The sequence below is a fragment of the Cannabis sativa genome, chromosome 5, assembly GCF_029168945.1.
Source record: "Cannabis sativa cultivar Pink pepper isolate KNU-18-1 chromosome 5, ASM2916894v1, whole genome shotgun sequence".
NCBI classification, from domain to species: domain Eukaryota; kingdom Viridiplantae; phylum Streptophyta; class Magnoliopsida; order Rosales; family Cannabaceae; genus Cannabis; species Cannabis sativa.
The window spans coordinates 40,066,350-40,138,438 of NC_083605.1; the positions used below are offsets into that span (position 1 = coordinate 40,066,350).

A 72,089-nucleotide genomic window follows, 5' to 3' on the forward strand; every position below is an offset into this window, starting at 1 on the left:
CTAAGTGCAGTGTTGAATTTTGTGCTTCAACATAACCAGTTAAAATTGTGACATAACACTTCCACTGTTTCACAATCATTAGAAAAGCCAGAGAGAAATGGTAATGAAGCTCTCAAATTCCGTACCTCTTCACTGAGAAACAAGCGCAGGGCCTTGTGGTACAAAACGCGCCGTGGTTCTGGACAGGAATTAAATTTTGTTAGCAATACCCATAACAATAGTGCCTGCAGTATCGGCCATTTAGCCCACTTCCCTCCACATTTCATCAAGTAGTTAACTTTACAACATCTGAATATCACAAGTTCACAACATAAACTATCACCTAGCTTAATGAAGATCATGGTACTATGACATTGTGTAACACCTAAAAGAACACAGTTATAACATTGACAAGTTTACTGTAGAAATTAAATCATACTTTTCAGTACAAGAACACCCAAACCAGTAGCAACTCCGCCTGTAAGAAGTGGATTTGAGGCTGAAACGATAACACCCTCTGCACCAAAACAGTAGCATAAATAAACATTTATATGTGTTGTCTCAAATTTCAACTCGAGTACACAAACACGAATAAGCTAATACAAGCGAAAAAAGTGACCTTTAATCTTCCCGAATATAATATTCTCGTAAGCACCACACTCGGATTTAACATCTTGTAAAGAGTCCTACATCCAGAGTTTCAACTCAAGTAACTACAAATGAATCGTTAATCAAAACAAAACAGGACCCTTGGTTTCAGTTTCTCTTACAAACTCTTAATTAGATATTATAATGCAGAAACTATTTAGTCCGCTTTAATTTTTTCGGGAATCAATCAACCTAATGCCAATGGTAACAAACAAATTCGAAATGAGAATTGAGGAAAAAATTCGAATTTACCAGAGTTTGATAAAAATGAGCAGAAGAAGTGGATAGAATCTGGGAAAGGCGAGACCTGGATGCTTCAACGGCGGAATCGAAGGTCTCCTCTACGGTCTTCTGGTAAAGCCGACCTTGCTCAATTGCATAGTCCACCCATGGCTTAGCGGACTGCCCTAGAATTCGGGTATTGTAGGTTGCGGGCTGCTCAGGGAGTGAAACCGTTGGCTTTGCCTCCGACATGGCTTCTGGAACTGTAGCCATTGGAAAATCTTGATTTATTCCTTCTAACTTCTTCCCCCTTCCTCGCTCGCTGTCACTGGAAGAATGAAAAGCTGAAATGAATTCGTGTTGGACCCCGTCTGTGTTGATTGTCACTTGGGCTGGATCAAAATGTAAATGGCAGCCTTTTGGGCCGCGAGCTAACTGGTAGAGCTTTCTTCATTCACGGATAGAGGGAAATTTTACAAAAATGTCTCTTCCTTTCTAATAATTTTTTAATCACTTTTCACTACTAATATTTTTTTAAACGTTTTTCTCTTAATCAATATTTTGAACTCTAACGAAAACCGGACCCAAATCTCTCCACGGCCCTCGTGCCAAACACGACCTTTTGAACCGAATCCAAATTCGATCTCGAACCTAAACCCGACTTAAATAAAATAAAAAAAATAAAAATAAAAATAAATTTTACAGAACATATTTTTATTTTTTGTTTTTAAAATTAAAAAACAAAAGTGGTTACAAAACACATTTTTATTTTTCAAAAACAAAATTTTTATAAACAAAACTTTTACTTTCATTTTGTGATTAAAAAATTAGAAAACAAAAGTGTTACCAAACAGCACCGTAATAAAAATTAAGTTTTAAAAAATATGATAGAATAAGTAATGCCACACACATATATGGGAGCTAATACAACAAGTATTGTATTTTTTACCTATTGATAGACATAATGATTTATAGCTGTTGCCCCTGATTTCGCTCAATATACGTGGACCAACCGGACAGGGACACGTGGATCAAGCAATTCATAATATTTGCTAAGTCTTTTATGCCACAAGGAAACATCCCGGACGTAGGCCCCGGAGAAGGCACCCGGAGTTTAAGGTGCTCCCGGAGGCTCACTAAACACTAAGGCATCTCCACGAGGTGTCAGGCCTCTCCTGAGCAATCAAGTCGCATTAAATGCCGCATGGGAGGAAGCGTGCTGGGACTGCAACACGCAATAAAGTCTGACGGCACAACCTCCAACCAGCAGCGCCACAGTAATGATCATTTAAGTCTAGCGACGGCTACACTGTGAAAAGTCACGTCAATCAAAAGGCAAAAAGGATATTTCACATAAAAACCCTACAGCACCTAGGGATTTGACCATGCATTACTCATGGTATATTCATTGGGAATACCCAACTTTATGGATACTTACAGATACACTTGTAAGAACAATTCTAGGGATTACCCCACCAAAAACACTATAAATACCCCCTCAAAGCTCATTAAATGGGATCGAGAATCTTGGGCTGCATATGAGCAAGAAGAGTAAATACTCACCAAGAACATTCTCTGTATTTATAAGGGTGACATTCTCCCAAACATAAATTCTGTATTAAATACATCCATAAATAACAAAGACTCGTGGACTAAGGCTCATTAACGCCCCAACCACGTAAAAATCCTTCTCTCACTTTCTTACAGCTCAATAATATTATAATATTTTATTAGTTGCCGAAAACCTCGGTCAACATTTTGGTGCTTTCATTGAGAGCTGAAGAAAGCTGCAAAAAAACAAACATTTGACTTCACAAACATGGTGGAGACAAGAAGTACTCGTCAGCCTCGCCCTCTGGAAGACGCTCAAGACCCAAACGAGGAAGATGTAGCCTCAAGAGCAGCAGAGGAGTCCGAGGAAGAAGAAATAGTCCCCGATGATGACTACGAGGGAAACCTCGACGAATATGCCTATGACGAAGGTAGTTACTCAGAACTGGTGCTTCTCAGACAAAAAGTTATCAATCACGAAGCCGAGATCGAAGCTCAGAAAGCGCAAAACCAGAAAATGCAGGAAGTGATGCTGGCCATGCAAAAAGCCATGGAAGCAGCTGGCATTCACGTGCACCCCAAGGCAATGACCGCTGGACTCGACAAGGAGCCAGCGACGTCTTCGCCCAATTCCCAACAGCAGAAATCTAGGGAGCCTAGCCCTATAAGATACCCTGCTGAAGGGAATCAAATAAAAAACCCTACTTCTACCCCAGGGCGAAAGAAAAAGGTGCAAGATCCGCGAAAGGTCCGCTCAGATTTCCCTAAAGGGAAAGGTCCGCAGAGGGGCAAGCCCCAAAAAGGGAGCCTTGGCCCTCAGGATCGAGGGGACCGAAAAAGCGTTTCTGTACACCAGGAACCCGAGGGTAGAGGAAGAAGAGGACAGAGATGTCCTCCCGTTGATCTGAGAAATCAAATCAATGGGAACCAAGGTGACCTCCGGGATCACCTTGACCAAAAAAGACTCGTACCCATGGTCTCCTCGGGTACGTTGAATGAAGGAATTATGGCGGAACTCGCCATAATCCGAAAAGACATTGCCCAAGTCTCCCAGAGGCAGAATGGAGACGACTCCGATTCGGACAGCGAGGATCGAGAGCCATGTGCTAAGCACATCTTAGAGGCAGAGCTCCCTAAGAACTTCAAGATGCCCGAAATGGCAGCATATACCGGGAACTCCGATCCCAGCGACCACTTGTCGCGGTTCAACCGTGTCATGACGGTCATGAGGGTCAGCAATGACGCCAAGTGTCTGTGCTTCCCACTCACTCTAAGTGGGTCCGCGGAGGAGTGGTTCAAAAAACTAGAACCAGGATCCGTGGGCTGCTGGAACAAGCTACAGACCAACTTCCGGAGACAGTTTGTCGCCGCAAGAAAGGTCAACCTGGAGGTCAGTGCCTTGACTAATATCAAGCAACTGCCCTCCGAGACCTTGAAGAATTACATCAAGAGGTTCCGAGAGGAAGCCTCGAAAACCAAGAAGGTTGAGGACGGACAACAGCTTGCACTTCTCCAAGCAGGCATCCGTACTGGGACTCCTTTCTGGAATGAGTTGCAGCAAGAAGGAGCTGCTAGCCTCCAGGATTTCCAGAAGAGAGTCCAAAAATATATCAACCTCGAAGAAGCCCAAATCGTGGCTTATGGGGGCTACTATCCCACCGGAATAGCAGGGTATATGCCCGGAGTATCGCCCTCGGGTACTGCCCCGACTGCGACCCCACAAACAAGTGGCATACAATTCTCTGCTACCCCCGGGTATAGCAAGGGCCAAGCTTTGGCACCAGCATCATCTCATTTTGGCAACCCGTCCGGAGTGAATGGGCAAGCTCCCTCACACTCTGCTCCGGCTGCTAGCCTAACAGGCCCTTCCCAGGGATCAAGGAGTAAAAGGTCCTCCAAAGGCAGCACCCAGACGGGAGAGAAGCGCCAGAAAAAGGGGTACACCCCCCAATATACTCAATACACGGAGCTGTCGGACTCCCAAGAGTGTGTGTACTTTGCTACTAGGCAAAATACACACTACCGGAGACCACAATTGTTGTACAAAGATAGCTCCCGGAGAGATCCGAGAGGTGCGAGTACCACAACGACATTGGTCATAGCACCAATGAATGTAAGAATCTCAAGGACGAGATCGAAAATCTAATCCGATTGGGCCACCTCTATGAGTGGATCAAGAATAGGTTGCCCCACCTCAATCCGGGTCAGGTGACCGTGGGTATGCCTTAGGGAACACCGGGGGGTACAGCAGGAGTATTGGCTCCAGCTGCTCCCACAGGTGACGCCCAGCATATCCCCGGACTGCCGCCCAGGCCTAATGGAAGGGTAGCCATGATCTCCGGGGGTCCCCATATCGGAGGGACTACTCGCAAGGAGCGTAAGCGGTACGCCGGGGCCGCGAAACACAATGAGGTATGGGAAGTTACTCAACTCCCAGCTCAAAGGCCTCGGCTGATGGACCAACCCATCACGTTCACGGAAGAAGACGCCAAGACGGTGCGCTTCCCTCATCACGACCCATTGGTCATTGAGACCCCCATCGCGAATAAAGTGGTGGCCAGAGTCTTAATTGACAATGGGAGTTCCGTGAACTTACTCTTCAAAGAAGCCTTCACCGCGATAGGCTTGACGGATCGGGACCTCTCCCCCAGTGGGTCCCAACTCACAGGGTTTAACGGGACGACACTTATCGCGATGGGAAAAGTAAGGCTCCCAGTCACCTTGTGCCCGGACACCCCCAGAGCACATTCAAATACTGCACCTTCGTAGTGGTGGACTGTCCGACAGCCTACAACGCGATCCTCGGCCGACCGGCCCTGGTAGACTTTGGCGCAGTCACTTAAATCCGGCATCTGTGCCTAAAGTTCCCTACCAGGGAGGCCAGAGTCGGAACTGTGAGGGGAAATCAGGGGGAAGCAAGGCAATGTTACAATGTCGTAACCCACCTACCCGTGCTTATGGTCTGGGAGTCCGCTGAGCCAGAAGTGGCTGAAGAGGATGAGTTGGACCCTCGTGTAGGGTCCGAAAGAATCGTGGAACCAATGGAGGACGTCGAAGAAGTATCAGTGTGCGACATCGACTCCACCAAAGTACTCCGGTTAGGGAAGAACCTAGACCCGGAGGAAAAAGACAAAATAATAAAAACGCTAAAGGGCGCCATCGACATCTTTGCATGGCGCCAAGAAGACATGACTGGCATAAGCCCTCATGTCATCACACATGTACTCAACGTCAATCCGGACATGCCTCCTGTCCAGCAAAAGAGACGCCCGCTCGACTCGGTGAAAGTCGAAGCTCTAGAGAAAGAGGTGGACAAACTTTTGACTAACGGCATGATCCGTGACGTGTACTATCCGGAGTGGCTGGCCAATTCGGTCCTGGTATCGAAGCCGAACGGAACTTGGCGAGTTTGTATAGACTTCACCGATCTAAACAAAGCTTGTCCAAAGGACTGCTTCCCGCTGCCCAGGATCGACCAGATGGTAGATGCCACTTCCGGATTCAAACTACTATCCTTCATGGACGCCTATGCTGGGTACAATCAAATAAAAATGCATACGGCAGACCAGGAGTGCACTAGCTTCAGGACCGATAAGGGGGTATACTGCTACCTAGTCATGCCTTTCGGACTGAAAAACGCCAGAGCAACCTATCAAAGAATGGTTAACCGGATGTTTAAAGGCCTCCTGTGGCGAAACATGGAGGTTTACGTGGACGACATGCTCGTCAAATCCAAAGCATGCAACAGCCATGCAAGCGACTTAGAAGAATGCTTCGAAGTTGTCCGGAGATACGGCATGAAGCTCAACCCAAAGAAATGCACCTTTGGGGTCAAATCAGGAAAGTTCCTGGGTTTCATAGTCAGCCAAAGGGGGATCGAGGCGAATCCGGAAAAAATCCAAGCTCTCCTGAATATGCCGTCCCCCAAGAAACACAAAGATGTGCAGAGCCTGACCGGGAAGGTAGCTGCATTGAGCCGTTTTATCTCACGGTCCACGGACAAGTGCATACCCTTCTTCAACGTGCTAAAGAAGTGCCAAAAGTTCGAATGGTCGGACGAGTGCGAGGAGGCATTCAAAAAGCTAAAAGAGCACATGGCCAAGCGTCCTATCCTATCAAAACCCGTCCTCGGAGAAGACCCGTTTCTTTATTTGGCCGTCTCCGAACACGCGGTCAGCGCTGCCTTGGTCCGGGAAGAAGAAAAAACTCAGCATCCCGTGTACTATGTCAGCAAGCGCATGATAGGGGCCGAAACAAGATACCCGGTCATTGAAAAACTGGTGTTTTGCCTCTTGATGGCGTCAAGGAAGTTGAGGCCATACTTCCAAGCCCATCCGATCAAAATTCTGACCAATCACCCGCTCCGGCAAGTCCTCCAAAAACCTGAAGCATCCGGAAGGCTCCTCAAGTGGGCAATTGAGCTAAGTCAATTCGACTTACACTACATACCTCGAATTTCTATAAAAGGCCAAGCCTTGGCAGACTTCATTACTGAATGCAACGAAGCCGAGGCAACCGCGAATACGCCGGTACCGCCAATTCCCACATGGAGGGTATTTGTGGACGGAGCTTCCAATAAGAACGGTTCCGGAGCTGGAGTGGCTATGATATCACCAACTGGACTGCGACTCCAGGCGGCCCTCCGATTTGACTTCACAGCTTCAAACAATGAGGCCGAATATGAAGCCCTGATAGCAGGGCTGAAATTAGCAAAAGCCGTAGAAGCCAAAAGAGTGGAAGTTTACAGTGACTCCCAACTGGTCGTAAACCAGGTATCTGGAGAATACCAAACCTGCGGCGAACGGATGGCCGCGTACGTAACAATATTCCGAGAGCTGCTCCACAAGTTCGCGGACTACAAGATAGAAAGAATCCCCCGAGAGAAGATCGCTCACGCGGACTGTCTGGCTAAGTTAGCCTCGGATAGCGAAATCGAAGAGCTGGGGGTAGTACCAGTGGAACGCTTGGCAGAGCCAAGCATCAAAATAAAAGAGACCACACTAACGGTTGGGCAAGAACCCAGCTGGATGGTCCCCATCATAAAATACATAACAACAGGTGAGTTGCCCCAAGAAAGGGCACTGTCTCGGAAGATTCAGTATCAGGCTCATCGTTATGTGATGATGGATCAAATTCTCTACCGAAGAGGACTCAACATGCCTTATTTAAGGTGTGTATCGGACCCTGAAGCTAGACAAATCATGCTAGAGGTCCACGAAGGGTTCTGTGGAGATCATACGGGAGGACCTAGCCTGTCAAAGAAAATATTGAGGCAAGGGTACTTCTGGCCAACGATGAAAAAAGATTGTACAGACTATGTCCAAAAGTGTGACTCGTGCCATAGGTACGCGAACATACCGAGAGCTCCTCCAAATGAAATCACCCTGATGACTAGTCCCTGGCCCTTCGCGGTTTGGGGAATAGATCTTATCGGGTCCCTGCCAACAGGAAAAGGAGGAGTAAAGTATGCAATAGTAGCAGTAGACTACTTCACCAAATGGACAGAGGCTGAGCCTATGAAGACAATAACTGCTAAGAAAGCATTGGAATTTGTTATTAAAAACATAGTGTGTCGATATGGCTTGCCTCACAAAATAGTCTCTGACAATGGAAAGCAATTCGATTGCGAGGAATTTACTGACTTCTGCAACCATCATGGAGTAGTGAAAAGCTTCTCCTCGGTAGCCAGACCTCAAACAAACGGTCAGGCGGAAGCAGTCAATAAAATCCTAAAGGTCACTTTGAAGAAAAAGCTGCTGGCCTGCAAAAACAATTGGCCTGAAGAGTTGCCAAGGGTGTTATGGGCCTAGCGGACGACCCCCAGAACCACGACCGGTCACTCGCCTTTTTCTATGGCGTACGCTTGTGAAGCGATGGTTCCGGTAGAAACGTTATTCCCATCCCACAGGAGGACGACTTACGATCCGGCCACGAATCAAGCTTTGCTTCAAGAGGCTTTGGATCAAGTCGAAGAACTCCGGGATGAGTCTCAAATACGGATAGCAGCTTATCAGAAGAAGGTGACCAAGTATTTTAACTCTAAGGTTAAAAACAGAAAATTTGCTATTGGGGATATGGTCCTAAGAAGAGTCTTCCCAGCCACCCAGGAACCCGGAGTGGGGGTACTTGGGCCAAATTGGGAAGGACCATATGAAATCGAGGATGAAATCGGCTCCGGCACTTACAAACTAAAAAGAATGGATGGAACCATTATGCCAAGAGCCTGGAATGCCGATCACCTTAGAAAATATTACCAATAGCAAAACATAACTTAGACTTTGTTCAAAGAGTTTGCACCGTCCAAATGTATACCTCCTCTACATGTTAAATAAAACTGAGTGCCTTAGAAACAAAGTTTCTATGCCACTCAGGGGGGTACTAGGGTATACCGCACGGACAGACGAAAAACAAACTAAGTAAAATATCCTGACCCAAAGGGCAGGTCAAAAAAATATATATGCACAAAAATTAAAAAGCATAAGTATAAAAATCCTGATCCAAAGGACAGGCCAAAAAAGAGAAGTATCTGGCAAAAGAGAGATCACATATAAATATCCTGACCCAAAGGGCAGGTCATATATATATACAAACGGCCCGGGGACAGGCCTTAAAAAATTGTCTCCCCTTCAAATAAAAAAAACTGCTACCTAAATATATTGTCCCAAGGTAGCAGCAAATATGTACAAAAAAAAAAGAGAGAGATAATAATAATAAAAGAAGTGGGTGGAATCTTGGTTGTACTGGGTTAATCTCGAAGCAGCTCAGTCAATGCGCGGAGGAAGGCGAGGTCCAATACGCGCCTCTACCATGGCATCAAGTTTCTTCTTCTTCTCCCGAAATTTGGCAATCATTTCCTCAGGTTTGGGGTAGAAGGTAAGCTTGATATTTTGGTCGTTGGTAGACCAAGCCATGAAGACTCCATCGTCGAAGCGCTTTGGGCACCGGCCGCAGGAAACAGGAGAAAGGAGCTCGGCTCTTTTTGCCTTCTTAGTGGTTTGTTCCTTGAAGTCCCTGAGCTCCTTCAGCTCCGCGGCTAGAGCGGCCCTGGACTCTAAGTTCGCTTGGTGAGTTTCCTCTAAGGATCTCACCTTGGCAACCATCTCGTCCAAGGCTTCCCTGGCCTCCCGGAGCTCCCGTTTGGCCTTTGCAGCAGCCTCACTTTCCGCCCTCAGCTCCTCCTGATGCTGGGCCTCCACCCTGTCCCTCCGCTGGGCCTCATCCCGGATCATGGCCTCCGCTTGGGCTTCCCTCCGCTTGGCCTCCTCCTTATTGGCCTTGGCAGTCGCCTCCCGGCGCTCAGCAGCCTCTTGGTAGAGCTGCCTCTCTGCAGTGAGATCCTGAAGGACCTTCCTGACGTCGTTCATGTCCCCAAAATCAGACAGAACGAAGCCATGATTAATAATGTTCTTGGAGAGGCGGCCAGCCTCAGCAGCAAGCTGAACAACAACACAAGTGTAAGAAAGAATCCCCAAAAAGAAAAATGAAGGGAAAAGCAAAACTACAAAGCACTTACCACGGTGAGGGAGTGGCTGAGATCTTGGACCTGGAAAATAGAGTTCAGGGAGGCGCAAGTTGCGAACCGCTTAGGTGCGCACTGGGTAAGCTGAGAAGCGAACTCGCCAGTCATCTCCGCGGCGAAGGGAGCCAAGGTGGGCCCAAGGAAGCGACGGAACCAGTCCGACAGGGGGTCCAAGTTAAGGTCCCACGGATCCTGGTACTCCGAGTTGTTGATGGTTTCTTGCACCTCAACCCGCAAAACCCTCCTAAGGGCTTCCACCTCGGCATACCCCCGGGAGTATTCGTCCATGGCATAGTTATGCTTGGCTATCCGGAGCTCTTGCCTCACCTCATCTCCAGGAACTGGAGTCAGCACAATGTTGGGAGGAGCAGGATGCTCTTCCATGGGGGAGACCCCACCGTCAAGACCATGGGCAGGAGTGTCAGCTCTCCGAGGCCGCTTAGGCTTGTCCTGGGCAATCATTTTGCCCTTGCGCTTGTGAATCAGAGCAATTTTAGGCTCTTCTTCACCTTCTTCTGCTTCCTCAGGAAGAGCTCGGAGCTTTCCCGCACCTTCTGCAACTTCCTCAGAAAAGCCCCATTGCTTTTCGTGACCTTCTCCCGGCAGCACGTCCTTGTCATCCACTAAATCAATAGTGTCGGGGGGAGCGCTGGAAGAGATCTTTAGAGCAAGGGCTATTGGGGAAGAAGTAAAGGCCGGAGGAGCCTCAGGAGTGTGAACCCCGACAAGCTGATCCAAGATGGCGTCCATGGAGATACCTGCTCAACAAAAATAAGCAAGTGTTAGAACATCCGTGAGAAACCACTTACACAAGATATGGCAAATAAGCTACTCCTACCCGGACTGCCTAATTCGGCCCTAGCAAAGTCCTGAACTTTAATGCTGGCAGCATCATCTCCTAGATAGCTGTCCGAAGGCCGGAACCAGCTGGATGTAATGTAAGCTGAAGGACCTAAGGGAACAGGTTCCGGAGGACCTGAACCCATCCGGGACCGACCTAGGAAATCTCCTAAGTTTGAAAAATAAAATTCCTTCAAACGATCCCCCCACCGGGTCGAAGGCATCCTAAACCTATATAGACGCTCGTCGAACCCTACGGGCCTACGACTGGCATATTCGCCAACAGAAGGAACATAATGAATTATCAAAGGAGACTTACCGCCGGCGCCGGAAGTGCTGGCACAAGGAGCCCCAGTGTTTGGCTCTGGAACCGAAGGCTGTGGCCTGGGAGCCCTTCTCTCCGATGAATCCTCAATGTGAAGGGGCCTCCCGGCACGACGATCACCAATCTCTTCTTGAAGAATCTTGTCAAAAAATTTAGCCTCGGACTTCCCGGCAATCGCCTGGCTTCTTCTCTCCACCGGGCTCCCCACACGAAGTCCCCTCCCGGAGGCCGCCTGGGCCATAGAGTAGGCCTTCTCCTAGGCCTTCCGATAGAGATAATTGTTAGCCCAAGATATGTTTCCAAGAGGGGGGGTGAATTGGAAATTTATACTAATTTCGGTAAATCAAAACTTTTTACACAAAATTAAGCAATTAGCCACTTAATCAAATAAAAGCAAGTAATATGGCAAGCAATATATTATGACAAATAATCAAACTTGTAAAGTAAAGAGTTTAAGGATTAGAAAATGCAAACTCTCAATTTTTACAAGGTTCGGTAGAACTATGCCACCTACGTCCTTGGTCTTCAAAGCTATGGACCTAGCTTTGAGTTCTAATATCGAGCCAAGTTAACGGGCTTGACTAACCCTTACAACCGGGGAATTTTTCACCAAGGTTTTTCCCAAACCTCTCACAATAGTTTTCTTCCAAGGACTATCAACCTCGCCGGATTGTTGAAGTGCCAATCTCACTTCTCTCGGGTTGTTTACAAAATCGGTGTCAACCTCACCTACAACCGAGTTGTTTTTCTACCGGTGCCAACCTCACCTCTCAATACAATGAATATGTAATTTTGAAATACAAAGCAAACTCTCTCTAATAAGATGGAAAACAAAGTAAAATCCTAGAGACAATTGCAAGCACACTAGAGAAGATAAGAACAAGTTTGGCTCAAGTGTGTGTGGTTGGTGTGTTTATGAAAAGATGATAACTCTTTAGTTTAGAACACTTAGAATGATGTTATATGATGAATAGAAGCTCAACCAACCTGTTTTTTGAAAGAAAAATCGAGTTTATATAGTGTTTGATAAAAACTAGCCGTTTATAGCCGTTAGCACGTTTCCCGAGGTGAGGTCAGCCATGAACCGGAAGTCCGGATGGGAACCGGAATTCCGGATTGATTACAACCGGAATTCCGGTTGCCAACCGGAATTCCGGATGACTGACCAGAGGCAAAAGTGCCATTTTTCGGGACTTAAACACGCATAACTTCTTACTCGATTATCCGATTTCAGAAATTCCAACTTTGTTCTCTTAGTTAAACAAAATGTGATTTAGAAATTCAATCAAAAATTTTTTTGAACTATCGTGTGAGAAAACTTGTTGCACAAGTTAGTGAATGGGCCAAAATTCAAATTTATAAAAACTTAGTGTGCTATGCAAATCACTTTAACAAGACTAAAGTAAATTTATACCATTTGATTTTGAGTAGTCTTGATGTAGATGAGCCTCCTAGCTTGATTTGCATGTATTTGATCCCATGTTGACTTTTCCCGAGAGTTGACCTTGACTTTGACTTTGACTTTGACTTTCGGGTTGACTTTTTGACTTTGGGCTTTTGAAGACCTCTTTTGAATAGGGTCTTGAGTTGTTGATCCTTTGATGAATCTTTTGCTCTTGATGTGCTTGATGAATCCATTTAGTGTTGCTTTCAAAAGTTTGGTAAAAATACCAAAATATTTATTTTCTCTTTTAAATTTGCTACAAAATCAATAAATCATTAGTAACAAATAATAATCAAATATTTGGTAATCATCAAAACAAGGAGATCTAAAAGTTTGAGTTAACAATCTTCCCCTTTTTGATGATATCAAATATTTGATTATTTTGAAAGGGAAAGAAAAATTTAAACAAAGTAAATTGGATTAGCTCCCCCTTAATGCGTGGAAGAAAAAAAATTATCTTTTAATTTTACCTTGCATGAATTTGTAAACTCCCCCTCAATTTTTAATTATGATAAATAGATTAGATACCAAAAAAAAATTTGAGGTGATGCCAAAAATTAATCAATTGTTGTTCTCCCCCTTTTGATTCATCAAAAAGGGTGGCAAGGAATTCACAAAATATAAAAGAAAAGAGAGAAAAAATAATAAAAATAAAAACAAAGCAACAAAGCAACATTCCAATGCATTAAAAAAAACATAACATCCAAAATAACATTCAACACAAAAAAACAAAAAAAATAAAACAAAGAAAAGGACCAACTAACACAAAGTCAAGAGGCATGAAGCCTTTGCACACAACCAAAAAAAATAAAAATAAAAAGAAACTAAATATGCCAAAAAAAAAATATGAAAGAACTAGTTTGGTGGGGGGCCAAAGCGATCCATGTATGCCCTCCATTGTGCCATCTCCTCTTGCACATTTGCAAACCCATGAACCATGTCACTCCTCATGGTGTTGATGTCATTGTTAAGGTTGGTGAGTTGTGAGTTGAGATCATTCCTCAAGGTTTGAAATTGGTTGTCAACCGAAGTGTGAAGACGAGTAAAAGCTTCCTCAAGGTTGAATTGGGGAAAGTTAGGCATGGGAGGAGCTTGAGGAGGCATCTCTTCTTCTTCTTCACTTTCACTTGCGGGCAAATTAATTTCTTCATCATCACTCTCCAAATCAATTTGCATTCTTTGCCCTCTTTTTGGTGTGAACACCCATTCATTGTTAAGGAATTTGTAACCCATAGCCTTGAAAGTTTTGGATCCTAGAATGTCACTAGAGGTAGGGTCATTTTTCTTTTCATGTAGGGTAGGAATTCCTAAGAGAGGAAAAAGGTAGCTAAGAAGAAAACCAAAGGGAAGTGCCTTAATCATATTAGGCTTGTCCACATCAATTATGAATTTTAAAATAAGATAGCCTAGGTTGATGGGTGTAGTTTTGGCGATGATGAGATGCATGAGTAATTGATCAATGGAATTGATCTCATCTTGGTGTCCACTTCTAGGAGCAAGATTTGCAACAATGAATTTGTGGAGAATTTTAGCCTCTAAAGTGAGTTGGTGTCTTTTTGGTCTCATAATAAAAGGGCCATCACCACAAATATTCCTAGAACACTCATCAAAGTTAAAAATGGCATCGTTTTTTAGAGAAAGTTTGGGTTCAAGTAATATGCCCCACTATTTGGTGCTCCTAACATGTCATTGAGAGATGCTACATTGAGTTCAAAAGCTACTCCTCTAAGGGTTCCTCTAACACCTAAAGGTTCTAAGGTAGGTTTAATGCAAGCATAAAAACCTTGGACTAGCCTAGGATACAATGGAGTATTAATTTGAATAAAAGAATTCCATCCTAGGGTATCAAAGTGATGACTAAAATCAACATAATCAAGGCTAGGGAGATCACAAATTTTACCTTTGAGAATCTTCCTAGAAGAGAAATCATTGACAAACTTGTTGTGATCCTCATCATTGAAGAATAGAGTGGGCTCTTGCCTTGCTTTTGCCCTTATTTCCCTTTGTTGAATTGCACTAGCCATTCTCTTGTGAGTTCTTGAGGAGGGATTAGATGAGGAAGCCATTGAAGAGCACACTTCTTTTTTTTTTTTTTTAATTATTGGAAGATGAAAGTGAGGATTTGAAAGAGAGAATTTGAGAGAAAAGGGAGGAGTTGCTGCTGAATTAGGGTAGAAAATCTGAATGGGGAATGAAAAATTCGGTGGTAGGGTTTTAAAAGGGAAAAATCGCATTAAAAAGACGAAAAAGCCCCTTTTTGCTGGTCCTGCGCCATCCGGAATTCCAAATGGTACAACCGGAATTCCGGTTGGTGCAGCAGACCAGAAAATTCCCCCTAAAAACGTCCTAAAAATTCCAATTTTGACCCAAATGACCCCAAACCAATTCTAATACCTTTAATATGATAAAACAAAATTGCTCAAACAAGAAAAACTGAAAAATAATGAAAAATGACGATTTACGGTAAGTTTTTCAAAAATTGCCAAGAAAACTAGAACCGTACCGAAAATGAGTTTTATGCAACGAAATTGAAAAATTCTTTTTCCAGCAGTTTTATAAAATAAAATGTGAGGTGTACAAACTTACGGAATCGAAAAATGTTGAAAAATGGGAAAGTTTGGCGAAAAATACTCTTTTAGGCCTAAAAATCTATAAATTCAACAAGTGAGGTACCAAAAATTTGTTTCATGCAAATTTCAATCAAGATAAACCTATAGGCATACTAAATACATTCTATTTCACATATTCAAGCATATAGACACATAAGAAAATCAAATATGCAAAAATTCACATGTTCACTTGTTTGAAAACAAGTCCAAAGTTCACAAAAAAAAATCCACATTTTGACCTATAATTTTGAATTTTTCAACAAGTATAGTTCATATAGGTCAAGTATCAATAAACTTTCTCATCTATGCATATAAATCTCATTAATATCATATTTGAAATAATTATGCATAAATAAGTAAGTAAAGAGATATGAATTTTTTTTTTTCATAGCTAACAAACCTTATATTTCATTTAAGTTGGTCATGCCTAGCTCTCTTCTAATGAAACTAAATCTCTCATCACTAAGAGGCTTGGTGAATATATCCGCTAATTGGAATTCGGTGCTTACAAAGTCTAGCATAATATCACCTCTTTGGATATGATCTCTAAGGAAGTGGTGCCTTATGTCAATATGCTTGGCTCTAGAATGCAATATTGGATTCTTAGAGAGGTTAATGGCACTAGTGTTATCACACTTTATGGGTGTACATTCAAAATCAATATCAAAATCCTTAAGAGTTTGTTTCATCCAAAGTATTTGTGCACAACAACTACCCGCGGCTATATATTCGGCTTCGGTTGTGGATAGAGCTACCGAGTTTTGTTTCTTGCTAAACCATGACACTAAGGAATTTCCTAGAAAGTGACAAGTTCCACTAGTACTTTTTCTATCCGTCTTACAACCGGCAAAGTCAGCATCCGAGTAGCTAACTATTTCAAAGTTTGAGTTCTTGGGGTACCAAAGTCCTAGATTCATTGTGCCTATCAAGTATCTAAATATTCTCTTAACGGCACTCAAGTGGGATTCTTTAGGACAAGATTGGTACCTAGCACAAAGACCAACACTAAACAAAATATCCGGTCTACTAGCGGTTAAATATAATAAAGAGCCAATCATACCTCGATACTTGGTGATGTCTACATTCTTACCGCTTTCATCTTTGTCCATCTTTATGGATGTGCTCATGGGTGTATTCATGGACTTTGCATTTGCCAAGTCAAACTTTTGAAGAAGATCCTTAATGTACTTAGTTTGACCTATGAATATGCCATCCTTTTGTTGCTTGATTTGAAGTCCAAGAAAAAAGTTGAGTTCTCCCATCATGCTCATCTCAAACTTACTATGCATACACTTAGAGAATTCTTCACAAAGAGCATCATTAGTAGCACCAAAGATAATATCATCAACATAAATTTGTACTATAATAATGTCTTTCGATTTTCTTTTTATAAAAAGTGTATTATCCGCTTTACCCATTGAAAAACCATTTGAAATAAGAAAAGTGCTTAATCTTTCATACCAAGCTCTAAGAGCTTGCTTTAAACCATATAAAGCCTTTTTCAATTTGTAAACATGGTTAGGGTATTTATGATTTTGAAAACCGGGTGGTTGAGAGACATAAACCTCTTCCATAATGTACCCATTTAAGAATGCGATTTTTACATCCATTTGGTACAAGATAAAATTCTTGTGGCATGCAAAAGCTAACAGCATTCTAATGGACTCAAGTCTTGCTACCGGGGCAAAGGTTTCCTCATAATCAATTCCTTCTTCTTGATTGTAACCTTGGGCCACTAATCTAGCCTTGTTACGCACAATGACCCCATGCTCATCTACCTTATTTCTATAGACCCATTTTGTTCCAATCACCGATTGATGTGACGGTCTTGGAACTAACTCCCAAACATTATTTCTTATAAATTGATTTATTTCTTCTTGCATAGCTAGAAGCCAAAATTCATCAACTTCGGCCTCTTTAAAATTCTTTGGTTCAATTTGAGAAATAAAAGCAATGAAATTACACAAGTTTCTAAGGGAGTTTCTAGTAGTGACACCTTGAGAAGGATCACCTAGAATTTGGTCTATAGGATGAGCACTTTTGAATTTCCACTCATGTGGAAGGTTAGAGTTCATACCTTGGCTTTCATTTACCTTTTCCACGAGTGGTTCCTCTTTGGGAGTTTGTGAAGGAGCATTGGAAGTCTCTCCAATTTCGAGATTTTGAACCTCATCTCCCAAACCTACAACATCATCATCTAAACTTTTGCTTATAGGCGGGTTAGTCTCATCAAAGGCAACATGAATAGTTTCTTCAACAACATTAGTTCTTTTGTTATAAATTCTATAAGCTTTACTATGTGTTGAATACCCTATAAAAATTCCAACATCGGATTTCGCATCAAATTTTCCAAGGTTGTCCTTGGTGTTTAAAATGTAACATTTGCATCCAAAAACTTTAAAATAGCCAATGTTGGGTTTTCTTCCTTTCCAAAGCTCATAAGGGGTTTTATTCATGTTGGGCCTAATGAAAACACGATTCAAAATATAACAAGAGGTATTGACAAATTTCGGCCCAAAAATATTTTGGTAATGAAATTTCATTTAGCATTGACCTAGCCATTTCTTGAATTGTTCTATTCTTCCTTTCGACAACTCCATTTTGTTGTGGAGTTCTTGGTGCCGAAAAGTTATGGTTAAAACCATGTTCATCACAAAACAATTCTAAGGCATCATTGTCAAACTCACCACCATGGTCACTCCTAACGGAGGTAATAGAATATCCTTTTTCATTTTGCACATTTTTACAAAATTTGACAAAGTTTTCCAAAACATCACTTTTAAGAGTCAAGAAAATAACCCAAGTAAATCTTGTAAAATCATCAATAATTACAAATGCATAGTATTTACCACCAAGACTAGCAATTCTAGAAGGACCAAATAAATCAATATGAAGCAATTGCAAAGGTCTAGTATTTGAAATCTCTTTCTTGGAATGAAAAGATGTTTTAATTTGTTTTCCAAATTGGCATGCATCACAAAGTTTATCTTTAACAAACGGAATAGATGGCAAACCAATAACAAGATCTTTTCTAACCAATTTTGAAATAGAATCCATACTAGCATGTCCTAATCTTCTATGCCACAACCAAGAATTATCATTCATAACGGTTAAACATTTATTTTTACTATCAAAAGAATCAACATCAATAACATACACATTATCCTTCCTTACTCCAAGGAAAATAACTTCATTGGTTGAAACATTTTCAATGGAGCATTTTGAGGATTCAAACACAACACGAAAACCTATATCACATAATTGACTAATACTAAGCAAGTTATGTTTAAGATTATCAACAAGAAGCACATTTTTAATACATGGAGAGTATATGTTACCGATATCACCAATGCCCAAGATTTTTCCTTTTGAATTGTCTCCAAAAGTGACAAAGCCACTTTCCTTGCTTTTAAAGCTTGAAAATCTTGATGGATCACCGGTCATATGCTTTGAACATCCACTATCCAAGAACCATAAGCTTTGGCTCTTTCTTGTTGATTCCTACAAAAACAAGTTCATTTGTTGGCTTTTGGTACCCATATAACTTTGGGTCCATTCTTGTTAGTTCTAGAACCCTTTGGTACCCATTTAGTCTTGCCTAGATATGCAAATTTCTTCACATGACAATAGGAAATAGTATGACCATCTCGGTTACAATATGTGCATGTTAAGTGAGGTAGACTAGATGATTTCACAAAAAAGTTTCTCAAAAATTTTTGTTTCTTACTAGGATCATAACCAATACCATTTTTTGAAAAACCACATGATTGGTTTCCCACCATGAGATCATAGCCTTCCTTACCTCTAGTGAAGGTATATATGTCATTTTTTAGGCTTCTCACATGGGCTTTCAATTCAACAATTTCTTTCTTATGTGAAGCACATGTAGCACATTGAGATTTAGCTATAAGTTCTTTTTCATTTATTTTCAAAATCTCAATTTCTTTTAAAAGCATGTTGGTCTTCTCTCTAAGGGTTTGGTTTTTAACAAGCAATTTACCAAAATCATCAAATAGTTCCTTAAATGAATTAGACAACTCATCATATGGCATATCTAAGTTATCATCATCATTCTCGCTATCACAATCATTTTGGTTAGAAATGCTTACCCCATCATCAAGTGCCATCATGCACATGTTTGATACTTCATTCTTTCCTTCTTCTTCGGAGTCCTCTTCGTCACTATTGAGCCAATCCGCCAACATTGCCCTTCCTTTGTATTTGTTCTTCTTTCTCATTGGACAATCCATCTTCATATGTCCAGGCTTCTTGCATTCAAAGCAAATTGGTGGATCATCTTTGCTTTTTCTTTCTTTTGAGTCACTCCCTCTTTGTGGCTTCTTCCCAAAGTTCTTTTTGAATTTCATGAACTTTTTGTATTTCTTAGAGAAGAGTGTCAAGTCCTCCATGTCACTACATAAGCTTTCCTCATCTTCTTCACTAATGGCATGGGAGGAGGAAGACTTGAATGCAATAGTCTTCTTTTTCTTCTCAACTTCCTCTTCTTCTTGAGCACTCATGAAAATTTCATGGTTCATGAGTGAGCCAATTAGTTCTTCCAAGGGAAGTGTTGAGAGATCCTTGGCTTCTTGAATGGCAACCACCTTTCCTTGATAAGCCTTGGTGAGGCTTCTCAAAATCTTGGTCACCATATCCTTTTGAGTAAGTACCTTGCCAAGAGAGTTCAAACCATTAGTAATTGTAGTGAAGCGAGTATACATATTAGCAATGGTTTCATCCGATTTCATCTTAAAGTTCTCATATTGAGTGGAATAAATTTGAATTTTAGTTTCCTTCATAGCACTAGTTCCTTGATGAGTAACTTCAAGCATTTTCCACATATCATAAGCGGTAGAGGCTTGTTCAATATTTTTAAAAATGTCTCTATCCAAACCACATATAAGAGCATATTTAGCTTTAGCATTTTTAGAAAGCATTTTCTTATCATTTTCATCATATGCTTCATAAGTCTTAATTACTTCAACACCATTTATGACATGTTTAGCAACATAAGGACCACTAGACACAATATGCCACAAATCATAGTCAATAGATTGAAGGTAAGTTTCTATTCTAATTTTCCAATAAGGAAAATCTACTCCATTGAAGTATGGTGCTCTATTTGTGCTAAAACCTTCTAACATGTTATTTTGTGAATTACTTGGAAACGCCATGCTTTAGATTGTGAAATCTAATCAAATAATTTGAGCCCTTGCTCTCATACCAATTGTTAGCCCAAGATATGTTTCCAAGAGGGGGGGTGAATTGGAAATTTATACTAATTTCGGTAAATCAAAACTTTTAACACAAAATTAAGCAATTAGCCACTTAATCAAATAAAAGCAAGTAATATGGCAAGCAATATATTATGACAAATAATCAAACTTGTAAAGTAAAGAGTTTAAGGATTAGAAAATGCAAACTCTCAATTTTTACAAGGTTCGGTAGAACTATGCCACCTACGTCCTTGGTCTTCAAAGCTATGGACCTAGCTTTGAGTTCCAATATCGAGCCAAGTTAACGGGCTTGACTAACCCTTACAACCGGGGAATTTTTCACCAAGGTTTTTCCCAAACCTCTCACAATAGTTTTCTTCCAAGGACTATCAACCTCGCCGGATTGTTGAAGTGCCAATCTCACTTTTCTCGGGTTGTTTACAAAATCGGTGTAAACCTCACCTACAACCGAGTTGTTTTTCTACCGGTGCCAACCTCACCTCTCAATACAATGAATATGTAATTTTGAAATACAAAGCAAACTCTCTCTAATAAGATGGAAAACAAAATAAAATCCTAGAGACAATTGCAAGCACACTAGAGAAGATAAGAACAAGTTTGGCTCAAGTGTGTGTGGTTGGTGTGTTTATGAAAAGATGATAACTCTTTAGTTTCGAACACTTAGAATGATGTTATATGATGAATAGAAGCTCAACCAACCTGTTTTTTGAAAGAAAAATCGAGTTTATATAGTGTTTGATAAAAAACTAGCCGTTTATAGCCGTTAGCACGTTTCCCGAGGTGAGGTCAGCCATGAACCGGAAGTCCGGATGGGAACCGGAATTCCGGATTGATTACAACCGGAATTCCGGATTGATTACAACCGGAATTCCGGTTGCCAACCGGAATTCTGGATGACTGACCAGAGGCAAAAGTGCCATTTTTCGGGACTTAAACGCGCATAACTTCTTACTCGATTATCCGATTTCAGAAATTCCAACTTTATTCTCTTAGTTAAACAAAATGTGATTTAGAAATTCAATCAAAATTTTTTATGAACTATCGTGTGAGAAAACTTGTTGCACAAGTTAGTGAATGGGCCAAAATTCAAATTTATAAAAACTTAGTGTGCTATGCAAATCACTTTAACAAGACTAAAGTAAATTTATACCATTTGATTTTGAGTAGTCTTGATGTAGATGAGCCTCCTAGCTTGATTTGCATGTATTTGATCCCATGTTGACTTTTCCCGAGAGTTGACCTTGACTTTGACTTTGACTTTGACTTTCGGGTTGACTTTTTGACTTTGGGCTTTTGAAGACCTCTTTTGAATAGGGTCTTGAGTTGTTGATCCTTTGATGAAACTTTTTCTCTTGATGTGCTTGATGAATCCAATTAGTGTTGCTTTCAAAAGTTTGGTAAAAATACCAAAATATTTATTTTCTCTTTTAAATTTGCTACAAAATCAATAAATCATTAGTAACAAATAATAATCAAATATTTGGTAATCATCAAAACAAGGAGATCTAAAAGTTTGAGTTAACAATAATCCTGGTATTTCTTCTCTGTCGTGGCAATGATCTCATCCCGGAAGGTCTTCTTCGCGACCGGCGCCCTCACATTGGGACAGATGACCCGGGAGAGGTTAGAGTCCTCCACGGATTGATGCGGAAGGATAAGTTTGGCCTTCCTACAGTTCTCCGTAGTGACCAAACCCCCGACGTCAAGATCGGCTCGGTCATAGGAAGCAAAGGCCTGGGCCCTCCGGAGGAAGGTTTGGGTAGGGGCGGTCCGCTGATATGGAGGGATCCTCACCCACTCAGTGAGGAGCTCCGGGTGGTCCATTGCCCTAAATCCGGAGGAAAAGAAAAAGCGATGGCGATACTCCTTGACGTGAGTCTGCCTATTATACGGGACCACCCCTTCGTTAGCAGGGTGGATCCGGAACCCATAAAAACCGTCCTTAAGTTTGTCCCCCTTCTTGGGGACGGACACAAGTTCATAAAAGTACAAAATTTCCGCCGGGCGGGGAGATCCCCATCCTCGGGCGGCATAAAAAATAAACAAGCCTGAAAGCAGGCGGTAAGCTTGGGGAATGAGTTGATATGGCGCAAGGCCGACAAAAACAAGAAAATTAACAAAGTAATCCTGAAGAGGAAGCATGGCTCCAGCCATCAGATGCGTTTGGCTCCAGGCTCCGAAGCCGCCATAATTGTGGTTGGGCGTCTCCGCATCGCGAGGTGGCCGATGGTAGGTCCCTGAGGTGGAAGGTTTGATCCCAGCAACTTCCACAATGTTCTCTAGTTGGTGGGGACAGGTCAAGGTGGAATGAAGTTGGGCCGCTTCCCAGCCGGTTGCCCGGGACTTATATCCCTCCTGGGCAACGGGTCCCAAGGAAACCTCCTCTAGAGTAGCCATGCGCTTCCCGCTTTTCTTTGAGGACTTCGAGCCAGAAGCAGACATCTTTCTATTCTGTAAAAAAAAAAAAGAGAAATTCCAGCAGTTAGGCCCCATACCAAACCCTAAGTCAAGAAAAAGGGAATGGGGGTCCCCTAACCGCTGGAAAGAGGCCCCCTCCGGACACGTGTCACATGGGAAACCCTAGAAAGATTCCCTGAACAAGTGTCGGGTGCAGTAAAATCGCAGAAGGTGGCTTTACACGATAAAGGAAACAGAAAGAAATGATCCTATTCTATGCCCTAAGCAACCATCGAACGAAGAGCGTATGGTCTTCTACAATGATAATACACAATAACAACAGAGGCATGATAATGGCGATCCTACGACTAAAGCAGTAAATTCAAAACAGACTACATGAATAACTTAAACACTTGCATGCCCAGGAATCTCGAATGCAAACCCAGAAAAGAACAAACAGAACGAGTAATAGCATGCCATTCAATAATACCAAAGGATGCAAAAAACTTACAATGAAGTGTTGAACTGGGGGTCCTGATGCGAGTCGAGTGAAGACGAGAAGGACTGGTAGCAGCGAGCAAGGAAGAACTGGGAAAATCGCAAAGTGTTCAAAGGCTTCGTGCTGGGTCTGAGAATTTTCTCTCTAGGAAATTCGAGCAAAGTTGGCAAGAAATGGGAAGTAACCGAAATGAAGGAAAGATGGTGGCTTTTATAGGCAAAAATGCATGAGGAACAGGCGTCACCACCTACCAATCGAACAGTGGGGGAAACGCACGATTCAAATACCCAAAGATCAACGGGCCAGATTAATTTACAATAAAGACGGTGGAAACGTTTGAGTATCCGTCTGACACCATTAATGCGCCGTATCAATCAATGGGCGTGAAACGAATCGACCTCTGCAGAAAGTGAATCGCTGCATTAAATGCCATCATTAAATACACCCCCACGCGCTCTAAGCTCGTGCCAGGATACCGAGGAGTCAACCGGAGGCACCTGAGCAAGCCTTGTTTCATCTTTCAAATAAACAAGGCTTGGGGGGTAAATGTTGCCCCTGATTTCGCCCAATATACGTGGACCAACCGGACAGGGACACGTGGATCAAGCAATTCATAATATTTGCTAAGTCTTTTATGCCACAAGGAAACATCCCGGACGTAGGCCCCGGAGAAGGCACCCGGAGTTTAAGGTGCTCCCGGAGGCTCACTAAACACTAAGGCATCTCCACGAGGTGTCAGGCCTTTCCTGAGCAATGAAGTCGCATTAAATGCCGCATGGGAGGAAGCGTGCTGGGACTGCAACACGCAATAAAGTCTGACGGCACAACCTCCAACCAGCAGCGCCACAGTAATGATCATTTAAGTCTAGCGACGGCTACACTGTGAAAAGTCACGTCAATCAAAAGGCAAAAATGACATTCCACATAAAAACCCTACAGTACCTAGGGATTTGACCATGCTTACTCATGGTATATTCATTGGGAATACCCAACTTTATGGATACTTACAGATAAACTTGTAAGAACAATTCTAGGGATTACCCCACCAAAAACACTATAAATACCCCCTCAAAGCTCATTAAATGGGATCGAGAATCTTGGGCTGCATATGAGCAAGAAGAGTAAATACTCACCAAGAACATTCTCTGTGTTTATAAGGGTGTCATTCTCCCAAATATAAATTCTGTATTAAATACATCCATAAATAACAAAGACTCGTGGACTAAGGCTCATTAACGCCCCAACCACGTAAAAATCCTTCTCTCACTTTCTTACAGCTCAATAATATTATAATATTTTATTAGTTGCCGAAAACCTCGGTCAACAATAGCCATTGATTTAACCAAATAACTTAAATTAATGGGCATTTTACATAAATGTATACATTTTCTTAATTAATTACAAAAAATGTGCAAAAAAAATTAATTATTACAATGTACACATTTAAAAACATTTTTACATAAAATCATACAAATTCTTAATTTAATTATATTGGATGTATTAATGTGAATGATTACCATAATTAGATTTTTATCCTTTTTATAACTATTTTTATGGCTAATTTATATTATATTAATGAGTAAGCTTTCAAAATAACCAAATTTATATGTTAATAATTACAAACCATAAACAATATAAGGATATTACTAATAAATAATAAAATTTGTATTAGGCATACAGATCACATCTATAATCCATCTTAATAATTGCATGGTATATTTTTCAAAATCATTACATATATAATCATGATTATTCTAAATATTTAATTAATTTTATGAAATTATTTATTTTTTTAATAAACATGTGATTTATCAAATAATAAAGATATATATTGGTAAAAAAATATAGATTAATTATAAATATAAAATATATTTATAACTAGTAAAAATATATGTTTTTTTTATTTAATTTTAAATAAACATAAATATAAATTATTAATACATTATTGTTTATTATTTTTATTAAATATTTTTTAAAAATAAATATATATAGTTATAATAAATTATAGTAAAATGGATAATAAACATTTATACTACAAAAAAAAAATAGTATATTTATTATATTAAACTGTTTATTATTTATTTAATTTTATTTTTTCAACATATGCATTTTTTTCTACTTAATTTTAAATAAACATAGGCATAAATTATTAATACATTATTGTTTATTATTTTTATTAAATACTTTGTTAAAATAAACATATATTTATAATAAACTATAGTAAAATGGATAATAAACATTTATACTATACATAAAAAGTAGTATATTTATTATATTAAACTGTTTATTATTTATTTTATTTTATTTTTAAACATGTTTATTTATTTTTTATAAAACAACTTATATATATAATAAATCGTATATTTTATAATAAATACACTATAAATAAACATAAATAATAAATCATAAATATTTATATTATAATAACAAAAAATATTTAGCATGTTTCTTGTGTAAAAGTATTTTTTTTTTCTAAATAAACATGTTATATTATTATTAAAAAAAATTTAAAACATTACTATAATAAACATAGTACATTATTATATTTTTTATAATTATAAATTATAATAATTTAAACAATAACAATGATATTATTATAAATAAAATATTTTATTAATATAATAAATTTATATAATTTTATTTAAGTTACTACAATTAGTCTTCTTCTTAAATTTCATTTTTTTCCTCATGTACTTCTTCCATACATATATTAGTAACTATTATAAGTATCAAATCAATAATCATAAATAATAAAATTTAAAGTCACATGTTATAATGACTACATAACTCCTTAATCTATAATTCACATTTAAAAATATTATGAATACATATATATTTATAGTAAGTTTAGTAAATATTATATTGAATGATTTAAATATTAGTAAATATGTTATTAAAATGTATGAGTTTTTATAATTAAGTTTGTTTGCACATTTTTTGTAATATATTAATTTTTGTTGTACATTAATGAAAAAACCCATAAATTAATTCTTAAAAACTACACCATAATTAATAATTTGTACTTATAATTAATTATAAATATTAATAATTAGATCCAACTAACAATACTCCAAACCTATAATTTTTCTTATTTATTTACCTCATAACTTTTTATAATTTTAATTAATTCTTTTTGTTGACCTCGCTTTTAGCCAACGACAGTGAGTTTAATTTGTAAGTGATAAGTAGTATAACGAATATATAATATAATAAATCAAATAAAGACACGAGAATTTTATAGAGGTTCAGCCCCGAGCAGTTCGGTAATAGTCTAATCCTCTTAGCTTGTATTGACTTAAGAATAAGGAGAATAGTTCCTTTTCTTAGAGCTCTTACAATAGTATCTCTGAATATGAATTCTTAGATAGATTTTTCTACCCTTTGCCCAGTGAGTATGAATCACTATTTATGGGGCTTTAAGCTTGGGAGGGAAGAATTTTCCTTCTAATTACAATTGATATAAGCGGAAAGATTGCGTATTTAATACAAAATACCCTGATTAAGGGATGCAGACAGCTTGCCATATCTTTGTGATCTGATCCCAAAGTTATAGGGATTTCTTCGATGACTCACGATGCGAAAGCTGAATTTGCTAAGTGGTGGCATGCTGCGCAGATTGCTCACTGCCCAGTTAGGAAGGCTTTGTCCGAGCGAATATATGTTGTGCCCTGTTCAGCATATTTCTTGCGAGTAGATACATGGAGTTGATTCCAAGTGTCACCATTGTGTGATGCCACGTTAGAGTACAAAAATTGGGATAACATTTGCCCCCTAAGTCTGTACGGGACTTCTAAAGTTGCGTGTAGACTTCATCCACACTGTCCTTGTGTTTGGATGGGTGACACCTTTCAGGTGCGTCTGTTCGGGATTCGGTATGAGGCTAACCAGGCGTCTCTTCAATTTTTGGCTAATAAATGTTCTAACGCAATTAATGCTTCGAAACCCAGTTTTCTCTCACAAAGTTTGACGATTAAACTTGATTACATTTGATTCCCAATATTTTCTTTTGGGTGGAACCGAGGCGTCTAAGGCATTTGAAACGATTACCCTTTTTCATTCTAGTGCCTATTAATAGGACTAAGCATTATTCACAAATCCATTTTTACCAACTTCTCCATTGAACAAACTCAGAGCAAAAAGAAGTTTCTGGCTTCAAGTTTGCCGTGAGATTTTCACAAGAACAATCCGAGCAGCTTTGTTTGGATTGAACTCAAACGTCGATCAGTGAGTAATTTTTCGATTCCTTCTTCTTTTACTTTGCACATTTAGTTTCTGAATACGTTCTCGACTTCGCGGTAGAAGATAGGTGGAAAACCTAGGTTTAGAAACTTTGTGATTTTCCTTTGCAATAATCTGTGAGACTTCACAATTCACGATGCTGGTCTTTGGTCGTACATTCTCTGTCTTTCACCTTGCTTATTCAAAGCTTCGTGAAATTTTGCCCTAAACCTCAAAAATTTCAAACTTCTGGGTTTTGACTTATTGTTGAATATTTCTATTCTATAATTTGTTGAGTACTCTTGGTCGGTATATTTGCCTGTTTATTGTTCGATATCTCGACCAAACACTCATCTCGTGTGTTGTCTTTTGTAGATGAACCCTGGTGAGTTTTGGGGAAGCAAACACCGAATTGACCAGGACTTGCTTCAACTTCTATACGAGGATCACTCTCGTCTTTGTTTTAGTCTGTCCTCTTCAAGTGACGGACTTTCCAACTCAATCCTTCCGTCCAGCCACAGGATGATGGATCGAACAAAGCAGAAAATGTGTAAGGTTAGCGCATCTGATCTCCACGTGGCCCAGCTCGCCACCTTTCCTAGCTCCAACAAGATCCGCCCGTCCAAGAGGAGGGAGAGCATGTGGGGGACGTCGAAGTCCAAGAGATTGAGGAACAGGGCGATGTTCGTCCGGGTAGCCCTTCCGAGGCAGAGGAAGAGGAGGAAGCTGCACCTCCAAATTTTGGGGAATACAACAAGGCTGGGGAGCCAGTAGATGCGGGCGGCGATGTCCTGGTTGAAGGAGTAGACTACGTCACTGAGGAGCTTACTGCTGCTGTTCCTCACAGGAGGCAAGGTGCCTTAGGTGCCAGATGGGTGAGCCCTCCATCCAAGATCACTAAGGCACGCCTAAGGGATTTGGATCAGTTCGGCTATCTGGGCGAGCTAGAATGTTATGTCCCTGCCTCAAATCACCGAGCCTCAAACCCAAAGAAGGGGATGTGTGCCTTGTCGGGTGCCCATACTAAACAAGGGGCAATGCTGCCTCTACACCCATACTTCAAGAAGGTGGCAGATTTCTTCCGCCTTTGTCCGACCCAGTTTACTCCCAAGGGCATTAAGTATTTGTTCGCCCTGTTTGTCCTCTACGCCATCCAGAAGTGGGGCATGCCTTCCCCACACGAGGTCAATTAGTTTTTTGACCTAAAGTCTACCCCCAAGCAAGGTAGGTCAGGGCACTTCTACTTTTCCCAGCCTGACTTCAAGTGGTTGACAGACACCGTGGATAAGGCCGTGAGCAAAATTGGGAATTTTGTTGACAAGTATTACATGGTAGAAGGCATGGGCACCACCTATACTTGGTTCCAGCAGATCACTATATATTACCGTCCACCCTTCACGCTAGCTCTTAGGGACAGAGCTGAAAGGATCGCTCAGCTGCCGGATGATGCCCAGAATATCACTTTGTTGACCTCGGAGGCAAACTTTGTGGAGTATGGGCTTTATCCATCAGATTTTGTTCCTCAACCTGTGAAGGAGAAGAAGAGGAAGTCCAGTGCTGGTCGGGTTGAGGGAGCTCATCAGGAGAATGAAGCCATTCAACTAAAGCGTGAGGCTAAATTGAAGGGAGGTGCGGGAGCCAAGCAGTATGCTCAGGAGCATTCTGAGTAGGAGGATGAGGCTGAGGAAGAGCAGGAGACACCGCTCAAAAGGAAAAAGAATATTTTGGTCAAGTACAGGCCCATCGAACATACAATTCAGATCAGGGAGCCCATTCTACCTGCTCGGCCATCCACTCTTGTAGTAGGAAAGGAGAAAGCCGTCCTGGAGGAGCAAGAAGACTCGTCGGATGATGATGCCCCATCAGGTTTTGCTCATGCAGATGCTTCTGCCAAAGTGTAGGATACTCCATCTTGCTTTTAACCTTCTTGATTATTATGCTTTCATATTTCTCATGCTTTTTCCTAACCATGTTGCTTTTATTTCATGCAGACATGTCTCAGAAAATGCTCGAAGCTCTGAAGAAGAGAGTGGGAGGAAGCTCGGGCTTATCTCCTCCGGCTAAGAAGTCTAGGGGCGGTGAGACAACCCCGTCCAGGGAGAAAGCACCAGCTGAAATGGTCATCGACCTCTCCGAGGAACAAACTGTTGTGGACGCTGCTGTCCCAAAAATGACTAAGTCCAAAGACTCTCGAGGGTGTAGCTCGGACAAGCCAGAGCAGTTGAAGGGCGGATCCGAGCTGGTTAGAAGTTGATCTGAGCAGATCAACGCCCCTGCCCCACGTCCGGTGCTGCACCCAAAGACTAAAAGAGGCAAAGACATGCTCACCCACTACATGACTCGGTCGGTCCCTAAGGTGAATGAGCAGCTGGCTGGGGCAGACAATGACCTTTCTCTGGAGCTGGTGATGGGAGGAGTCCTGAAGGAGTTTATGAGGGTAAGTCTTTCCTGACGATTTCCTTTTGTCCTTCTTCACTTAGTTCAGATTTAAATATTATTTCTCTATGCAGATCGGTATGAAGATGGCTTATGCTTATTCCCGAGCTAAGTCGACTGCCTCTAAGAATGCTGCCATTTCCAACACCATGCGGGCGGAAGTGGACTTGGCCAGGAAGGATGCTGATGAAGCTAGGGTTCAGCTTGGGGCTGTCCGGATGGAACTGGGAGAGGTTAACAAGAAGCTTCTTGCTGCTGAGAAGAAGGTGGCTGAGCTGACTGAAGATCTACAGGCTTCTAACCAACTTGAAACTGCCATTGCCTCCTACTCAAAAGAAGTGACCAGCCTTCAGGAAGAAAGGGAGGTTCTTCGAGCTGTCTTCCGCAGGTTGGAAGTAGAGAATGCTTTAAAGACAGCTGGTCTCGAGATCTTATATGACTTATGGAAGGCTAATCCCCAGGCAAACTTTGATTACTTGGGCAATTCCAAAGACATGTTTCTCGAGTATTGTGCTTCTCAAGTGGCATACGGGGAACCCGAGGCGACCACTTCTACCTCTGGCCAGAATGTTGATGTGCCCACCGCTCAGACAAATGATCCTCCAGCTCCAACTGACCCAGAAGACCAGTACAAAGAGCTTGGGACTCCATCCATTTGAATATTTTCTTTTTCTATCTCTTTTTAATTTGTCCGGCCATAAGGCCTTTTTTAAGACAAAGTGACCGACCAAGCGGTCTTTAAACTTGGAATTATTTTTCATTTTTCAGACAACGGGCTGACCGGGCAACCTTTAATCCCGGTTTTACGTGCTTTTGTTATCTTTAATGAATTTCATTCTCTGTTTATAATCATCATGCCACTGTGTTTGTTTTATTTTTACCAAATGCTTTGTACAGGTATAGGTGCCCCCCAAGTGACCGAGCAGACTTATGACTCTTGGTCACTTATACTTTCTTACAAGTGTGCTATTTTGTCTATTCGGGGCTTTGGGCTTGACCAAACGTTTTGTACACACTTGATGGTAAATTAACAACATGCTAGTAAATTCGACTCAATTTGAATTTTGAAATAAACATCTTTATTCATTTATTGATCGAAAATATGTCTGTTACCGTAGTAACTTACATCAAAGCTATTAATTTGATCTAATCTAATCTTTAGCTTAACATGAAATAAAACAAATTGCAGGTATTTAAAAGTTGTACTTTCAATGGTGGTCATCTGACCTGAGTATTTTGAAGATTTTATCCGAACCTTTGGGCGTGGTCCGCCCAGAAGGCCATTCACTTAGGAGTAAATGTTCTTGTGTTTCGTACTTGATATGGTCATCCGACCTGGTACTTCTATTGGTAGTATTTTCTTAAATGTTCTCCATTCCAATACCGTGGTACCAGAACAAGTTGCATTTTTTCATCATACGTACCCAATTTGTATGCTCCTGATTCTAGAACTTCGACTACCTGATATGGTCCTTCCCAGTTAGGTCCAAGCACACTTGCTGTACTGTCTTTGGTGTTTAAGAATACTCTTCTTAGGACCATATCTCCCACAAAGAATTTCTGAGTCTTCACTTGTTTGTTGAAATACCGAGCTACTTTTTGCTAATGAGCCATCAGTTCTAACTTTCTTGTGGTTCACCTCTCTTCAATTTAATCAAGTGATTCGGCAAGGAGTACATGATTAGCCTCTTGGCTATATGTTAATCTTTTGTGGGATGGTGGTTCGAGTTCTACGGGTAGCATAGCTTCATATCCATATGCCATGGCAAATGGGGTCTGTTTGGTTTCCGTTTTCTCAGTTGTTCGGTACGACCATAAAACTTTAGGAAGTTCCTCCGACCAGTTTCCTTTAGCCTCCTCAAGCCTTTTCTTTAGTGTATCCTTCAATGTCTTGTTGACTGCTTCAACTTGACCATTTGCTTGGGGATGCCCCACTGCGGAGAAACTTTTGATGATACCATGGTTTGCATAGAAATCAGTAAAGGACTGGCTGTCAAATTATTTGCCATTGTCCGAGACTATTTTGTACGGCAATTCGAACCGGCAGATTATGTTCTTCATAACAAAGTCTTGAACTTTTTTGGACGTAATGGTTGCTAACAGCTCGGCTTCTGTCCACTTGGTGAAGTAATCAACTGCGACTACTGCATACTGCACGCCTCCTTTGCCCTTGGGTAATTGTCCAATCAAGTCAATTCCCCAAATGGCAAAAGGCCAAGGACTTTGCATCTGAGTTAACTAGTTGGGCGGTGCTCAAGGTATCTTCGAAAATCTCTGGCATTTGTCACATCTTTTAACATAGGCCTTGGAATCGTCAATCATTGTTGGCCAGAAATAACCTTGCCTTAGAATTTTCTTTGATAAACTCTGCCCGACAGCATGGTTTCCCTAAAATCCATCATGTACTTCAGATAAGAGTTGCGCCTCTTCTTCTTGGGTAACACATCTGAGCAATGGCATGGAGAATCCTCGTCTATACATAATTCCCTCTACTATGATGTACCGTCCAGCCTTCCTTCTCATCTTTCGAGCCTCATTTTGATTATTTGGGAGTTCCCCAGTGTTGAGGTAGGTTGCTATTGGCGTCATCCAGTTTGGGGAAGTATTAATCATTTTGATCTCTTCTGTTCCAGTGATGCTAGGTTCTTCAAGAAACTGAATAGGAACCAGATTTGCTCTATCATTTACACTACTACTCACCAGCCGAGCTAACACGTCAACAGTAGTGTTTTCTTCCCTTGGAATTTGCTTGAGAGCATAACTTTTGAACTGTGCGAGTAGGTTGTGTATTTTGCTCAGATACGCTATCATTTTTTTCCCTCGAGCCTCGTGTTCTCCAGATACGTGGTTCACCACCAGCTGTGAATCACTGTAGATTTCAATATATTCGGCCTTCATCTCTTGGGCTAGCTTTAGACCAGCAATCAAAGCTTCATATTTGGCCTCATTATTGGATGCTTTAAATCCAAACTTGATTGTAGCATGCAGGTGCTGCCCCCAGGTGTAACAAGGGAAATTCCTGCACCGGATAGCTGATCTGTAGCCGACCTGTCCACATGTAATTTCTAAGTCAGCTTGTCTTCACTGTTACTAGGCTGATGTATTTGTTCTGGCTCAGAGTTTTTTTTTTTTTTTCTGAAAAGCTTTCTTCCTTGCCTGTGCATTCTACTACAAAATCTGTTAAGGCCTGACCTTAACTTGTTGTTTGGGGTTGGAAAGTAATTTTGTACTGACCCAATTCTACTGCCCACTTGAGTAACCGTCTAGAGGCATCCGTTTTTTGCAATATTTGGCGTAACGATTGGTCAGTGTACACCTGAATAGGGTGAACTTGAAAATAGGGCATTAACTTTCTTATTGCTAGAATCAGGCAGTAAGTGAGTTTCTCTATCAATGGGTATCAACTTTCGGCCTCAATGAGTCTTTTACTAATGTAATAGACCGAATGTTGAATGTTGTTTTCCTCTCTGATCATTACGGCACGTACAACATGCTCTGTGACAGCTAAATATATCCCAAGTTCTTCTCCGTCCAAAGGTTTAGAAAGTATAGGAGGTTTTGCGAGTTGCATTTTTAGCTCTTGAAAAGCTTTTTCACATTCCTTCGTCCACTCAAATTGCTTATTTCCTCGCAGGATGTTAAAGAATGGAATACACTTATCTGTTGATTTTGAAACAAATCTGCTGAGTGCGATGATCCGACCAATCAAACTTTGAACTTCCTTGGTTCTTGTTGGCGATTTCATATCCAGGAGGGCTTGAATCTTCTCTAGATTTGCTTCAATTCCTCGGACATTGACAATAAAGCCTAGAAACTTACCCGAGCTGACTCCAAAGGAGCACTTTAAGGGATTGAGTTTCATGTTATATTTCCTGAGGACTTTGAAGCATTCGTCAAGGTCATCTATGTGCCCCCTAGCCTTCTTGGATTTGACGAGCATGTCATCCACGTACACTTCCATATTTCGTCCGATTTGATCTTTAAACATTTTGTTTACCAATCTTTGGTATGTTGCTCCAACATTTTTTTCGACCAAATGGCATGACTTTATAGCATTACAGGCCCATATCTGTTCGAAAACTTGTATGTTCTTGGTCAGGTTGATGCATTTTGATTTGATTGTACCCCGAATAGGCGTCCATAAAGCTCAATATTTCGTGCCCTTCTGTTGCATCCACAAGCTGATCGATTCTTGGAAGTGGAAAACAGTCTTTGGGGTATGCTTTGTTGAGGTCGTTCAAATCAATACAAACTCGCCATTTTTTGTTCGGCTTGGGTACCAGCATGGGATTAGAAACCCAAGCCGAGTAGAAAGCTTCAATTATGAAATTGTTGTTCCGTAGCTTTTCTACCTCTTCCTTCAGGGCTAGCGCTCACTCTTTATCCAAAAGTCTTTGCTTTTGCCGAACCGGTCGGAATTTTGGATCAATATTTAGTCTAATCTGATTTGTTATCAATAAAAGATTAGAAGTCATTTATGTTTACATGTAGGTTTCATGTTTATGGTTTAATATATACAAAATCTATTAAGTCCAGAAAATATAATTGTTCACAATTACAGTGATGTCAACACAGTGGAATGTGATTGTGAATATATGGTTCAAAAGAAAATGTCTCTGGTTCATCAGTGCATTGGATTTACATTGATGTGATAATCAGCGATAAAGTATACTTACACCTTGGATAAATGTTATGTTCTTTCCAGAACATTGGCAAAGTATGCTAGTTTTGGATGTATGGAGTATACATTGGACTGGGACCGATATTGATCTTGGTAAAGATATTATAATCTTACCGTTGTATCTTTCTAAGTCAATATCACGGTTGATCTTAGATAAAAAGATCTTAATCTTGACATGCTTAGGTTCAATCTCAGGAGTGCTATTCATGTTCTTTGATTTGTTAGTTAAGCCTACTTTTTGGTCAGGGTGATACGTACATTTTGGGAACATGATAGTATAATTGAGTGGGAGCGCTAAACATAGATATGGAATCTATAGCTTCTATCAAGACATAGAAGTGAAACTATGATTTCCTTTGAGCTTGGCTTAATAGAAATAAATGGAAGAGCTCTTGTTTCAGTGATTATATTAGCTCAATAAAACATCATTTATAGGAAGCTAAGTGTTTTAAGGATAAAATACATTGAGGGGTGAAACGGTAAATTTATCCATACTCAGTGTAATTATCTATAGAGGATCTTTGATTATTGAGATTAGAACGATGGTTAAATGTTTATAGCGTATCTATATCGTGGAACATATAGAGCGTTCTATATGAATGAGAGTGCAATTTCAAGTTCTATGGTGGATGCAATAAGGGATTAATAAGTTAGGGAATTTACTTGGTAAATTCTAGTTTTGCTTATTGGAAGCTCAGTTGTATAGGCCCATGGTCCCCATACTAGTTGAGACCATACTGCTTGTAAGACTTAGATAATTTATTTTAATTAATCAATTATAATTCTAAAATTAGACTATGTCTAGTTTATGAATTTTCACTAGGCAAGGGCATAATTGTGAAGAAAAGAGATTCTAGTGTTTGTTTATTAATGAAGAGGCTTTATTAAGTCTAATTAGTAAATATATTAAATGGAAATTTTATTTGATAATCAATTTTAATTATTAAATAAGTAGTTTTGGCATTTCAGTGGTTAGAATTGAAAAAATGGCATTTTTGAGAAAATAAGGAGAAATTGTCAAAAGTGGAAAAATTCTCAAGTGGTGCCCACTTACTATGGCTGGCCACTTGCTAGGGTATTTTTCGATTCAATTTTTCTATTATTTTAATGCCTAATAAGTCCTAACCTAAACCTAGGTGGTTGCTTATAAATAGATAGTGATGGCTCACACTAAAAGATGATGAAAATTCACCTTTAGTGAAATTTTCGTGAGCCTTCTTCTTCTATTATTTTCAAACCAGCCCTTCTCTTTCACTCTTCATATTTTCATACCTTGAGTGATAGAGTGAGTGCCCACACACATCAAGTGGTATCTCAATCATAGTGTGTAAGGCTGTGAAGAATCCAAAATCAAGAGAAGGACATTTGGGCTCAAATCTTGGTGATACCCTGCTACAGACAGGATACAAGGGTTAGAGATCTGAGTGGAAGGAGCCATTAATATTCTGCTGCACCCGCTGTAAGGTTTCCTAAACTTTATATGTGTTTATTTACATTGTTTTAGAAATTCATATTTAGGATGTTAAATAATATAAATGGTAGTAAATCTAGATCCTGGTAAAGCACATTCTAACAAGTAGCCTCAGAGCCACGGTAATGATTTCCTTTCATGAAATCTGAATTAAAAGGATGTTTTATGTTGATTTGGATGATTTCATGATGGTTTATGTGCTTATATGATGATTGTTTGGAAATCACAATGTATGTTGTAAAAATATTTTTTTATTTCGTTCTGGAAATATTTTTATTAGAAAGTAGACAAAAAATTAATAAATATAGGATTTTACAGAACCTAATTTGAATTTTTTTATGAATTAGTTATGATTTTTTGAATTTGGATGAAAATATCTGAAATCGGGTTGCATAGACGCGCATGCACGAGGGCATCACTCGCATCCTCACGCGTTTTCAGACAACTTGACCGAGGAAACTCGGACACGGGATGTCTGAAACCGCGTCACGCCGAACTCCCTCGGCTAAGTAGGCTGTATGCACCAAATTTGTTTTCTACATATTTTTTTATTCAAAAATCGTTTTTCATTGAAACAAAATTCAAATTTTGGTAGAATTTTGTGTAGAATCTAAATTTTCAATTAAAACTCTAATTTTCAGAATAAAATTAATTTTTAATTAATTAAAATTAGTTTAGATACTAGTAGGCTTTAAATTTTGAAAATTTAATTTCTTACAAAAATAGCCTTATGCTTAATTTTGAAATTTTAAATTATTTTATTTATTTTAATTATAAGATCAGATATTACATTTTTTTATTAAATTAGAATGATCTTTTTTTGGAATTAATATATATATATATTTTTTTTAAAATAATCTTGTTTAAATTTCAAAATTTGTTAACCATATCTCTTTTTTTTTTTTTTTTCAAATTTGTTATTTTTGAAATATATTTTATTAAATAAAATTATAAGTTAGAAATATGATAGGTTTAACATTTTATCTTATTAGATATTTTTTTTATTAAAATTAATTTTAGCAAAAATAACATGAAATTTGAAAAATTGTTTAGGTTTGAATAGAAATTTTAGGGTTTCGAACCATTAAATTTTTTCAAACTTATTTTATTTTATTTTTAATAAAATTAGAAATATTCTAACCATAAGATATCTTATTTTTCAAATAGTTTATTTTGTAATATTTAATTTATTAAATTATAAGACTAAGAATATAATATTAGGTATTTATAAATTTTAAAATTCAAGATATTATATTATCTTATCTTATTAGAAATTTAAATAATATAAATTTTTGAATAAACTTGAAATTTAAAAAATTGGTTAGATATTTTTGAATTTTAAGCTAGAATTTAGGATATTTAAGTGATTTGTTAGTTTTTTTTTTAATTTTTTTTAAATATTCTCTAACAACGTAAATTTAAATTCTAGTTAAGAGATTTTTTTTTTAAAATTTTAAAAATAGAGATTTCTTACCCTACTTTCCAGATTATCTGTTACTTGTTTTTGGTTTATATTGTTTGATTATTTAATTATTTATTCAATTTTTTTTTAAAAAACTTATTATTTATTTGATCTAAATTGCTATGATTAACTTGTTGACAGATCCAATGATCTAATTTTAATCATAGTTCAATTGTCAAAAGATCTTATAAATAATTTGTAACAGGTAAATTTTACAATTTCTTTCATCCTTGTAAACCTAGTAACATGATAGGGCCCATCCAAATCATTTGACATGTGTGAGCCTATATGTTTGCTTTTGGGCTTAGATGCATATAGGAAGCCCATTTAAGTTTTATTAATTAAATGGACTAGGTTGCTAAAATAAAATTTTCACTTTAGTAATTTTTTTTAGGCCCAATTAGAATTGGGCTTATTCAATTAATAACAATTATTTATTTAATAGTTAAATTCATCTCTTTTAGGCCTTGTGTGAGAGTTAGGGGGCCTTTGTAGTGGGTACGACATACTGAACCCAGCCCTCCCTCACATGAACCACCCCAACTGTGAAGACCCATTTACCTTATTTAAATAATTGTATTAAGTTAATTATATTAGTCTAACCTAATTAAAATTGAATTAGCAACATAATTAACTTTAAAAATATATGAAATTTATTTTTCATTGAATATTTTAAAGTTAATTTTAGAAAAACACTTTGTTAATTGAGATATATTCTAGATAGTATTTCTAGTGACTAATTATATTTTCTAATTTTAATTAGGAAAATATTTTAAGTTGAAAATTAATTATTTATTAATTAATTTTGGATCAACTTAAATTAAGAATATTTTTCCTAGTATTAAATTAGTGTTATCCCAAAATTGGCACTCTGACGTGGCATCACAAGAATGGTGACACGTGGCATCAACTTAGAGCACCTGGTTGGATCAACATGCGAGCAGGATGCCTCGCTGGCATGTCCATAATGGAATACTCAACGAGCCGTGCAGAATGAGCAACACTTAGCGAATTCAGCCAAGCACTTCGTGAGTCACCAACTCCATCCCTATAACTCAGGGATCAACTTGCGTGGATATGGCATACACACGATTCCACTATCGGTGTATACGACCTCAATCCCACGATCCTAACATTCAGCAGTGATCCCGCGATCTTTGTGTTTATGCGCTTTGTAATGAGAGAGGAAACTCCTCTCCTCAAGTTTCCTGCCCTATAAATAGTGAGGAATGTTCACTAGGCAGGGGGATGAGGAAAAAAGAGAGATTGATCGAAACTGTATAGCAGTGATCATACGCCGAAACGCTATAAGCTAAGGCTATCTAAGAATTATATTCAGAGATATTATTGTAAGATCTATAAGAAAAGGAATCTTCTTCCTTATTCTTAAGTCAATACAACTAACGAGGATTAGGCTATTACCGAACTGCTCGGGGCTGAACCTCTATAAAATTTCTGTGTCTTCTTATTATTATTATTTGCTTTATTACGTATTCTTATTACGACATATCATTTATCGCTTATCAAAAGACTCATTGTCGTTGGCTAAAAGCGAGGTCAACATTTTGGTGCTTTCATTGAGAGAAGAATCACAGATCGCTCTTTCGACACGATGGTGCAAACTCGCAGAGGACTGTCAGACCCAGCAAACTCACAGACGCTGGATCCGATGTTACAGGACCCAGGGAGTTCGACGGTTCCACCCGCTGTCAATCCTGGACAGACGGGAAGCATGGTGAATGATGGAACAACTCCTGTTACTGAAACTGCGCCTGGTGTGCAAGAGACCGAAAATAACAGTTCTGCACACCGCCAGGATGTTCATAACATGACTGTTCCACCAGGCATCAGTGCCCAAACAACCATCGAAGATGCAACCGAATTGCAAAATCTCCGTACTGCGCTTGGACTCATGCAGGGCCACAACAATACCCTGCATCACGATCAGGAGGAGTTACGTGCCGCAGTAAACCTCGCGTTTGACGAACAGAGGCTTATGTTCGCAGAGTGGAGAGATAAAGAGATGGAGGCATTAAGGGCTCACCATGCAGAAATCGAAGATCGTAGTTGGCAAGCTACTGTGCTGATACAGAGAGCCTATCAGACTATAGGCCAGTAGGCGCCGAGCGTCATTCCCCTTGAGAAGCCGAGGCTGACCCAACGGTGAATGCTTCCTAGACAAACAACGGTCAGCCGTGCAATCCCCGGTCACGAGTTCCACTCGTGGGCCAAGAGGTAGGCAGACAGACCTTGTCCAGGAATTCATAAGGGGAGTCATGCTCGATGGATCCACTCAAAATAATGGAGCCATTCCACTTTCCAACCAAGCGAACCACTCGCTAAGGTAGCCAGGTTTTTCTGTGTTCGAAAGGTTGGGAACACCCCGTGACCTACGGGATGACCTGAACAGAAGAAGGGGAGCAGACGAGCAGAATACTACAACGAATGTGCAGTCCGGAGCCCATACTCAAATCCCCGCTCACAAAGACGCTGACGTAGCCCAACCCGACAGAGTGCCAATGAAGTCAGCCCAGCCGTACAGGGCCAGCTTGACGAACTGAGGAATATGTTTCATGGCATGGCCGGGCAGCGTAACAATGATCTTGAGTTAGACCGCGCACGCGGAACTCCTTTCTCGCCAGAAATCAACCTCCTGCCACTACCTCACAAGTTCAAGATGCCAACGTGGAAGATGTACACTGGGAGAGAAGATCCTCTTTCTCATCTCAAGTATTTCGAGATGCAGATGGATTTACAAGGAGTGCGAGGAGACGTATGTTGCAGAATCTTCCCCGCAACTATGTCGGAGGCTGCACAGCAATGGTATTTCAAGTTGGCTCCAGGAAAGTTTAGTTCATGCAAAACTTTCTCCTCAGAATTCCATGCACAATTCTCTTGCTCATGCCAACTCCAATTGCATCAAGGAGATTCGGTCGAAGTAAAACAACGACCAGGCGAGCCACTCTGGGCATACATCAGCAGATTCATGACGGAAGCGACCAAGGTGTCACGGGTAACCGATGATGGAAAGTTATTCGCGATATTGGGGGGCATTGAAGTCCATGGCGAACTATGGAAGGACATAAGGAAGAACGGATCGGTCGACTCAATGAGTGATTTCCTCGACCGGGCTGAAGGTTTCATCAAGCTTGAAGAAGCCATTCAGCGAGCAGAAGGTGAGCAAAAGCCGAACAAAACAAAGGCTCCTTCTACTGGAACGTCTGCCCAGCTTCCCCAATATTCCAGCAACTCAAGTGGCAAGCATTCAGGCAACAACCACAAGCAAGGGAACGGGAGGAAGGGAAAGTTCACCGAAAAACCTGGACAGACTCCCCGTGATCGCGCCAAACATACTGCATTCACTATCCTAACTGAGGATATAGAAAGTGTGTATATAGCAACTCAATCGCTAATTCTGTACAAGAAGCTTGGGCCCATGAAGAAAGATACCAGCAAGAGGGACATGACAAAATTTTGTCGGTTCCATGGAGACTACGACCACGACACCAAGGAATGCTACAACCTGAAGCGGGAGATAGAACTTCTGATCAACAAGAATAACCCGCACCTACAGAAGTATGTCAAGGCCAACCAAGGTCAGAACAACCAGGATCTGATGCCTCCGCCAATAGATGGACACTTGCAAGTCATCATTGGAGGCCCGCACATCATTGGAGACACGGGTAAAGCTCGGGAACGATATGCCCGCACAGCTCAGTACGAGCAAGAAGAAGTCATCCTGGCCGTGGAAGAAAGGAAGCCCAAAGTTCCACGAGCAGGAGAGCCAACCATAACATTCAACGATGAAGATGCTGTCCAGATAAGGTTTCTGCACAACGACCCGCTGGTCGTGGAAGTCCAGATAGAAAACAAATGGTGTCCAGAACCATGATTGATAATGGGGCTTCTTCAAATATTTTGTTCAAAACTGCCTACGAGAAGATGGGCTCCAGCTCAAGGATTTAACTCCATGCCTTCAGCCCGTCTATGGTTTCTCCGGTAAAGGAGTTGCGCCCCTAGGACAAATCCGCCTACCCCTCATAGTTGGACAAGCTCCAACGAGCATACCTATCATGACACAGTTCCTGGTATTGGATGTTCCTTCAGCCTTTAACGTAATGCTAGGCCGACCAGCCTTGTATGACTTAAAAGCTGTCATATCAATATTCCACTCGTGCCTGAAGTTTCCAACCAAAAATGGGGTAGGGTGTCTTAGAGGAAACCAGCAATCTGCTCGGGAATGTTACAGCCTTGCAGTGGCCAAGGCTAAGAAGGAAATATCCTCCAGCCAGAGCCCGGACAAGGGAATAAATATTCCCAAGTAGGAAACCGCCCAAGGCGAGGATGAAGATGTGGATCCTCGACTTGGGGACCCAAGCAACAATGTTGGACCTATGGAAGAATTAGAAGAGATCGAGGTCGATACAGATATCCCGGCCAGGAAGTTGAAAATCGGAAAGGGTTTGTTGCTCGAAGTAAAATAGGAATTGATAAAATTTCTGAGAGCAAACCTAGACGTTTTTGCCTGGTCACATGCGGATATGGTCGAAATCGATCATTCTATTATTTCGCACGTCCTGAATATCGATCCTAATATACGGCCAGTTCAGCAAAAACGAAGACTGCTGGATAAAGAACGAGCAGTAGCCTTGAAAGACGAAGTTGAAAAGCTGCGCAACAACAATTTCATTATTGAAGCTTTCTACCCACCTTGGGTCGCGAATCCCGTACTCGTGCCTAAGCCGAACAAGAAATGGCGAGTCTGTATTGACTTTACAGACCTTAACAAAGCGTACCCTAAAGACTGTTTCCTACTTCCAAGAATCGATCAGCTCGTCGATGCAACAGCCGGGCACGAAATATTAAGCTTCGTGGATGCTTATTCGGGCTACAATCAAATCAAGATGGATCCACCAAACCAAGAACATACAAGTTTCCGGACAGATATGGGTCTCTGCTACTACAAAGTCATGCCATTCGGTCTTAAAAACGCCTGAGCTACATAACAAAGACTGGTCAATAAAATGTTTAAAGATCAGATCGGCAGAAACATGGAAGTGTACGTGGATGATATGCTCGTCAAATCCAGAAAGGCTGGGGGGCACATAGACGACCTGGACGAATATTTCAAAGTCCTCAGAAAATACAACATGAAACTGAATCCCCTAAAATGCTCCTTCGGAGTCAGCTCGGGAAAGTTTCTAGGCTTCATCGTCAACGCTCGAGGAATTGAAGCCAATCCGGAAAAAATCCAAGCCCTCCTGGATATGAACTCGGGAACAAAAACCAAAGAGGTACAAAGCCTAACTGGTCGAATCCCCGCAATCAGCAGGTTCGTGTCAAAATCAACAGATAAATGTGTCCCATTATTCAACATCCTGCGAGGAAACAAAAAGTTTGAGTGGACAGAAGAATGTGAGAAAGCTTTTCAAGATCTAAAGGCACAGCTCGCAAAACCTCGCGTCCTCTCTAAACCCCTAGACGGTGAGGAACTAGGGATATACCTGGCAGTAACGGAGCATGCCATAAGCGCCGTACTAATCAGAGAAGAAGATGGCATGCAACATCCAGTCTATTACATCAGTAAAAGACTCGTTGAGGCCGAAGGCCGATATCCGTTGATAGAAAAGCTCGCTTAATGCCTCATCTTAGCAACAAGAAAGCTAAGGCCTTATTTTTAAGCTCATCCTGTTTGGGTGTACTCCGACCAACCGCTACGGCAAATACTGCAAAAGCCAGATGCCTCTGGGCGATTACTCAAGTGGGCGGTGGAATTGGGGCAGTAAGAAATCAATTTCCGACCTCGAACAGCTATCAAAGGCCAAGCTTTGGCCGACTTTGTGGTGGAATGCACAGAAAAAACTGAAAGCATCCCAGAAGGCGATCCCGAGCCAACACCACAGCCGACCAGCACTGAAAGCAAGCCAACCTGGAAGCTTCACGTGGATGGATCGGCCACAAATCAGCTATCCGGCGTAGGAATTGCCCTTGTCACACCTGGGGGGCAACACCTGCATGGAGCGGTCAAATTCGGATTCAAAGCCTCCAACAATGAGGCCAAATACAAAGCCCTAATTGCCGAACTCAAACTAGCGAAGGAAATGAAAGCTGAGCACATCGAGATCTGCAGTGACTCACAACTAGTGGTTAATAATGTATCTGGCGAATACGAGGCTCGGGGAGAAAAAATGATAGCATATCTGAGAAAAATACATGATCTGCTCGCACAATTCAAAAGCTACAGCCTCAAGCAGATTCCAAGAGAGGAAAATACAACTGCAGATGTGCTAGCCCGTTTGGCGAGCAGCAATATAAGTGACAAGGCGAACCTGGTCCCGATCTAGTTTCTTGAAGAGCCTAGCATCACAGGCACGGAAGAAATCGAAATGATCGATACATCTCTGAACTGGATGACGCCAATAGAAGCCTATCTCAACTCTGGGGAACTCCCAGATAACCGAAATGAAGCTCGGAAAATGAGATGAAAGACAGCACGGTACATCATCGTAGACGGGATCATGTACAGAAGAGGATTCTCAATGCCATTACTCAGGTGCGTCACACCAAATGAAGCTACAAGGCTTCTATATGAAGTTCACGATGGATTCTACGAAAATCATGCAGCCGGACAGAGCTTATCAAAGAAAATTCTAAGGCAAGGCTACTTCTGGCCGACAATGATTGAAGATTCGAAAGCCTACGTAAAGAAGTGCGACGAATGCCAGAGATTTTCAAAGATACCAAGAGCTCCGCCCAACGAGCTGAAGCAGATTCAAAGTCCATGGCCCTTTGCCATCTGGGGAATTGACCTAATCGGGCAATTACCTAAAGGTAAAGGCAGAGTGCAGTACGGAGTGGTAGCAGTCGACTACTTTACAAAGTGGACTGAAGCCGAACCAGTTGCAACTATCACATCAAAGAAGGTTCAAGACTTTATAGTGAAGAACATCATATGCCGGTTCGGACTACCTTACAAAATAGTCTCGGACAACAGCAAGCAGTTCGACAGTCAATCTTTCACTAATTTCTGCGTGAACCATGTCATCATCAAAAGTTTCTCCGAAGTTGAAGCAGTCAACAAGACCCTGAAGAACACACTAAAGAAGAAGCTCAAAGATGCCAAAGGAAATTGGCCGGAAGAACTCCCCGAAGTTCTATGGTCATACCGTACAATGGAAAAAACAACAACCGATCAGACACCATTCTCAATGGCGTACGATTATGAAGCTATGCTGCCCGTCGAACTCGAACCACCATCCCACAGAAGGTTGACGTACGATCAAGGTACCAATCACATACTCCTTGCAGAATCACTTGATGAAATCGAAGAAAAACGAGCAACTGCAAACTTAAAGTTGGTATCTCATCAACAAAAAGTAGCTCGGTATTTCAACAAGCAAGTGAAAGCTCAGAAATTCTTTGTGGGAGATATGGTCCTAAGAAGGTTATTCCTAAACACCAAAGACAGCACGTCAGGTGTACTGGTACCCAACTGGGAAGGACCTTATCAGGTGGTCGAAGTTCTCGACTCCGGAGCATACAAACTTGGTAAGTATGACGAAAAAATGCAACTCATTTTAGTACCACGGTACTGGAATGGAGAACATTTAAGGAAATACTACCAATGAGTACTTAGGTCGGGTAGACCACCTCAAAGTACTCAGGTTAAATAGACCATTTCAAAGTACTCAAGTCGGGTAGACCACATTAAAGTACTATTGAACATTCGCTATAAGTGAATGGCCTCTTGGGCGGACTCCACGCAAAGGTTTCAGAAACAAAAGTACTCAGGTCGGGTAGACAACTTTAAAGTACAGTTTCTTATTTGTTTTATGTCATGTTAAGCTAAAAAGATCCATTGGATCACTAGCTCTGATGTAAGTTACTACGGTAACAAATATATTTTCGATCAATAAAAGAATAAAGATAGTATTTCCAATTCTATTGAGTCGAAAAAATCAGCATGATTATAATTTACCTAGAGTGCGTACAAAAGGTTCAGTCGAACCCAAAACACCGAACAAAAAAGCAATATATTTGCAAAGACAAGTGACCAAGAGTAATACGTCTGCTCGCTCACTTGGGGGGCACCTATACCTGTACAAAGCATCTGGTAAACATAAAACAAAAACAATTGCACTGCAATTATAAACAGAGAATGAAATTCATTAAGGATAACAAGAGCAAAATGTACCGGGATTAAAAGCTGCCCGGTCAGCCCGTTGTCCAAAAAATGAAAATTAATTCCAAGTTTAAAGACCGCTTGGCCGGTCATGATGTCTTAAAGGCCTTACGGCCATATATAATATATATATATAAACAGGAGGAATAAAAAGATCAATGTTCAAACGGCTGGAGTCCCAGGTTCTGGATTTGATTCTTCTGAGCCGACTAGAGCATGAGGATCTATTGTTTGAGCGGGAGAAGCATCAGCAGCCTGGTCAGAAGCTTGGCTGGAAGTTGAAGCAGCCACCTCTTTCCCACCATAGGCAACTTGGGCCGCGCAGTACTCGAGGTACATTTCCTTGGCGTCACCTAAGTAGTCGAAGTTGGCCTGGGGATTAGCCTTCCAAAAATCAAAGCAGAGCTCAAGGCCGGCAGTCTCCAAAGCATCAACCTTCTCCTTCAAGCGGTTTGCCTTGACCGCCTGAGCGTCCTTATCTTCCTTCAGCCGAAGATAGACTTGCCGCAGAGAAGTCCTCTCATCCTGAAGACGATCAACCTCAGCAGATAAGGTCTCGATGGTCTCCTCAAGAAGATTAGCAGCCTCGAGATCCTTAGTCAGCACGGTGATCTTCTTATTAGCGGCAAAAAGCTTCTTGTTGGCCTCACCCAACTCATGGCGAACAACTGCAGTCTCCGCCTTGGCCTCCTCAGCTTCCTTCTTGGCCAAGTACGCCTCCGCCCTCAAGGTGTCGGACAGAGCCGTACTCTTGGAAGCAGCAGATTTAGCTCGGGAGTAAGCATAACCCATCTTCAAACTGGCCTGCACAGAAGAAAAGGTCAGCATATGAAGCTAAGTATGAAAAGCTAAAAGGGAAGTGTCGAAAAGAAAAGACTAACCCTAGTAAGCTCCTGCAAGACTCCGCCCACCAACACATCCAGAGATGAGTGGTCCGCACCAGCCAGCTGCTCACCGACCTCAGGAACCAGCCGGTTCATGTGATGAGCCATCACCTCCCTGCCCTTCTTGACCTCAGGCAGCACGGGCATGGGTAGAGATGGTGCCTGCATCCGTTCAGGAACCCTCCTGACCAGTTCGGACCCAAATGTTGGTGGCCCAGACTCCTTAGACTTAACAGATTGGGGAGTAGAAGAATTTGTAGTAGCCAGCTTTTCAGAAAGGTCAATGACCTCTCTAGAAGGCCTCTTCTCTGAAGACCCCTCTCTGACCTTGGACTTCTTGGACGGAGGGGAAGCACTAGAGCCTCCGCTCATCCTCTTCCTTAAGGCGTCCACCATCTGCCGAGAGATGTCTGCACAGAGCAAAAACAACATGGTTAGCAAAAACCAACAAAAAATACAAAGTATGGAAGCCAAGAAGCTGAAAAAGAAGTAAAGCGCAGAGTGACTGTCCGCAAAGAAAATCAGAAGTCCATCATCACTTGATATCTCAGCCATAACGGCCTTCCCTTTTCCAGCATAAGGATGGGATGGCCGAACAGGTGAAATTGGCTTCCTTATGCGAATGCCGTGTTCCACGGCCTGGGCGTGGCCGAGAGTTTCTTCTTCCTCCTCAAAGGAGCCACCTGCTCAGCCTCAGCCTCAGCCTCGGCCTCATCTTCAGGATTCATGGACTCCTGAGCATACTTCTTTGCCCAAACACCACCCTTCAACTTAGCTTCACGCTTCAGTTGAATCAACTCATCCTCCTGATGAGCTCGTTCAGGCCGAGCAGCAGCAGACTTCCTCTTCTTCCCCGTCACGGACTTAGAAGAAAAGTCCTCAGGGTAAAGCCTGTACTGCACCAGATTTGCATCAAAGGTCAACTGGATAATATCCCTGTCTTCCGCCGGCAACCGGGCAAGCTTCTGAGCCCTATCCCTAAGGGTAAGAGTGAGGGGAGGACGGTGATATGTCGGAATCTGCTGAAACCGAGTCCGGGTGATGTTCGGATCCTTCACCATGAAGTACTCATCAGTAAAATGCCCTATTTTGCTGATGGCCTTGTTGTCCGTCCCGCTCAACCACTTGAAGCCTGGCTGAGAGAAGTAAAAATACCCCGACCTGCCTTGCTTGGGGGTAGACTTTAGGTCAAAGAACCAAGCGATCTCATGGGGAGAAGGAGTGCCCCATCCCTGAGAAGCATAGAGGATGAAGAGGGCAGACAAATACTTAATTCCCTTGGGAGTGATCTGGGCCGGGCAAAGGCCGAAGAAGTCCGCCACATCCTGGAAGTCCTTGTGCAAGGGCATCAACGCCCCTTGCTGGCCATGAGCCCCCAACCAGGCGCACATCCCCTCACTAGGGTTTGAAGTGCGATTGTCGTGGGCAGGAATGAAGCAGTCCAGCTCGCCCAGGTATCTGTCCTGGTCAAGAGTGCGAAGGCGTGCCTCCGAAATCTTGGACGGAGGACTCACCCATCTGGCGCCCAAGGCACCCTGCCTCCGATGAGGAACCACCTCAGCAAGCTCCTCGGTGACGTAGTCGACGCCTGCAACCAGGACGTCCTCATCAGCATCAACTGGTTGGCCAGCCTCATTGTACTCCCCATAGTTTAGGGGTTCAATCTCCTCCTCTCCCTCAGCAGCGGGAGGGCTGCCTGGATGTGCCTCGTCCAGTTCCCTCAACCTCCTGGACTTCAGCGTCCCCCTCACGGTCCTCCTCCATGGGGACCGCCAAATCCTGTTCAACGTCGGGCAGGGTGGCAAGCCGAGCCACTTGGGGATCAGAAGCATCAGCCAGACGCGTAGTTTTCTTCGTATGAGATATCATTCTATGGCTGGGTACGAAATCTGAAGAAGGATGAGCACGAAGACAAGGGTGGACTTCGTGCAGAAGTTGAAGCAGTTCCTGGTCGATTTGATGCTCAGGCTCCCAAGACTCACCAAGGTTCATCTCCAAAAGACAACACACAAGATGAGTGTTGGACGGAGTATCAAGCGAAAAAAAAAGCAAATATGCCGACCAGGAGTACCCAAAAGATTAAAGAGCAGCCATGTTCGAAGAAAAGTCTAAACTCAAGAAGTCAGAAAGTTTTTCTTGAGTTAGGGAAAAAAATTTCATGAAGCTTAAAGAAAGCAGAATGGGAAACAGACGCAATGCAGTTCTAAAATAAGCCTTACGGCTGGAAGTTAACGCAAGGACATGGAAAAGAAGAGTCACCGAAGTTTCAAACCCTAAAGTTTCCTACAGTGTTCTTTCTACAGCAAAGATACATTCGAAAGCACAAGCGTGCAAAGGAAAAACATAAAGGGATTCAGAAACTTACTCAAAGATTCAAGTGTCCGGATTCAAGCAAGCCTAAAATCGTGTGTAAACTCTTCAGCAACTTTGAAGCCTGAAAACTCTCTCTTTTTTCTCTGAAGTTTGCTTAACAACGAAGGGTGATGAAATGAGGAAATGTGCCAGTACTCCAAGTATTTATAGGCAAAAGGGTAACTGTACGTAAAGGAACCTTAGACGCCTGGACTTCCTGCCTTGAAAGCAAATATGGGAAATCAAAATAATCGAGTGCAACCGTCAGCCGTGGAGAGAGAAATTCGGATTTTCAAAATATTAATTGTCAGAGCATTAATTAGCCGAAAACCAAAGGGACGCCCAGTCAGCTTCACATCGAGTCTCGAACGGTCATGCTCGACACGTGTCCCCTTCCAAGGCAGAGCCAGTTCGGAATAAGTCTATACGCACCCTCGGAGGTCCCGCACAGATTTGGGGGGAAAATGTTATCCCAAAATTGGCACTCTGACGTGGCATCACACGAATGGTGACACGTGCCATCAACTTAGAGAACCTGGTCAAATCAACATGCCGAGCAGGATGCCTTGCTGGCATGTCCATAATGGAATACTCAACGAGTCGTGCAGAATGAGCAACACTTAGCGAATTCAGCCAAGCACTTCGTGAGTAACCAGCTCAATCCCTATAACTCAGGGATCAATTTGCGTGGATATGGCATACACACGATTCCACTATTAGTGTATACGGCCGCAATCCCACGATCTTTGTGTTTATGCGCTTTGTAACGAGAGAGGAAACTCCTCTCCTCAAGTTTCCTGCCCTGTAAATAGTGAGGAATGTTCACTAGGCAGGGGGAGGAGGAAAAAAGAGAGATTGATTGAAACTGTATAATAGTGATCATACGCCGAAACGCTATAAGCTAAGGCTATCTAAGAATTATATTCAGAGATATTATTGTAAGAGCTAGAAGAAAAGGAATCTTCTTCCTTATTCTTAAGTCAATACAACTAACGAGGATTAGGCTATTACTGAACTCCTCGGGGCTGAACCTCTATAAAATTTCTGTGTCTTCTTATTATTATTATTTGCTTTATTACGTATTCTTATTACGACATATCGTTTATCACTTATCAAAAGACTCATTTTCGTTGGCTAAAAGCGAGGTCAACAATTAGAATTAATAATTAAGTTTATTTTATACTTTATTATTTAATTCTTGTATTTAATACATTTAATTAAATTGAAAATTGAATATTGAAGTTGATTTCATTCTTGATACTTAGATATTATTATTTTCAGAATATTTAATTAAATTAAAAATTATTTTAAGTTAGAAATTTTAATTTCAGAACAACTTAAATTTGAATAATTTTCGAAATATATTTTATTTTTATTTATTAATCATTTTTTTATAGAATTCGAAATTGCATTTTTTATTTAAATGCAGAAAATTTTGAATTTTTTTTTTGAAAAATAGATTAAAGTTGAAAAATTAATGATTTTAATTAATTTTAGACCAACTTAAATAAATAAATTTTCATTTAAATGATTAATTAAAATAAATGAACTACAATATATTGTAATTAGAAAATAACTTAATTAGTCAATGAAAGTCTAGATAGTTATTATCTGTTTGCTTGAAGTATTATTCTAGTTATATTTAAGTAAATAGAAAATTAATATTTAAGTTGATTTTAATCATGATACTTAAATATTTGATAATTTTCTTAATATTTAATTAAATAGGAAAAATTATATTTGTGTTGAAAATTAATTTTTTAATTAATTTTGGACCAACATAAATTAGAATAATTTTTTCAGTATTTATTTTATTTTATTTTATAGCATTTCAAAAATTGTATTTTTTTAAATACATTAATTTTCGAATTATGCAATATATATTTATAGAAAATTAATTTTGAGTTGTGAATTAATTTATTAATTAATCTTTGGATACAACTTAAATTAAATAATTTTTGAAATATTTATTGAAAATTATTACTAAGATGGAAAATAATTTAATTTATTTTTCAAATCCATCTAATTATAATTTTAAAAATATTAAATTAAAATTTATATTTAGAATTTTATTCAAAATTACAAATTTTAATTAAATAAATATATATTTAAAATAAATAGATTAAAATAAATATTAGAAGAAAATACATTTTAAATAATGAGCTTTATTATTAGTATATTCGATCTCCATTGTTGGTTCTACATAGTTCTTGTTTTAGTGAGTAATCATCCCTGATGGAGGAACGTTCATTAGCAATTTAACGCCGTAGAATCTCGAAAGATAAGTATTATTTGTAAGTGTTTTATTTTTAGTATGGATCACCCTAATGGTGGTGACTATTAGTAAGACTTACAAAAGTATGAAACAATGGTAGAAGCTCATAAGATAGAATGGCCTTGACTCTCGCCTAAACGGGACAACGTTGGGTTCTCATCTTGATCGAATAAAAGGTTGCTAGAATGTTTATCATTTTAGATGAGCTGACAACTCTATTCAATGGATGGTATCTTTGACTCTCGCCTAAATGGGACGCTAACATCAGTTTGTTGAAGACCTTGGAAATTATTTAGGATTGTATGTTTTAGTATTTTTGCTTGTCATTCCTACTTTCTAAGTGCTAATAATTTCTGAATATGATTTTGTGTTTGAACCTTACTTGATTTCTATTTATTGTTATTTGTAGTATCCAACATGATAATGACCAACCCCATGGTGTCACTATTGACTGATAATAAACTGAATGGATCTAACTTTATCAAATGGAGAGATAACATTCACATTGGTCTCATTGGTGAAAATGCGCTATTTGTGTTGACTGAAGTGGCTCCTGAGCAGCCTAGTGAGAATGCAACCAAAGCAGTAAAGGAAAAGTTCGAGCGTTGGCAGAATGCCAACAACAAAGCTTGATACTTCATGCTGTCTAGCATGGTTGACGCGTTGAAGACAAGGTTTGCTAACACTTTCACAGCTGCAGAAATCATGAACCAGTTAACTGAGCTATTCGGGATGGCATCAATTCAAACTCGCTTTAAGGCGACTAAGAATTTCATCAATGCACGTATGAGACCTTATCAGAGCGTGCGTGATCACCTTCTCCAGATGACTAGTTACTTCCAGGAAGCTGAGAATCATGGAGCTGTTATAGATCAGACAACTCAAGTGAGTTTGATCTTAAACAGTCTGACTCCAGCCTTTCTGCCCTTCACTTCAAACTATGTCATGAACAAGTTGGAGCTTGACTTTCACGAGTTAATCAACAACCTTCGGACATTTGAAAATTTGATTGGAGGACCGCAGAAAGGAGGATCTAAAGCTCCTAGTTCTAGCAATGCTAATGGGGGCGCTAAGGATGAGGCATACATTACCTCTACTTCCAAACCCAACAACAAGAAGAAGAGGAAGAATAGCAAGAAGCCTGCTCAAGCTGTGAAAACTGTTAAAAAGAAAAAGGCTGCTACTCCCAGAGATAAGCCAAAAGGAAAATTCTTCTATTGCAATGAAAAGGGCCACTAGAAACCCCAATGTCCTAAGTTTCTAGCAAAGAAACAAGGTATTTCTTTCTATGCTATAAACTCATGTGTTTTAGATTGAAGATGGTTGGACATATGGGTAGAGATAGTCCAAGATTGAAGATGAAGCTCGAAATCTTCTATTTTATTATAATTTTTGAATTAATTGTTTTAATTTAAGAACAATTTGGATTTCAATTGTTGGTTTGGGATTTTTATCCCCTATTTTTCATATTATTGCAGACAATTCGTTTTATTTTGGAGAATATTATAATAAACTTCTTCTCTTTTTGGAAATGAATTGCATTTATGAATTGAGCTTCATTTACTTTATCTTGTGTATGCCAGTACCAATTTAATTATATGTTTATAATGTTTGTATGTGTTTGTGTTTTATTATTGATACAAATTCTATGGTATATTAAACTCTACAAAGAATGAATGCCACATAAACACTTAGAATTTCATTCTATGTTTATGAATAATTGTTAATTCTAAAACAATTATTAAGAATTTGTTTAATAAAAAGATCTTTTGATCTGATAGGGTGGAAGAAGTTAAGAACAATATGCAGTTCAACGATCTTTTATATCTATTGAACTCTGGATTATACTCATAACTCCACATGATCTCTATATCACTTAGGGGTAGATTAAACTATTGAAATATGTAGTTCATTTCGAACTCTAGACTATACTTAATACACCACAATACTCTATGGCACACATATTTTTTGATTAAACATGGATGTAATATAATGAATAAAATTAGCAAATTATTTAGAACATATTCTTGATCTTAGTTCTTGTTTCGATTAATAAATTACTGTTGTAATAGATATTGATACCAATATAAGTTCTTAAACATAGTATCACAGTACCTCATTTGAGTGGGAGAATTTTAAATTCTAAGCCCATCTTCATTTGGATGACACTTGTGATAGGAACTTTAGAATACAACTGAGAAAGTAAATCTAACCATTCACATAGATAGAAATAACTTATCAGAATTTTAAGAATAGGATAGTAGAATTTTGCATAGTCTCTTCGAATGACTTAGACAAAAATTCCTAATCCTCATGAAAAGTTTTATGGTATCTCTAATGATTACTCGATCTTAAGCAAGTGTTGAATACTAATGTTAATACTAGATTGTTGTGTTGATGACTTAGTCTAGAAGGACCTTACAGTTTCAGACTAAGAAAATATGTCACAGCAAGATATCCTTGAAAAACAATAGTAAGAGGTTAAATGTGCTTCTATGTATGAATTTAACTAGACTCCTACTGTTGAGTGGGAGCCATCTGAGATGTAATCAAACAAGGAACATAAGGAGACAGTCAAAAAAGATTTCTGAAAGTGACCTATATGCTAGATAATAGGGATGTATATTAGAAGTCCTTATATCTACACCAACTCATAAAGGATTCGAGATGGTGATTACTCTGGGGGTTGAGGAATTATTCTAGAAGAGTGTAAAAACCCATCTATAATAATTTAAGCTCCATCAGTGAAGATACATAACTTTGTAATTTCGAAATACTGGAAAGTTATTCAATTGAAGAAAATTCTACACTATATTATCTCTATTCCATTTTGGATAGAATTAGAGATATGTCTTCTGTTTATTCAGATGCACTTAATAAGCAGTAAAGAATTCAGTATCCCTTGATGAGTAATGCATATAGTAAATAATGTTGCGTAATGTTTTATGAACACAAAGGAAGTAATGGTGAAGAAAGCAGTAGCTTACCACAGACTTACAGTTCCAATAATTCGGGTTGAGTCAAATATACTACACTTGATCTGAAGATCAAGACAATAGATTGATTGAAATGCACTACTTGTTTTATTTTAGTGCAAGTGCGAGTTTGTTGGGATTTATGTCCTAAATAAAACCCATTTCAATCAAATCTAATATGTTATTAGTAAAAGATTAGAAGTAATTTATGTTTACATGTAATTTTCATGTTTATGATTTAATATATACAAAATTTGTTAAGTCCAGAACATATAGTTGTTCACAATTACAGTGATGTGAACACAGTGGAATGTGATTGTGAATATTTGCTTCAAAAGACAATGTCCTTGATTCATCAGTGCACTAAATTTACACTGATGTGATAATTAGCGATAAATATACTTACACCTTGGATAAGTGTTATGCTCTTTCCAGAACATTGGAAAAGTATGCTAGTTTTGGATGTATGGAGTATACATTGGACTGGAACCGATATTGATCTTGGTAAAGATATTATAATCTTACCGTTGTATCTTTCTAAGTCAATATCACTGGTTGATCTTAGATCAAAAGATCTTAATCCTGACATGCTTAGGTTCAATCTCAGGAGTGCTATTCATGTTCTTTGATTTGTTAGTTAAGCCTACTTTTTGGTTAGGGTGATACATACATTTTGGGAACATGATAGTATAATTGAGTGGGAGCGGTAAACATAGATATGGAATCTATAGCTTCTATCAAGACAGAAGTGAAACGATTCTTTCCTTCAAGCTTGGCTTAATAGAGATAAATGGAAGAGCTCTTGTTTCAGTGATTATATTAGCTCACTGAAACATGATTAATAGGAAGCTAAGTGTTTTAAGGATGAAATACATTGAGGGGTGAAATGGTAAATTTATCCATACTCGGTGTAATTATCTATAGAGGATCTTGGATTATTGAGATTAGAACGATGGTTAAATGTTTATAACGTATCTATATCGTGGAACATATAGAGTGTTTTATATGACTGAGAGTGCAATTCCAAGTTCTATGGTGGATGCAATAAGGGATTAATAAGTTAGGGAATTTACTTGGTAAATTCGAGTTCTGCTTATTGGAAGCTCGGTTGTATAGGCGCATGGTCCCCATACTAGTTGAGACCATGCTGCTTGTAAGACTCAGATAATTGATTTTAATTAACCAATTATAATTCTAAAATTAGACTATGTCTATTTTATGAATTTTCACTAAGCAAGGGCATAATTGTGAAGAAAAGAGATTCTAGGGTTTGTTTATTAATTAAGAGACTTTATTAAGTCTAATTAGTAAATATATTAAATGGCAATTTTATTTGATAAATATTTTTGGCATTTAAGTGGTTAGAATTGGAAAAATGGCATTTTTGAGAAAATAAGGAAAAATTGTCAAAAGTTGAAAAATTCCCTAGTGGGGCCCACTTACTATGGCCGGCCACTTGCTAGGGTATTTTCCATTTAATTTTTCTATTATTTTAATGCCTAATAAAGCCTAACCTAAACCTAGGTGGTTGCCTATAAATAGATAGTGATGGCTCACACTAAAAGATGATGAAAATTCACCTTCAGTCAAATTTTCCTGAGCCTTCTTTTTCTATTATTTTCGAACCAGCCCTTCTCTTTCTCTCATCATATTTTCATACCTTGAGTGATAGAGTGAGTGCCCACACACATCAAGTGGTATCTCAATCATAGTGTGTAAGGCTGTGAAGAATCCAGAATCAAGAGAAGGACATTTGGGCTCAGATCTTGGTGATACCCTGCTACAGACATGATATAAGGGTTAGAGATCTAAGTGGAAGGAGCCGTTTATATTTCCCTGCACCCACTGTAAGGTTTCCTAAACTTTATATGTGTTTATTTACATTGTTTTAGAAATTCATATTTAGGATGCTAAATAACATACATGGTAGTAAATCTAGATCCAGGTAAAACATATTCCAACATGAAATTATAGGAGGATCAATTCCGACTATATCCTCATGTGACCAGGCAAAAACATCTAAGTTTGCTCTCAGAAATTTTATCAATTCTGATTTTACTTCGAGCAACAAACCTTTTCCGATTTTAAACTTTCTACTTGTGTCCCCATTGCTGCTTGTGTCCCCAAGTCGAGGATCCACATCTTCATCCCCACCTTGAGAGGCGCCCTACTTGGTAATATTTTTTCCCTTGTCCGAACTCTGGCTAGAGGATACTTCTTTTTTAGCCTTGATTATGGCAAGGTTATAATATTCCTGAGCAGCTTGCTGGTTTCCTCTTAGGCACCCTACCCCATTCTTTGTTGGGAACTTAAGGCATGAATGAAATATTGGCGTAGCAACCTTTAAGTCATATAAGGCCGGACTACCTAACATGACATTGAATGCTGATGGAACGTCCAATACTAAGAACTGTGCCAGTATAGTTATGCTCTTCAGAGCTTGCCCAACAGTGAGGGGTAGGTGAATTTGCCCTAGAGGTGCAACTCCTTGGCCGGAGAAACCATACACGGGCTGGAGACAAGGGGTTAAATCTTTGAGTTGGAGCCCCATCTTTTCATATGTTGTCTTGACCTTGCTTTTAGCCAACGGCAGTGAGTCTAACTTAGTAAGCAACAAGTAGTTTATAACGATTGAAATAAAATAAAGCAATATAAAGACACATGAATTTTATAGAGATTCAGCCCCGAGCAGTTCGGTAATAGCCTAATCCTCGTTATTTGTATTAACTCAAGAACAAGGAGAAAGATTCCTTTTCTTATAACTCTTACAACAATATCTCTGAATATAAATTCTTATACAATATCTCTCAAGTAAAATCCTTCGACAATTTGCCCAGTGAATATGCATCACTATTTATAGGGCTATGAGCTTGGGGAGGAAGTATTTCCCTTCTCGTTACAATGGATATAAGCAGAAAGATTGCATAGTAAATACAGAATACACCGATCATGGGATTTGGACAGCTTGCCATATCTTGCAATCTGATCCCCAAGTTATAGGGATTTCCTTAATGACTCACGATGCAAAAGTGGAATTTGCTAAGTCTTGGTCACTCTTTGCGGATTGCTGACTGCTTGGCTTCGAGCATGCATATTAGGTATCCTGTTCAGACTATATCCTTCGAGTAGATACTTGGAGTCGACTCCACGTGTCACCATCATGTGACGCCACGTCAGAGTGCAAAAATTAGGATAACATTTGCCCCTCAAGTCTGTACGAGACTTCCGAAGTTGTGTGTAGACTTCATCCGAGCTGTCTTTGCGTTTGAATGGGTTACACATGTCATGCGCCTGTTCGCGACTCGATGTGAGGCTGACTGGGCGTCCCTTCGGTTTTCGGCTAATAAATGCTCTGACAATTAATATTTCAAAATTCAATTTTCTCTCACCACGGTTGACGGCTACACTTGATTACTTTTGATTTCCCATATTCGCTTTTAGGGGGAACCAAGGCGTCTGACGTTCTTTTGAAATGATTACCCCTTTTTGTTGTTTGCTTATAAATACTAGTGAGCATTTGTCCACAAACTCATTTTCACCAACCTTCCTTGCTAAGTAAGTTCAGAGCGAAAAAAGACGTTTTTGGCTTCAAGTTTGTTGATGTGCTTTCATCAAAATTGCTCGTTTGGCTTGACGTAACCTGAACCCAGACGTTTGATTCCTTGAGTAAGTTCTCGATTTCCTTTATGTTTACTTTGCACATTGCTTTCTGAATGCACTTTCTATTTTGCTGTAGAAGATATGTAGGAAACCCTAAGTTTAGAAACTCTGAAATTTTCCTTTGTTACGGTTCATGCGATTTCATCATCCATAATGCTGAACTACATAATGCCTGTCTTTCATCTTTCTTATTCTAAGCTTCATGAATTTTTTTGCCCTAAATCGCAAAAATTTCAAACTTCAAGAGTTTTGACTTTTCGTTGAATATTCTTATTCTTTAATATGTTGGGTACTCTTGGTCGGCATATTTGCCCATTTTAATGTTCGATATCCTGACCAAACATTCATCTTGTGCGTTGTCTTTTGTAGATGAACCCAGGTGAGTTTTGGGGAAGCAAACACCAAATCGAGTAGGATCTGCTTCAACTCTTGCACGAGGATCATCCTCGTCTTCGTTCTAGTCCAACTTCTTCGAGTGACATGCATTCTTCCTTATATCTTTTGTCGAGCCATAGGATGATGGCTCGTACCAAAAAGATAATGCGTAGGGTCGACGCATCCAACCTTCAAGTGGCCCAGCACGCCACCTTACCCAGTGCCGAACAAGATCCAACCGTCTAGGAGGAGGAGGATCATGAAGGGGACGCTGAGGTCCAGGAGATTGAGGAGCAAGACGATGTCCGTCCTAGTAGTCCCTCCGAGGCGGAGGAAGAGGAGGAGGTTGCACCCCCAAAATATGGGGGATACAATGAGGCCAGGGAGCTAGTTAATTCTGATGGCGACGTCCTGGTTGAGGGCATTGACTACGCCAGTGAGGAACTTACTACTGCGGTTCCTCATAGAAGGCAAGGTACTTTGGGTGCCAGGTGGGTGAGCCCTTCGTCCAGGGTTATTAAGGCACGCCTGCGGGATCTCGACCAGGATGGCTACTTGGGCGAATTGGACTGTTACATTCCCGCCCACAATAATCGGGCCACAAACCCTAAAAGGGGAATGTGCGCCTGGTCGGGTGCTCATGCCCAGCAAGGGGCATTGTTGCCTTTGCATTTGTACTTTAGGAATGTGGCAGACTTCTGTTGGAAATTATTTTACCAGGATCTTAGATCTACTCACAAGTATGTTTATTAACATCCTAAATATGAACTTTCTAAAACGATAAATTAAACACATATAAAGTTTAAGAAACCTTACATTGGGTGCAGCGGAATTAAATGACTCCTTCCGTTCAGATCTCTAACCCTTGATTCCTTTCTGTAGCAGAGTATTATCAAGATCTGAACCTGGATCTCTTTCTCTGAATCCTTGATGCTGAATCTCCTTTTGCTGATGATCTTTCTTCACGATCTTCCTCACTATGATTGAGGTATTGCTTGATGTGTGTGGGCACTACTCTAATCACTAAAGTAATTTCGAAATTCAAAGGAAGAAGGAAGAGAGAGAGTGGCGGCTAGAGAAGAGAGAGTGAAGGCTCAGGTTTTTCTGATTCAGAAAGTGTAATTTTCCTGAAGCCTTCACTATCTATTTATAGCATTCCACTAGGGTTAGATTTGAATTATATGGCATTAAAATAATGAAAAAATCAATTTAAAAAGATACAATAGGTGGCCGACCATGGCTAGGTGGACTGGGCCTTGATTTTTGCAATTTTGCAATTTTAACACCTTTTGTATCTGATTTTCTCAAAAATGCCAATTTCCTAATTCAATCATTTAAATGCCAATTCTAACCATTTAATAATTATAAATAATTATTAAATAATATTGTCTTTTATCATATTTATTAATTGAACCATACAAAGTATCATAATTAAGAAATATGCCCCTATTAACTCTTTCTTTAAAATTTCGCCCTTACTTAGTGAAAATTTCCCAAATAGACATAGTCTAATTCGTGAATTATAATTGATTAATCAAAACCAATTACATGAGTCTTACAAGCAATATTATCTCAACTAGTGGGGGGACCATGGGTCTATATAACCGAGCTTCCACTAAGTAGATCAAGAATTTAGTACTAAAATTCACTAACTTATTAATTCTTCGTTGAATCCACGCATAGAACTTAGAATTGCACTCTCAGTATATAGAATGCTCTATATGTTCCACCATATAGACACATCATTAGTTATCCATTGTTATAATCCTAATTTGATCAATGATCCTCTATATGAATGATCTACACGGTAAAGGGATTAAATTACCGTAACACCCTACTATGTATTTTATCCTTAAGACACTTGACCCCGTATAAATGATATTTCAGCTTATGTGAAATGAGATCTCCACCATTTATTTTCGTTTGGTCAAGCTCGAAGGAAATCATCCTTTGCTTACTATTCGCCAGGTAGAAGCTATAGATTCCATGTTTATGCTAGCGCTCCCACTCAATTGCACTACCGTGTTCCCAATAAGTATGTATCACCCTGACCTAAAAGTAGGCTTAACTAACAATTCAAAGGAACACGAATAGCCTTTCAAGATTGAGCCTAATCATAACAGGATTAAGATCATTTGATTTAGGATCAACTTGGCGATATTGACTTGAATAGATTTTACGGTAAGTTTAATTTAATCTAAGTCAAAGTTCAATATCGGTCCCTTCCGATGCATACTCCATGCATCCAACCTGAGCTTTACTTTAACCAATGTTCTGGAAAGAACATAGTATTTCTCCAAATACAAGTAAACTCTTGTTGTAGATTATCATATCAGTAAAACCCTGTGTCTGATAAATCTAGGAAACTTTATTCACATAGTCATGTTTACTTTCCAATGTGATGACAGCACAATAAACATGATCAAGTATGTGAAAAGGGTTTAAGATGAATTTATAAATCAATTAGACAAGCAATTGATAAAGTGAGCCAAAACATACACAAATGAATGAAAAATACTTCTATTTCTCTATTGATGTTGAATAAAATAGATTACATTGAAATGGAGTTTTATTTAGGGCATAAAACCTAACAAACTCCCACTTGCACTAATATAAAACTAATTAGTACATATCAATTAATCCTAAATTCTGACGGTGCTTTTCAAAGGCTGTCACGGCCAAGACTTTGGTAAATGGATCAGCCAGGTTGTCCTGTGTGTCGACTTTCTCAACTAGTACATCCCCTCTTGCCACGTATTCTCTGATAATGTGATACTTCCTTTCAATGTGTTTGCTTCTCTTGTGGCTTCGAGGTTCTTTACTGTTTGCTATTGCTCCATTGTTATCACAGAGTAGTACCGCAGGCTTTTCCATTCCGGGAACAACTCCTATCTTTGGTGAAGAACTTTCTTAGCCAGACAAGTTCTTTAGCAGCTTCGGCTGCTGCTATGTATTCAGCTTCCATAGTTGAGTCCGATATCGAGGTTTGTTTAGCACTTCTCCAAACCACTGCTCCACCCCCAAGAGTAAACACCATCCCAGATGTTGATTTCCTGTCTTCAAGACTTGCACCGGAAATCGAATCAGTGTAGCCTATGGGATTTAAAGCACCACCCTTGTAGACTAACACAAAATTCCTTGTACTCTTTAAGTATTTCAGAATATACTTAACTGCATTCCAATGTTCTAGTCCTGGATTAGACTGATACCTGCTCACAATTCCAACAGCATAACAGATGTCAGGTCTAGTGCACAACATTGCATACATTAGACTTCCAACTGCAGAGGCATAGGGAATATTTGCCATGTCCTCTATCTCTTGAGGATCAGTCGGTGACTGTTCCTTAGATAGACGAATACCAAATCTAGAGGGCATGTTTGCCCCATTGGCATTGTTCATGAAGAATCTCTCTAAGACTTTGTCTATGTAGGCTGTTTGAGAGAGAGCAAGAGATCTGTTCTTCCGGTTTCTGATAATCTGAATACCAAGAACATAGGCTGCTTCACCCAAATCTTTCATTTCGAATTGAGTGTTGAGCCATTCCTTAATGTGAGTCATTTTCTTGATATTGTTTCCAATGATCAAAATGCCATCAACATAAAGGACCAGGAATACTACTATTTGGTCTTCCTTGAGTTGGTAAACACAAGGTTCATCTTCATTCTGAAGAAAGCCGTAGGTCTTGATGATTTCATCAAACCTTTTGTTCCATGAGCGAGAAGCTTGCTTAAGTCCATAGATAGACCTGTTTAACTTGCAAACTTTCTTTTCTTGCCCAGGAAGAACATAACCTTCTGGTTGCTCCATATAGATGGTTTCTTCAAGTACCCCATTAAGGAAGGCAGTCTTGACATCCATTTGCCAGATTTCATAATCGAAAGCAGCAACTATGGAGAGAAGAATTCGGATGGATTTGAGCATGGCAACAGGACTAAAAGTTTCCTCATAGTCCACGCCTTCTCTTTGGGTATAACCCTTGGCTACAAGTCTAGCTTTAAAAGTTTCAACTTCGCCTCCAAACTCTCCTTCTTTTCTTCTTGTAAACCCACTTGCATACTATCGGATGATAGTCGTCGGAGTGCGTCTACATATACCCGGACTTTGTTCTTTTTCATGGAATCCATTTACGAATCCATTCGGTGACCATCGTTTCCGTTGCGGACTAGCCATTGCCTGTTTATAGGTTAATGGATCGTCATCAATACCGTCACCTACGACCATATTGATTTCACCATCCAAGCCATAACGAGCAGGTTTTGTTGAAACCCTCCCACTACGACGAGGTACGGTTGTCTTCTGAACAGAAACTTTAGTAGTAGATTTCTCAGTTTGTTCAACTGAGGGAGTGGGATCGTCTTCTTCACGAGTGGAAGAGGACGGAACATTGGAAGGACTTATATCTGATAGTAATTCCTCTAGAACAACTTTACTTTTCGGTTTGTAGTCTTTAATATAGTTCTCTTCAAGGAAAGTAGCATTTGTAGAAACAAACACTTTATTATCCTTGTGACTATAAAATAGTCCACCCCAAGTCTCTTTAGAATATCCGACAAACATGCATACTTCGGTACGTGATTCAAGTTTGCCTTCTTTCTTTCTTAAGACATGAGCAGGGCACCCCCAAATTCTGTAATGGCGTAAACTAGGTGTTCGACCATTCCAAAGTTCGACAAGTGTCTTAGGGACTGCTTTAGATGGAACAACATTTAGAATGTCATTTGCCATCTGTATAGCATATCCCCAGAAGGACGTAGACAGAGTTGAATAACTCAGCATAGACCTAACCATTTCCAAAAGAGTGCGATTTCTTCTTTCTGCAACTCCATTTTGTTGTGGAGTTGCTGGGCAGTGTATTGGGATTCAATTCCAAGTTCAATTAAATGATCTTTGAACTGCATATCCATATATTCTCCACCCCTATCAGTTCGCAAGATCTTTAATGATTTACCTAATTGGTTTTGGGCCAAAGCATGCAATTCTTGAAACTTTTCAAACGTTTCAAATTTCTTTTGCATTAGGTAAAGAAAACTATATCTAGAGAAATCGTCAATGAAAGTGACAAAATACTCATAACCACCTCGGGCTTTGACATTCAAAGGTCGCGCGTACATCTAATGCACTAACCCTAGAGGGATTTTGGCATGCTCTCCCTTTGCAGAGAAAGAACGTTTAGTCATTTTACCTTCTAGGCAGGACTCGCATACTGGCAGTTCACCTAAGACGACATTTTTCAATGGACCGTCTTTGGTGAGCCTATTGAGTCTATCAAAGCCTATATGACCTAAACGTAAATGCCATAGATAAGTTTGATCATCATTATCAATCTCTTTTCTTTTTAGGTTTCTAGGTCTAACTACACTGAAAAGTTCACTATTTAGTGAGATTTGAGTACTCGGTCTTAAAACATAAAGCCCTTGTTCCATTATAGCAACACATATTTGAAATCCATTATGAGAAATTGAACAATTTGTACTCGAAAAATTCAATATATAAGATTGTGTTTGCAAACATGAGACACTAATCAAGTTTCTACTAAAGTTTGGAATAAATAAAACATTTTCTAAAATTAAAAATCTTTGTTGAAACTTGATGCAGGCTTTTCCTCTAGCTTTGACCGATACTAATTCGCCATTGCCAACTTTAAGCTGTAACTCTGCTGGAAGCAGATATTCCCAAGTTTCAAGCAACTGCAGTGAAGAACATACATGGTTAGTAGACCCAGAATCAACAATCCAGATGGATTTGTCGTTCTCTATAACACATGATTCAAAGACAAAAGCATTACCTTCGTTTTAATTGTTTAGAAGCTTGGGACATCGTTCTTCATGATGACCCTTTCCATTACAATTCGAACATAGAAGATTATGTCTGATAATTGTACTTGAAGAAGCAGTTTTGCTAGATCCTTCATACCTAGTCCTTTTCCTTCGTTATTGATTGCAAACCCAGGGGGACCCATTGCAATCAAGTTCCGTTCATGGGCTCGTAATTCTGTTTCGAGCTTGTCCATGTCGGAGGAGTTAGAATTGTTGATGATGTAAGAGATAACAAATTCATTATACTCCGGAGGAAGACTATTAAGGATAAGTTGGACCCATTGTTCTCTTGATAAATCAATTCCTAGTAGATTTGCCTTTTGGAACTTCAGATTCATCATCAACAGGTGCGAGTTAATGCAACTACCAGGATGCATTTTCACACTATAGAGTTCTTTTTCTAAGATAGTAACTAAGAGAGGATCGGGGGGTGGGTTATTCATAATGACACTACAACACATCAATAAAACAGAAGTAAGGTTTTGGCTCAGAAATTCATACACAATTTAGAAAATAACAAGTAATGACATATGTTATAGAAATACTAAATCTAACATAGTTTATTTTCCAAGGTATTTCAACAAACTGATACAGTGTCCCGTTTAGGCGAGAGTCAAAGCATCATCCATTGAATAGAGTTGTCAGCTCATCTAAAATGATAACCATTCTAGCAACCTTTTATTCGATCAAGATTGGAATTCAGCGTTGTCCCGTTTAGGCGAGAGTCAAGGCAATTCTATCTTATGAGCTTCCACCATTGTTTCATAACTTGCAAGTCAAGTATGGTCGCCACCATTAGGGTGATCTATACCATAATAAACACTTACAAATTACTTATCATGCGAGGTTAAACGGTGTGAAATTGCTAATGAACGTTCCTCCATTAGGGAGGATTACTCACTAAAACAAACGCGGTGTAAAACCCACAATGGAGATCGAATGTCTCTTGATTAAAAGCTCATTATTTAAAAATAATATATGTATTTTGTATAATCATTTAAATTCGATATAATAATAATGAAAAATTACAAACTAAATTTGGTTTAAATAAAAAAAAACAACTTTAATTAATTTTCAATTATTATTTAAATTTGAAAAATAAATTCAAATAAATATCGAACAAGTTCCATAATATAATAATGAAGAATTAAAAATCAAAATTGATTTAAATAAAAAATCAACTTCAATTAATTTTCAATTATTAATTAAATTCAAAAAATAAATTTGAATATAAAATGGAACAAATTTGAAAATATCTTGTTTAAGTTGTTTTAGAAGAATCTAAAAAATCAACTTAAATATCTTTCAAATCAGATTTAATTAAATTCAAAATTAAGTTGTAACCACTTAATTTTGTAGATATTTTAAGTTAATATTCAAAAAGATATTAACCTAAAAATAACTAAAATATTCCATTTTAAGTTAATATTTAAAAAAATATATCAACTTAAAAAAAATATCTAAAGAATCTTAATAACCAATGCCTAAAATTCCTCAACTTAATTTTAAAATTTTGAATTCAAAAGATATTCAGATTTAAGTTGGTTAGTTATAGATAACTAAATATCAACTTAAATAGTAATATTTAATGAAAAATTTAAATTAAGTTCCAGAAGAATCTAGATGGTTATAATTCTATATTTAATTAAATACAAGAAAATACATATAGTTTAGCTTAGAATATAAAATTCTTTAAACTATGATTTTCTAAATTAATTTCAAAATAAAATTAAAATTAATTATGTTGCTAATTCAATTTTAATTAGGTTAAACTAGTGTAATTAACCTAGTACAGTCATTCAAATCAGGCAAATGGGCCTTCACAATTGGGGTGGTTTGTGTGAGGGGGTGCTGGGTTCAGTATGTCGTACCCACTTCTACGGCTCCCAACTCTCACACAAGGCCCAAAAGAGAGGAATTTAACCTTAATAAGAACAACTGTTATTAATTGAATAGGCCCAAAAACTAAATGGCCCTAAATAAATTCTATCAAGAACTATGATAATTTATTTTAGCAACATTAACCTATATGCATCTATAATAAAATTAAACACATAGGCTCACACAGGCACACTTTGGATGGGTCCTATCATGTTGCTAGGTCATACATAGATGAAAGAAGATTGTAAATTATACCTGTTACAAATTATTATCTTGACCAAGGGAGCCATCAGATCATTAGATCTGGCAAAAGGTAACCATGACTATTTACAATCAAGTAATAATAGGTTTTGAAAACTTACACACAAGTTAAAACACATACTCCTGCAACAGGGTTAGCTGGATAGTTGGAAGTAGGATTTATTTAATTTTAAATAAATAATTTCGAATAATAATTAAAAATATTTTAATATTCGAAAAATAAAATAAAATTTAAAAAAAAAAATTCGGAAATAAAAAAAAAAATTAAATTTCGAAAAAAAAATTTTAAAATTAAACCTACTATTACCTTATATCTATTTAAAATTTCATGATTATAAATATCTTATTTTAAATTTAAATAAGGTCAAAATATCTAAAAAGATTTTAAAAAAAATCTTGATAAGATATAATTAAAAAAAAATATCTTAAAAGATAAGATATTTTAAAAAAATATCTTAAAAGATAAGATATTTTAAAATATCTTAAAAGATTTTATAAATATCTTATAAAATCTGACCTTAAATTTAAAAAAAATATAATCAAATTTAAAAATAAGATAGATATTTAAGCAAGAAGATAGATACTAATTCTATTCATATTCAAATTACACTAATATCTTGAATTAAAATTAAAAAATATTAAATTAATTCAAAAAGATAATTAGAATTGAATTAGGAATAGTAATAGTATAAATACAAAACTATACAAAAAATTGGAAGTTAATTCCATGAAAAAGCATGAAAAATTGAAGAAAAACAAAAAAATTCGAAACTGTACGGACAGACTTGCGATCGCAGGAAAATATCAGCACAGCCTCGATTTTTTCAAATCTTCAAAAAATCATAACTAATTCAAATAAAATCCAAATTAAGTTCTTTAAAAGGCTAACTTGCTTAATTGTTTCCATACTATCCATTAAAAATCATTCCAGAGATAAAATCGCAATTATTTTTCACGAAAATTTCACAAACATCAATCAATCATCAAATAACACTCAATACAACATGATACCATCCAAAGAACATACAAACAATCGTTTTAAAGTCCAAATTTCTTGCAAGTAAATCAATTACCATGGCTTTGAGGCCAGTTGTTGGAAATTATTTTACCAGGATCTTAGATCTACTCACAAGTATGTTTATTAACATCCTAAATATGAACTTTCTAAAACGATAAATTAAACACATATAAAGTTTAAGAAACCTTACATTGGGTGCAGCGGAATTAAATGACTCCTTCCGTTCAGATCTCTAACCCTTGATTCCTTTCTGTAGCAGAGTATTATCAAGATCTGAACCTGGATCTCTTTCTCTGAATCCTTGATGCTGAATCTCCTTTTGCTGATGATCTTTCTTCACGATCTTCCTCACTATGATTGAGGTATTGCTTGATGTGTGTGGGCACTACTCTAATCACTAAAGTAATTTCGAAATTCAAAGGAAGAAGGAAGAGAGAGAGTGGCGGCAAGAGAAGAGAGAGTGAAGGCTCAGGTTTTTCTGATTCAGAAAGTGTAATTTTCCTGAAGCCTTCACTATCTATTTATAGCATTCCACTAGGGTTAGATTTGAATTATATGGCATTAAAATAATGAAAAAATCAATTTAAAAAGATACAATAGGTGGCCGACCATGGCTAGGTGGACTGGGCCTTGATTTTTGCAATTTTGCAATTTTAACACCTTTTGTATCTGATGTTCTCAAAAATGCCAATTTCCTAATTCAATCATTTAAATGCCAATTCTAACCATTTAATAATTATAAATAATTATTAAATAATATTGTCTTTTATCATATTTATTAATTGAACCATACAAAGTATCATAATTAAGAAATATGCCCCTATTAACTCTTTCTTTAAAATTTCGCCCTTACTTAGTGAAAATTTCACAAATAGACATAGTCTAATTCGTGAATTATAATTGATTAATCAAAACCAATTACATGAGTCTTACAAGCAATATTATCTCAACTAGTGGGGGGACCATGGGTCTATATAACCGAGCTTCCACTAAGTAGATCAAGAATTTAGTACTAAAATTCACTAACTTATTAATTCTTCGTTGAATCCACGCATAGAACTTAGAATTGCACTCTCAGTATATAGAATGCTCTATATGTTCCACCATATAGACACATCATTAGTTATCCATTGTTATAATCCTAATTTGATCAATGATCCTCTATATGAATGATCTACACGGTAAAGGGATTAAATTACCGTAACACCCTACTATGTATTTTATCCTTAAGACACTTGACCCCGTATAAATGATATTTCAGCTTATGTGAAATGAGATCTCCACCATTTATTTTCGTTTGGTCAAGCTCGAAGGAAATCATCCTTTGCTTACTATTCGCCAGGTAGAAGCTATAGATTCCATGTTTATGCTAGCGCTCCCACTCAATTGCACTACCGTGTTCCCAAAAAGTATGTATCACCCTGACCTAAAAGTAGGCTTAACTAACAATTCAAAGGAACACGAATAGCCTTTCAAGATTGAGCCTAATCATAACAGGATTAAGATCATTTGATCTAGGATCAACTTGGCGATATTGACTTGAATAGATTTTACGGTAAGTTTAATTAAATCTAAGTCAAAGTTCAATATCGGTCCCTTCCGATGCATACTCCATGCATCCAACCTGAGCTTTACTTTAACCAATGTTCTGGAAAGAACATAGTATTTCTCCAAATACAAGTAAACTCTTGTTGTAGATTATCATATCAGTAAAACCCTGTGTCTGATAAATCTAGGAAACTTTATTCACATAGTCATGTTTACTTTCCAATGTGATGACAGCACAATAAACATGATCAAGTATGTGAAAAGGGTTTAAGATGAATTTATAAATCAATTAGACAAGCAATTGATAAAGTGAGCCAAAACATACACAAATGAATGAAAAATACTTCTGTTTCTTTATTGATGTTGAATAAAATAGATTACATTGAAATGGAGTTTTATTTAGGGCATAAAACCTAACAACTTCTTCCGCCTCTATCCGACCCAATTTACTCACAAGGGCATTAAGTATTTGTCCGCCCTCTTCGTTCTCTATGCCTCCAAGAGATGGGATATGCCCTCTCCCCATGAGGTAAACTGGTTTTTTGATTTAAAGTCCACCCCTAAGCAAGGCAGATTGGGGTACTTATATTTCTCTCAACCAGACTTCAAGTGGTTGACGGGCACCGGGGATAAGGCCATTAGCAAGATTGGGTGTTTTGTTGACGAGTACTTCATGGTGGAAGGCATGGGCACCACCCATACTCGGTTCTAGCAGATCCTCACATATCACCGTGCTCCCTTCACTCTTGCTCTTAGAGATAGAGCTCAAAGGCTTGCTCGACTGCCGGGGGATGACCGGAATATCATTTAGTTGACCTCTGAGGACAACTTTGTGAAGTACAAGCTCTATCCAAAGGATTTAATTCCTACGCCAGTGAAGGAGAGGAAGAGGAAATCTGGTGCTGGACGGGCTGAGAGAGCTCATCAGGAGGATGAAATCATTCAACTTAAGTGTGAAGCTAAGTTGAAGGGAGGTGCAAGAGCCAAATAGTACACTGACGAGCCCTTGAATCCTGAAGATGAGGCTGAGGAACAACAGGTGACTCCGCTCAAAAGGAGGAAGAAACTTCTGGCCCAGCCCAGACCCGTTGAACATGCCATTCGAATTAGGGAGCCTAGTTCACCTGCTCGGCCATCTTCTCCCGTACTAGGAAAAGAGAAAGCTGTCATGGCGGAGATAAGGGACTTGTCAGGTGATGATGGACTCTCAAGTCTTGCTCGGACAATTGTTTCGCATGGTATTCCGTCTTGTTTTTAAACTTTTTGACTATCATGCTTTATGCTTCTGATGCTCTTTTTCCTCTAACCATGTTGTTTTTGTTTCGTACAAACATGTCTCAGAAGATGCTTAATGCTTTGAAGAAGAGAGTTGGAGGAAACTCAAGCTCATCTCCTCTGGCTAAGAAATCTAGGGCCGGTGAGGCGACCCCTTCCAAGGAAAAGGCACCGGCCGGGGAGGTTATTGACCTTTCTGAGAAGCTAACTATTGCGGATCCTTCTACTCCAAAAGTTGGTAAGTCCAAAGATTCTGGAGGAGGAACCTTGGACAGGCCTGAGCAATCAGAGGGTGGATCCGAGCTGGCCAAGAGCGGATCTGAGTAGATGCGGGCTCCTACTCCACCTTTGCCAGTGCTTCCAGAGGCTAAGAAAGGCAAAGAGATTCTCGCCCATTACATGAACTGGTTGGTTCCTGAGGTAAGTGAGCAGCTGGCTGGTGCTGACAACGAGTCTTCCCTGGAGCTGTTGATGGGAGGAGTCTTGAGGGAATTCACCAAGGTAAGTCTTTGTTGAAAGTTTCCTTTAATCCTTCTTTACTTGGTTTAGACTTTAAAGTTTTTTCTCTGTGTAGGCTGGTCTGAAGTTGGCTTACACCTATTCCTGAGCTAAATCTGCTGCCTCCAAAAATGTTGCCATGTCCAACACCAGATGGCGGAGGAGGACTTGGCTAGGAAGGATGCTGATGACGCCAGGGTGGAACTTGGAGCTGTTCGGATGGAGCTGGGTGAAGTCAACAAGAAGCTTTTTACTACTGAGAGGAAAATAGTCGAGTTGACTAAGGACCTCGAGGCCTCCGACCAGCTTGAAGCTACCATTGGCACCCTGTCGGTAGAAGTGAATAGCCTTCAAGAGGAAAGAGGAGTTCTTCGGACTGTCTTCAATCAGCTGGAAGAAGAGAAGAGGACTAAGGAGGAGGCACTTACAGTTGAGGTGGCGAGGCTGAAAGAGAAAGTTCATGCCTTAGAGACAGCCGGTCTCGAGATCTTTTATGATTTTTGGAAGGCTAACCTTCAGGAAAATTTCGATTAGTTGGGCGAACCCAAATACATGTATCTCGAGTACTGCGCTTCCCAAGTTGCTTATGGTGAACCCGAGGCGACTACTTCTACCTCTGGCATGAATGTTGATGTTCCTTCCGCTTAGACAATAGATCCTCCAGATCCTACCGGCCCAGAAGACTCGAACTGAGAGCCTGGGACTCCAGCTGTTTAAATGCTTCTCTTTTTATCTTTCTTTTTTATATATATCTTATTCGGCCATAAGGCCTTTTTCTAAGACATCACGACCGACCAAGAGGTCTTTAAACTTGGAATTATTTTTCATTTTATGGACAACAAGCTGACCGGACAACTTTTAATCCCGGTATTTTGTGCTTTTGTTATCTTTAATGAATTTCATTCTCTGTTTATAATCATCCTGCAATTGTGTTTGTTTTATCTTTACCAAATGCTTTGTACAAGTATAGGTGCCCCCAAGTGACCGAGCAGACTTATGACTTTTGGTCACTTGTTTTTTACAAGTATACATTTTTATCTGTTCGGGGTCTTTGACCAAACCTTTTGTACGCACTGGATGGTAAATTAGCAACATGTTAGTAATTTCGACTCAATTTGAATTTTGAAATAAACATCTTTATTCATTTATTGATCGAAAATGTGTTTGTTACCGTAATCACTTACATCAGAGCTATTTGATCTAATCTGATCTTTTAGCTTAACATGAAATAAAACAAACTGCAGAAATTAGAAATTATACTTTAAATGGTGGTCATGCGACCTGAGTACTTTTTCATTTTTGTCGAAACCTTTGAGCGTAGTCCGCCCAGCAGGCCCCTTAAAAGTAAATGTTCTTTCAGTACTTAGTATCGTCGTCTGACCTGGTACCTTATTGGTTGTATTTTCTTAAATGTTCCCCATTCCAATACCGTGGTACTAGAATAAGTTGCATTTTTTCATCATATTTACCTAATTTGTATGCTCCAAATTTGAGAACTTCGAACACCTGATATGGTCCTTCCCAGTTAGTTCCGAGTACACATGTCGTAC

The 72,089-nt window shown here is 39.3% G+C and overlaps 1 protein-coding gene across 1 annotated transcript in view; it reads right to left on the bottom strand.

Annotated features, from left to right (window-relative positions):
- LOC115717099 (RGS1-HXK1-interacting protein 1) overlaps nucleotides 1–1,346 on the bottom strand; it is a 3,060-nt gene extending 1,714 nt beyond the window's left edge. Inside the window, exons 1-4 of the mRNA XM_030646043.2 lie at nucleotides 880–1,346; nucleotides 599–665; nucleotides 419–496; nucleotides 126–178 (exon numbers count right to left, since the gene is read on the bottom strand). Coding sequence (XP_030501903.1) covers nucleotides 126–178; nucleotides 419–496; nucleotides 599–665; nucleotides 880–1,122 — 441 coding nt within the window. The 5' untranslated portion in view covers nucleotides 1,123–1,346. The remainder of the gene's footprint in view (nucleotides 1–125; nucleotides 179–418; nucleotides 497–598; nucleotides 666–879) is intronic.
- Between the last annotated feature and the right edge of the window lie 70,743 nt (nucleotides 1,347–72,089).